This window comes from Ixodes scapularis, unplaced genomic scaffold (genome assembly GCF_016920785.2).
Source record: "Ixodes scapularis isolate PalLabHiFi unplaced genomic scaffold, ASM1692078v2 PGA_scaffold9__187_contigs__length_104089568, whole genome shotgun sequence".
NCBI classification, from domain to species: domain Eukaryota; kingdom Metazoa; phylum Arthropoda; class Arachnida; order Ixodida; family Ixodidae; genus Ixodes; species Ixodes scapularis.
Window position 1 is genome coordinate 17,914,364 of NW_024609884.1, and position 72,089 is coordinate 17,986,452.

At 45.0% G+C, this 72,089-nt stretch overlaps 2 protein-coding genes across 2 annotated transcripts in view; both read right to left on the minus strand.

Moving 5' to 3' along the window:
* Nucleotides 1–2,725: 2,725 nt before the first annotated feature.
* On the minus strand, nt 2,726–35,736 carry LOC8038665. Its single transcript, XM_029993241.4, has 3 exons — nt 35,722–35,736; nt 27,201–27,385; nt 2,726–3,029 (listed from the first exon to the last, which is right to left on the minus strand). Exons 1-3 carry the CDS (start codon nt 35,734–35,736, stop codon nt 2,726–2,728), a joined length of 504 nt encoding a protein of 167 aa, XP_029849101.3.
* Nucleotides 35,737–59,473: 23,737 nt separating this feature from the next.
* Nucleotides 59,474–72,089, minus strand: part of LOC8038664 (uncharacterized protein CG3556) — a 26,324-nt gene continuing 13,708 nt past the window's right edge. Inside the window, exons 6-8 of the mRNA XM_029993243.4 lie at nt 65,414–65,561; nt 61,606–61,742; nt 59,474–59,718 (exon numbers count right to left, since the gene is read on the minus strand). Coding sequence (XP_029849103.3) covers nt 59,651–59,718; nt 61,606–61,742; nt 65,414–65,561 — 353 coding nt within the window. The 3' untranslated portion in view covers nt 59,474–59,650. The remainder of the gene's footprint in view (nt 59,719–61,605; nt 61,743–65,413; nt 65,562–72,089) is intronic.

A 72,089-nucleotide genomic window follows, 5' to 3' on the forward strand; every position in this document is an offset into this window, starting at 1 on the left:
GATTGCCCACTGACATATTGTATGCAATCACCGAGGGTATGGGCGAAAAAGGCGTAGAAACGGACGTCGTGCGCAAGTTAGTTCCGAGGGCTTTTTTTTTTGTACCGTGTTACTATTTCCGATATATCGACGGTTGTCTGCCTATCACTGCGCCGTCGTCGGGTGCACAAATTATTTTAATAAGCATAAAAACAATCGCGGAAAGTGTGCGACGAGGACAAGAAGCTGCAGTGCAAGTCTGACTGCAATGTTATTGAGCTTCACATTTTCCCCAAGGATTCTTATTTATGAAGTCAGTCGATTCTGAGCATGAATTGCCAGGGTTTGGTATCAGACTAATCGTCACATTTATGCTCGTGACTATTTCGTCTACGGCAAGAGGAGCGATTTTAACCCGGTGCAGGTGCTCCGATCAGGTTATCACTGCAAGGTATGCTATTGCTCCATGGCACGTGGAGGGTATGAAAACGTCTTCGTGTCACCGCTTAAGATGCAGCTATCAAATGACGAGAGCTAACCTGCATAGACTACATTAAACTGCTCATATAAACCTTCGTTGTGGAAACTCAGTCAAAACACCCCACCGTTTTCGTCCTTGTTCTTTGTAGGAGGCACGGTGATGGCCTGGCATTTGCAGTCTTGGGTAAGTTACTTTTAAAAAGTAATTCGTTACAGTTACAGTTACTTTCAGAAAAAAGTAGCGAAGTTACCGTTACAGTTACCGCAACGAAAGAGTAACTCTTTACAGTTACAGTTACTTTTAAAAGTAACGACGTTACTTTTCAGTTACTTTTCTATAACACGAAAAAAATTAGAAAAACCTAGAAAACGCCCCTCACAACGTTTTATTGCATAAAATTTAAAAAAAAATATTACGCTTTTTACTTCATATTGTAACTTAGCAGCAGTTGGTTCTCGGAGTTAGTGTTTGAAAGCTTCCACGCCAGAGTAGTGGCGCAAATCAAAATACGAAAGATGCGCAGTGCGGAGTAGTGGCGCTAATCAAAATATAAGACATGCGCAGTGTCCTCCACGTGTATTGTTGTTTCACAGTTGATTCACCCGATTAAAAAGCGTTCGCACAGAAAAAAAGAAAACCACAACATAGATCGTGCTTCAAGACACTAAGATGTAAGTGTTCACTCACAAAGTACAAGCGCGTGCGTAAAGATAACTAGATATTTTTTCATTAAATCTAGACGTGGCTATGTTCGTGTCATGACTCGCAAGAAAGAACGTATTGACAACTTTGTGCAAGGCCAACTTGACACTGGAAATGTCGGAATAGACGATTTGGAAAGTGCAAGGTATGGCTAAATTGCACTCGTTCAGTGATATATTATTCATAAGACACTGGAAAGTAACGACAAAAGTAACGTCGTTAGTTTCATCGTTACCTCAGAAAAAAGTAATAGAACTATAGTTACAAGTTACATTTTTAAAAAGTAACTCGTTACAGTTACAAGTTACCAAAAAAGTAACGAAGTTACAGTAACGCGTTACTAGTAACGCGTTACTATTTAAGACTGGTCATTTGCCAGCTGGATTCAACTGGACAAGTTCCAACCAAGTTTCTGTAGCCCACCGTAAACAAGCGAAGCCAAGTTCCCCCCACACCCACACCGTTGCCTATCCAGATAGCTCTGCTGCCAGCCCCCAGCCAATATTTCAAGTTTTAAGGCGCTAGACGGCGTCGTCGGCGCCACAATGCTTAAGATGTCGACGCCTTTAGAAAAAAAGGTCTTTGGGTGTATACCGGATACACGATCGTAATTTGAACGATAGCAGTGTATAAAATCAATCTAGGCTGAGCCACGAGCAGTGTGATTGGAACCCATCTTGAATTGAATTGTTTTTTGTTCCTCGAATTCAAAAACAGGTGGGATGTCAAAGTGAATGTTGGAGGTTAACGCATCTTATTTGGATTATTCCTACGTCTTATTTATCCACGTGCCTGCAACTTTTTTTTTATTCAATGGAATATTAAGTGTGTTCAATTTATTTAGTAATATATAGGACGCGTCAATAAAATATTTTAATTAAAAAAATAAACGAAATGATCAGTCAGGTGGCGTTGTCCTTTATTTCATTCATCAAATAGTGAATCAAGGAACTGATTGCCCACACTGAGCCGAAGCAATAGACTACATTACACAGAGCTTGCAGAAGCGCGGATGTCTCCGCGTAGTGACATCCACCAGGTTGTCCCAAAACATTCCCTACCCTGTCGCCATAAAACAATCGCCAAACATCGGGGCCTCACCCTTGCAAGCTGAAATTCTTTTAAAAATTCGGCCAGATTCGCCGGAAGCAAATTCGAGGTGTAATTCGACCCTAACGGTCTTTAACCAGCAATGAGTCATATAAGAAAAAAGAAGGCGTTTCTTCCGATTTGTTTTTAACACAGGCGCATCAGCTTGAGCCTTCCCCTTGTAAAACAGGCCCAGTGACGTACATTTCCTACTTTCAATCTCACGAGTCTTCTCCAGTGCCCTTAACGACAGATGTGCTAGAGAGTTGCCCTGTAAAATGGTTTGCCTGCTCGAGCACTTGAGCGCGGAAAAAGCTTCCTGAAACAATGTACACACGCCTGCATCTACCGAAACGCTTCACTCAGCTACTGAGATGGCGTGTATGTGAATGTTCAGCTCTCTATTCCCAGGCACCGGTGTTTGAGGTTGATTTCATGGCGTCAGCAATGTCCGGGACACGGTCGAGTCGGCGTTCACCAGTAAGGCCCCGGCAGAGGCAGCCTCGCGGACGGAGGGTAGCGCGCCTGGTGGCTCAGCTGTTGGTGGCTGAGCCGCTGAAGAGGCTGCTGTTGCTGAAGAGCCTGCTGCGGATTGAAGGGCGGGGGTAGGGGCGGCTGCCGCGGGTAGGGGCTTCGAGGAGGAGGTTGTAGACCTCGGTAGCCCTCTTCAAGCTCCTGCTTCTCCTTGAGGGCCTGGCACTCGAACACGTCCTTGCAGCTGTAGCCGAATCCGCGACCGTAGCGGTCCGTCGTGAAGCCGAAGCGGTACGGGTCCATCCTGCGGGATACAGAAAACACGCGCGCAGGCTTCATGTTAGGAAACGGCTTAAACCGGCCGTCGTGTATGCCAAACAAGCAGATTTCCCCTCCCAAGGTCAAAGGCTTCCTGCGCTGAAGCTTTGAACAAACTGTGGCGTCCTCATTCTGAGTAGTACAAGCTGACCTGATTGGGCCTCGCACTATTAATGGCACGCTGGCTGAGCTTTTTTCTTTCAGTGTGGTGGCGAAGAACGGAAAAACACCTTTGGACGTTCGAAATCGGATATATAGATTCAACGCCGGAAGGCAATCGAAAGTGCCAGATTCATGCCACAACTGCTAGGATAGGCGTCTCTTATCTCTGAAGTAGAGCCGTGTATTGGGAGAGTTTGGCCATTTATTGGTTTGAACTTTGAATAGGCGAGCACCTCGTAGCCAACCACAGGCCGCCAAACAGCCCCTAGCAGTGGTCGCGAGCTCTAAGAACGCGACTCGACTAATTGAAGCCATTTTAGCGTCGCTAGAGTAAAAAAGTGTAACTCTTAGTGACTGAAAACTTGGCGCATGCGAGGTTCTCCTGACGTCCATATTCAACGGTAGAATAAACGAACGTGTGCTCCAAAATGAAGCAAACTGCGTTGTTGCGATCATTGCTGTTGCTAGATTGAACGCTTCTATTTCACGCTTTAAATGTCGTTCCCAATATTGTGACGTCGAGGTCTGCTGATTGGTCAACGCTGTGTCGCACTTTTAGTTTACGCTCTAACCGCGGGAGGAATATTCGGCGTTCGCGGCGGCCTTTGATCCGCCCATTGGCCAAACTCTCCCAATATACGGCTCTGCTCTAAAGCGGTGACATCAGAACATCTGGCGTCGCGACGCTTTTCTTTTTTTAATTTCTTCTTTGGAACGCGTGGAATGGCGTCTCTTGGCTCACGCTCTTGGCGTCTTGATTTTACCTGTGCTTCGACGGAGTTCGAATGTTTGTTTTTTCTTTGTATTTTTCTCGTGTTCTCGTGTTATGCACCAGAGCAGGCACGCTTCTACACGCGTGATAGTTTGATACGCTCAAGTGTGTACTACCCAAAACTAGTCCTAACAAGTCGCTTTTAGCAGCGCCCCTTGGGCAACGCAGGAAGCTTATACGTAAAATATCGAACACGCGATTTCGGTGGTGTAAGGAGGCCGTGTTCTAATGGGTGCATGTTTTTAATTTGACAGGTGGCACGGGCTCTTCTGGCGGCTGGGAGGTTTGGTAGGTTTTGGTTGTCTTTTAGAGTGATAGATATATGTGGCAATCGTAAATGTTCTTGGGATTTGACTAGTGCTTCAAACGATAATCTGCTTCAGTGTTTCACGGCCTCTCACAAAAATGGAGGTAGTGTGCCTTCCTGGTCGAAGAAAGTCCCGCGTGTTCATAAATCTTGGTGAAGTCAGCTATACCCGGCGGGCCTGTCATGAGCTCCTAACGATAGTATAAAATTTAATGCAACTATATTACTGTTAGTCGTATTCGTTTCAAACAAACCGGTTATTTTTTTTTTGTTTCGTGCTAAAGCAATTTAAAATATTTTTGTTACTAATGTATAATGGCGTTTTTGTTTAAAGGGCAACCCCGCTCACAGCGTGATCCAAAATTAATGACTGATATCACTTTAGTAGAGAATTAAGTATAGTTATAATCAAAATATCACGTCAAAATACCACGCCGTGGTGACTACTAGACCTGGCATTAAAAATGCTACCATAAACTTCTTAGAGTCGGGTCTGCTGATACTGAAGCTACGCCGGGAAAAGTTTCACCATTTTCGTGCAGCTCTTGCTTTTGCGCTGCCGACTGAACTGACGATTGCGGCTGTTTCTTGTATTCGCGCAAAAAAAGAAAACACATATATATATATATATATATATATTTTTTTTTTTTTTTGGGGGGGGGGGGGGGGCGGGGGCGCTGAGGTGGCTTGGAAATTCATGACCTGGGGTGCGGAAGCGAGGAAGGAGGGGGTCAAATTTAATGTGTATATAAGGTTGACTGGATTTTTTTTTTTAGGGGGGGGGGGGGCGGGGGAGGGGAGGGTGGCTAAAGCCCCATAGGCTTCCCCCCTGGCTACGCCACTGGGCGCAAATGAGTAAACCATATGCCCCGTGGCAAGAAAGTAGTGCCACAGCCGTCGCCATAGCTGACAAAGCGATGGCAATAATATCTCTATAAAAATTATACCAGACTATGATAATTCTGGTCGTGACGTCACGGTTAGAAACTATAAGAGAAAACCTCTGAGACACCTCGCCGCCAAAATGAAAGGTAACATTTATCGTTAGATGGTACATAACCCTGCTAGCCTGGGGTGTTTAACGTGCATCACACAGTAGTGCTATACGATAAATGCCAGGACCCAAGTTGGCGACTTCTGCAAAATCGACGGCACCTACAGTGTCGAGTACACGTATCTATCGTAGCCTCCAAGATTGCCGGTGCGCGAAATTTCCTCTGGATGGTGAAAACGCCCCGCCGCCCAGCAGAAATACCGAAGGAGCGTACTATAGCTCCAGTACTGCAACCGCTCTCTGAGGGCGGTAAGCTCAGGGCTGAAGCCTTCAAAAAACTTTATTCCCTCCTTAAAAAAAAACAAAAAAAAAAAAAAAACACGCCGTTACGCGGGAGCAGCAGTCAAAAGTCACTGCTTCTCAAGATTGCGATACGAGAAACAGTAGTTAAAGTTGCATTGTCGAAAATTTTATACTAAGGAGATTTCGTATGCCAAATTCCCTGCTTCGCTAAGGGAGAACGGTACGGCCAATCAGAGAAAGGGAGACGAAGCACGATATAGCCCTTAGCAAATGCACAACTGCTTGGAAAAGAGAGGAAGGAGGAACTCCCCGCTTATTTCATTTCTTTGTATTTATTCATTCGACTCTCAAAGGCCCCACGTGGGCACTACGTAAGGGCAAGGGCTGGAGGGGGAAGAAACATAAAGTCAAAAACAAAAAAAAATCCCAGTGTAAAAAAAAAAAAAGAGGGGGGGGGGGAGCGCCAAGCATATTACAAAATTTTAAAACAGAAGCGGTTTCAAAATATTTATTTGTGTATGATATATAGTTGGGACAATATATTGTAAAGTACATAAGTAATACAATGAAAAAGCATGGAAAATAAAACAAGAACTTCAGCACTGGTAATTAGCAGCAATAACTAGTTTCAAACAGTGAAGTCAATGATTCACGGAATAGGTTGGTGTCACTGATGTCTACGATGGAGTTGGGAAGGCCGTTGCAGTCCCGTATGCTTCGTGGAACAGCGGAATTAATAAATGCATCAGTTGTTTCGGTCAGGTGCTTGAAACTTTTGGTGTGGTTGGTTTTATGCGAGGATCTATTAGGAGGCTGAACTAAAGTTACATTAGCATCATGATAGTAGATTTTATGAATGAGTCACAAAATAAATTTTACGGCGGTTTTCTAGTGGAGGAAGAGAGCATTCGCGTCTTATACCCCTGTTACACGGGCACACTTAACCGCGGTTAACTCAACTTAACTGCTGTTTCGCGGCACCACAGATACCGCACTATACTCTCTGACAGCTATATCAGAAGAAGTGAAGAGCGCGAGCGCACTGCTTCGATAGATGCTCAAGATGCTCGAGCGCACGTTCGCCCATAGCTTTGACTGCATAGCCGCAGAATGTTGTCCGCAAGTATTGTGCGCTATCTGTGGCTTAGCGTAACTGCAGTTAAATGTGCCCGTGTAACAAGGGTATTAGAGAAGAAATACCTATACTCTCATGAAACGTGCCGCTCGGTTTTAAACGGATTCAATGCGTCTGATTAAGTAGTTATAAGGGCGTTCCGGATTGAGGGGGGTGAAGGATATACAAGTTTGGGGCGAATATAAATTTCATAGGCTAGTGTCCGAAGCAAGGATGTGCTGCTTTGAGGTTACGCTTAATATATCAAAGGGTTCCAAAAGCATTAGCAATTATGTTCTTAACATGAGTGGCCCATGAGAGGTCGGATGTGATGTGAACTCCTAGAAATGTTACCAAGCTTATAGAAAAAAAGGAAAAGAGTTTTTCAGTTTTTTTTTTGTAAGTAAAATACAGTAAATACAGTAAAATACAGTTTACATTTCAAATCCCGGAGAAAAGCTCACCGGAGGTAAGCTCACCCACTTTTGTGCGGGTCCGGAGAAAAGCGGGTGAGAGCAGCCAGCGGAGAGCACGTCACATCCGGCGCAATCGTGACGTAGATTTTTCTCGGGGAGAGCAAAGCTGCAGCGAGGCTGACGTTGTCAGGGTGCCCTAACCGTTCCAGCCACCGAAGCGGTTGAAGCACGCCAGCGATCGGGCCACCAAAACTAATCGCAAAGCTGCTTTTGTACGAATGGGTGAGCGGCGTTTGGCAACTTCCGGTTCCCTAGAAAATTTTATTTAGCTGTTGACAAAAGACGGCGGTAATCTGCAGGCTTGTCTAAGCATGGGTTCTGAAAACAGTTAGGAGGTTTCAAAACCACGCTTGCGTGGGCTTGTAACTCGTCGTTTGTCAACTGTGAAACAAAAGTTCATAAGGAACCGGAAGTTGCCAAACGCCGCTCACGTATTTTGAGGGACGGGTTAATCTGCAATAATCTTGTAGAAGGACAATAGCGACCTATGGGACACATAAAAGAGAGTCCCGATGAGACGGGAGTTCCTCCCTCCCTTCTTCTCTTGCGCTGGCCGGAAAGCTGTCGGGATGACGGCAGGTTGAAAGCATGTATAGACCTTTTTCGTGTATTCTCGTCCCCAGCCACCTAATAGGCGTATCCGGTGTGGGCGACGAACAAATAATAAAACGTTTCAACCTGTAAATAGTAAAAAAATCGAGGGGAGGCAAAACGAGAATGTGTGACGGTTACGCTTATCTCCTAAATGTCTTCTATTAGCGTGGCGACGTCAAAACATTGTTTTCGCCCACACTGTAAGTGAAGACAATTCAAGATGGCGGTGCCCTTGTCAAAAAGATCTATAGTTCTAGGCGAGACTACCTGTCAAGGTTCTTAAACGGGCATTGCAAGGTAGGCTAAAGCGACATCCACCAGGTGCCTTTTGCTTATCGTTTAATTGTTTTTAAAATTCCTTTTCGGTGTCTTTTTTAACAAGATTTTGGTGTGTCTGATGTGATACTGCTCCTTTGAACGCGAATAGAACAAAAAAATAAGCGCCGAAATTTCGTTGTAGTATCTCTTTAAGGTTAAGTGTAAAAACAATACCCAAGTCTTTGAATCCATAAACCTCATTTAAAACTATATCATCAATGCCATCGCCAAATGCCAAAAGGGATTTTTGATTTTTAAATCTCGTGAACACTGACTTGTCAAAGTTTATTTTCATCAGCCATTTTTTGCTCCAGTTAAAAAGCGCACGAAGGATTTATTATTTAAAAGTTGCTCATTTAAAGAAATAACATCATTGTACAGAATGCAATCGTCGTCATAAAGACGAATTTTAGCCGGCACGTTTTCTACAGTGTAAATAATCTAAATAATAAATAAAAGTGGTTCTAACACGGACCCCTGTTGTACACCATATCCAACCGAAGCCTTTGAAGAAGAAGCATGCTCAAACAAAACGAGCTGTGACTCTGTCTTTTTATATAATCTGTAATCAAATCGATTAAAAGTTTATTTTTTAGTGTAACTCAATGGGGTGTCCTCGGCGGACCCGGCAAATCGGGAACGTGCTACTATACGCTGCGTTGACCGATACCAGACTGCTTTTATTGTTGAGTCAAGATGAGGAGAAAAAAGTGAGGAAACTTAGCAAAAAAGAAGTGGAAGTACTAATAAAATCATCGGTCAGGATACATCCCCCCCCCCCCCCCCCCCCCCCGATTTTCAGAAAGTCAGTGTGGTATAAATAAAATACAAGAAGAGAAATGAAGGTATAGCAGAAGAGAAATACGAAATACGATAACTAGCCAAATAAAAATAATGAAGTAGAAAGATTACATGTATCGAGATAACTACGGTTCACATCTGAGACACACAGTCAACGCGGTCATTCATAAAAGAGTACAACCTTGAAAGCACACTGTTAACGCAATCATTCATAACGCAGTTCAACTTGTTTAACTGGCAACGTTGTAGCCGAAACGCTGCCGTGGTTGTCGTTTTCGGCGGGGTCGCTTTGGCCTGTCTCCAACAGCGTCCAGCCTGGGCGGCGCAAATGGCCCAGCTGCCAATCCCGCGACAGGTGGCAGCGTTGACTCCGCCAGTGGTCCGTCAGTGGCCCGCGTTGAGCCGGTGATCTCGGCTGGTCGTGTCGGCGTGGTGGCCCAGATAATGATTGCCAGCTGTGGTGGTCAGATCCCGTGTCAGCTTTTCCAACCTTCATACGGACATCTGAAGCTTTATTAGTGATAGAACCGGAAGGCGAAGGCTGCGGGACAGCGGCGAACTTGGACGCATTCCACACACGCCCGCCCATCTTCGAGTCTAAATGTCCAGCGACCTACACGTTCTAATATTCGAAGAGGACTGCTGAACGTCGTTGATCCTTTTCGAATGTGTCCTGGCTTCTTCACTAGAACCAGATCTCTGACATAAAACTTAGGAGTCTTTGCTCCTCTTCTCTCGTCTGTATACTCTATGGTCTTCTCTTGTGTTTGTTAGACACGCTGTCGAAGTCGCTGAACCTCTTCGAAGGGTTGCGAAGGAATTGGGATGACGACTGTCCTAAGATATTTAGTCGAGTCCGGGGCTTGCGACCATGGAGAAGCAGTGCAGGACACAGTCCAGTTGTGGCATGAGGCGAGCATCTGTATATGCCTAGGAAGTCCACCACCGCTGATCTAATTTTCGTCCTTCTCCAGATGCGCACTGGATGAAACCCTTAAGTGTTCCATTAAACCTTTCAACTTGCCCGTCGGCTTGCGGGTGATATATGGAAATCAAGTGGTGCTTGATTCCACGAGGCGCAAGGAAGTCTTTGAACTGTTTGGAAATGAACTGTGGGCTGTTGTCGGTAACAGTGCTTTCTTGGAAACCCCCTCTGGAGAATTTCAAATGCAAAAACTATGGGACTTTTCTAGTGGGGACGTCGGAAATGAATTGTACTTCTGGCCATTTGGAAAAGTAGTTGACTAGAGTTATAGCGTAGCGGCATGATGGCTCTGCACGCTCGAAAGGTCCCACAATGTCCATTCCAACCTTTGACCACGGTCGATGGGGATAAGATATTGGTTGAATTGGAGTCGTGAAGGTCTTTACGCTTTTGTCAGATGCCTGGCAGATGTTACAGGCGTAGATGACCTGCTCCACTCGATCGTTTATCTTTGGCCACCAGAAGAGTTCGCACTGTCTCGTGTGGGTTCTGACGATCCCGGAATGCCCCTCATGTCCCTTGGTGATGAGAGGACCTTGCACCCTCTCGGGGTATCACAAATATTTCATCGCGCAGAAGGATGCCGTAGTCAACGGCAAGATCGTCCTTCACGTCGAAGAATAATGTTACGTCAGATGATAAGGTTCGTCTTATGAGGCCACGCAGACGTAACAAAGGATCTGAAACTCGACAAGACTGTATTCTTGGCTGTGGCCTCTTGCTTTGCTATGCATTCGTTTTGCAATGCGATGCAAAAAGTTATCTCTTCCTCAAATTCAGTACCGCCTTTATCTTCCCGTTGAGGAAGGCGAGAAAGCTCGTCAGCGACTTGGTTTTCGGCTCCGCGTTGGAATTTTACTTCAAAGTTGTAACGGAGAAGGCTTGTTGACCAGCTTGTTATTCGGAGTGGTCGATGGCCTGTTCCACGTGTTGCCAAGAGCGTCACTATGGCCTGATGGTCACTTTGAATTGTGAAATGCCGGTCCCACAGGTAGTTGTGTCACCGTTCGCAAGCCCATAGGCACACATGCCCTTCTCTTTCGTCCACTGCGCATTTTCGCTCTGCAGATGTTAACGTGCGATAGGCGAAAGCGACTGTTTGGACTACGGCGCCGAGTCCGTACCCAAATGCTGGCGCCGGGTCCGTACCGAGATGCGTCCGTCGAGACGATTATGGCAAGGTTAGGATCAAAAATCTTCAAAATCTGCGCTGACGACTGCAGACTTTTGATCTTCTTGAAGCGGGTGTTCGCTTCGGTATTCTATATAAAAGGAATCTTTCCACAAGAACTTGCGCAGGGGCACGACTTCTGCTGCAAGACGAGGGACAAAATGGCGGTAGTACTCTACCTCTACGACTTCTGCTCTACTCTACGACTTCTGGTCCTTGGCCTTGGCCTTGGTCCTTTCGATGTTATGGACGATTTGGAGAACGTGGTCAAATGGGAGATTACTGTTCAGGAGTAGCCGTTTTCGAACTTGAGTTAACAGCAGTCCAGCTGTGAACTGCTCTCGGATGTTCTCGTCCTGTTGAGGACCGAAGTTGGCCACAACTTCCAATGCTCGGAGATCAGTCAAGTGGTCTGACAAGGACCCTTCCAGACGTTGGTGACGCCGTCGAAATCTGTGGCACTCAAGGCTGATGTCGCACGACCTTTGGAAGTGTGCACTGATGGAATCCACAGCCTTTTGGTATACTTCTTTTCTCGTCGGTGTAGCGACGACTGAAGAACTGGCAGGAGAACCGGCTGCCACTGATGTCGCTGCTTGCGACGGCAGAGCGACAGCGTGGGAGGAAGGCAGGGTGTCGAAGACCTGTTGACCCTCGAATCCCAGGTAGTGTCGGAGCAGGTATCGGCGAATGAATCGCGAAAGAGAAAAATGAATCGTGCACGAGCTTATATATCTGACCAGCCCCACAATTTCCCTTTCGGCAACGTCTTCTGGGATTTTTTTGGAAGGGTCTATTGGTAGAAAAACGTCAACACAGGGGCAAAGAAAAGTCGGTTGACTTTAAATTAAGTAAAGTGCCAGCGTTTAATGGGAAGTCAACTGAAAATCTGGGGAACGTCTGATGAGAAGCTGTTTACATTTAATATCCTCGGATAACTTGTTTTTAATAGCTCTTCAGCAGAAAGGTGCCCCTTTTGTTTGTAAAGGATCTACGCCCTCAAACACGTAGTTTTGGCTTCACCCTAAACCTCCAAAATAAAAGCTCGAGTTTAGGTATACACACAACTATACGCTGTACCAAAAACAAATCTGGACTCCGTAATTTAGAGATGCTAACTGCGCTAGAAATAGTCGTAACGAACCATATGGAAAACTGAGCAGAGTAGGAATGAAATGGCGGCGGCTTGTATTGGCGACTCCAGCGAAGTCGACTGCAACTAGCGGCTAGAACAGAAAGCTGTGGCGACAGGTTCGCTCGCCAGGGTTCTTGAGCGAATCAGATTTTCACAGCACATGGTGGTGTAAAGACGAAGCCGTGAAAGTAGGTTCAGAAACACGTGGTGAAAATCGCCTGACGCGAGCGAGTGACCTTATTTATTGATTCGTTTGCACACGCCCTCGTGCAAATTGAAGCGGAAATGAGATGCGAGATAACGCCACGCGCTCGCACCAGTGGCTTTGACAGAGTTGCACAGTATGTATGAAACTCTGTATAGTGCTTACAGAAAAATGTCGAGAAAAGGGATTGACCGCCATTTGGGTTTCTAAGTAGCTGTTATTAATGCTGTGTCATTGCGAAAGTAAGCACAAGAAGCTCGAAAAGCAGAGATGCATAGCGAGACCAAGCTTTGGCTTACGAAACTGCATTGCTAAAGACTCATTCTTCTACCGTTGTTGCTATTAGAGCCTATAGTCGCAACCACGATCGAAGTGATTACAGAAAATCCTACTTTCCCCACGTATTTATTATTCCCCTCCCGCTGCAATAGCTTTACCTTTTCGGGTCACACGCCGCCAGTCAGTCAGGCTCTCGGTGCGTGAAAAGAAAACGCCAGTTTAAAATCCTACGAAACGCGGGAATAAATGCATGCATGCAATGTTTTTTTGTTTTTTTTGTGTGTGTGTGTGTGTTTTAACAAAGCAATGATACAAGAAAGCGCGAAGGAATGTTGAGACAAACGAAGCTATTCTTCAGCAGAAAAGGATGTGACGTCGACCTAAAGAAACACAAAAGGAAAAGAATGGCTCCATTTTCCCGAAAGGCGTCTTCGCAGCAGATAATATCGCGGATGATAGCGTTCGAAGGCGGAGCTGTCCCCGTTATGCATCGCTCAAAGGAAGAACAAGAAAAAAAAAAAAAGTGAGACTGCATTCGCTTGATGGGTCGCATTAACTTTGAATTGCCATCGAAAATAACGTTCGCATTTTTATTTCCCTTTATATTGCTTCGCATTATTTCATAGAGGCTCGAGCTTCGCCTATTTATTTTGTCTGCACCCACCGTTCAAGTTCTGCGCTCGAAGTTGGAGCGGATTCCCAACGGAACCGAGCACCAGCGAGCTCCGTTTTATTTATTCCTATTCCAAAAACGGTCGTGCTGCAGAATGAGATTTCGTGTCCTTTGCTCGCACGCTGTATTATGTCAATGTCCTTGTTTATTTAGACGAAATTAGGCAGATTAAACAGAAGGCCGCCGAAAGTATGTCATTAAAACGTACAAAACGAATTACACGAACCTCAACAGCGCCCCTGATAATGAGTGATTGAACTTTGATTATTCATGCCAGGTTGGCATCTTCTTTGGCTCTTGTTTGAAGTTCTCTCATGTCAGAAAAAGATTAACTGTAAAAGATTTTTATTAAAAAAATAAGTAAATATCTGGCAGATGCTTTCGACAGAAAGTATTTTTTAGACACCAGACCAAAAAAAAAAAAAAAGTAAGAAATATTACGCTAAAGATAACAGACACGAAATTGACTTTTTTGGGGTCTTAAGTTTAGCTAATAAGGAAAATGCATCAAAATAACCTAAATTTGATCCCCCACCGGAATTTGAATATTATGTGATGGACAGATTAACATAAGTTGATCGCTAACGCTTCTGTCAGTGACGCCAAGTTTCGTGAAACGATAAATTACCTCTCCGCGTTATCGATATAAAATATGTCTTTCTAATTTTCACATAGAGCTCTCATCGTTCCCTAATTGTTTTAATATTTTCTGAATAAGACGAAATAATAAAAAGATCTATTGGATATTTTTATATTTTTATCACGACGGCTACTTGTTCTGTCGTATTCCCACGATCGCAACAGGCGCCCAAAAAGTAATAGGCTGGAGAGAACCTTTAGGCAACAGAGGGTTACACTAAAATCTATTTTTATCCTTGACTGACTACCGTAAAATAACTTGATCCATAACCTTAAAACTTTTTGTAGTGTTTTTCGTTTTTGTTCCCAGGTGCATTTATGTGCGTTTGTTGTTCCGAATTTTTTGTTTATCTAAATAGTAGATGGGATGTTGGACGAAACAAGAGACGGTAGTTGGAATATTGAGCTGGGCGTAACGTTGTCAATATGTATTTATGAAGTTTCTCCACAAGAGGCCCCAGCGTTCTGTATCGCCCGACAAAAGCGACGCATTTCTGAGACAAAACCAAGCAGTTCTAAACAAAATACAAAGTAGGCTACTTGGTTTTGCTAGACCGGAAAACATTACAGTTATACTTTATTTGATATTAAAGTGGAATAAAATTTAGAGACGGGTTTTATTGCGTTAGATGGGTGCTTGCATTGGACAAACGTTTTTTGCAGCTGCGAACAAAGATTTTGAACACAGGCTTTTTTTGCCTCGAGAGAACATGCCTCGACTGCGCAGCAGTTGAAAACTTCGAGCGGAGTTGGAAGCAAAGGTTCGCTCGGTGCTGCGAGACTACTAATTCCGCCCAGCCGTCCCATTGTCTTTGCAGCGAGCTTTTTCTTAATCTTATCGCAAGTTTCTACGCATTGAAGCTTTAGGTTGCAACAGGATATTAAATTCCGGAGGATATTGAACTAAGTAGACATTTACGAATTCGAACAAAGCTGCCGTTCTCGGCCGCGCTCTCCCTCTCGCTCTCTCGCCTCCTCCACCCCTTTTGCCTCAGGCTGCCGTATCCACACCGCTGTTACCTTTTCAATGCTGACATTATGAATGAGGGTGGTGACAGTGAAAGCCTGTCTATTCTTTCACTCCGAAGGCACTCTCACGTCGACAGCAATTCCGGTTTGCTCCGTTCAGCCCACCGAATCTCGCCTGTCTCGCCCGCATGTTCTCTCCACCCCAAGCTTTTCGCGCTTCTGAAGTAGTTTGCAAGCTGCGTCTGATGAGCGCGTGTGCACGGGCAGCGGGAGCACCGCTGAGGAGGCATGCCGGACTCGCGCTTTCACTTTTCCCTCCAGTCGGAAAGGAGTGTAAATGAAGTGTGGGACTCGTACAGCGCGCGCAATCAAAGCCTGCTTATGCCAGCGGCGTCTCTGAGTGCTTTGAGCTTGTTGACTGAGACACGCATACTGCTCCTTAGAGCTAGGCCAATATCGTGGGCTAGAAGGGAAGGTGTGACGATCACACGGGCGAGGGTGGTCCCTCTAAAGCGCAGCATAATCGGTGTGCTGGAAGCAACGCCACCTAACACTTCTGGGCTAAAAAAAATATGAGAAATGAGCACGTTGAGCATTTTATCCTACTCTTGTATTGTTCAGCCGTAGGTGGGAACATGACCCCTTATCCTCTTTAATGCGAAAGCATTATATGCCCCATTACGCGAAAATCCGGCGTCGCCGTAGGCGGCGTGACCGAGCGATGGTACCGAAAATGGCCGACGGCGCAAAGAGTAGAAACACGTAAAAAAATGCTCGGATTGACGTCAAAGTTTTCAGGGTGGTTCCTGTAAACGAAGTAAATTAATGGCTCTGAAAATAAAATTTGGTGCACTTCGGTCTGGGCGGGAATCGAACATGTGCCTCCGGCGGTGCCAGACGAGCACACTTCGCCGACTCCATGGCAGCTCAACGGTTCGGGCTGACTGAAGGTGTGCCTAGTGCGTCGTGCGTCATTGCACACGTCGCGTCGCAGCCATCTGGCTATGCTTTAGCATTCCCACACGTAAGCAGACTTGGAAGTAATCCTTTACAAGTAACAGGATTACAATTAATTACTTTTCTCGTAATATAGTAATTAATCCGTTACTTCTTTAAAAATGTAATTCTAATGTAATCTCATGAGTTTTTCAGTAACGAACTGCTGAAATTACTCGTTACAATTCTTCCGTCCCATCAAAGGGAGAAATAGAGTGCAAGAAGGGCGATGCAACGGTCTTCGCGCTTTTAGCATGGTAACACAAGACGGGGATTCGCTTGCGAGGAGAATGCTGGTGAGAGAAAGGAATTCAGGGAAAGCACGTCAGCATAGCCAGAGCCTGTTTCTGAACTCTTTCGTACGGTCTGCCAGACTGGGAGGATTCGACTTTCTATATGAAGACAACAGGCTTCGACTTCTTGGAAAACCAACGGATTGCTTCGAACGTACAAAAGAGCAGAAAACTAATGAACCATAAAACCGTCGCGTGGGGTTCGTGTCGAGTACGACTGCGGTGCATATGTCCGGTTCCCTTCCACCTTTCCCCACCCTCCTTCTTCCCCTCCCCACCCCTCCGCGCCTTGTCCCCCCCCCCCCCCCCCCCAAAAAAAAAAAAAAAAAAAAACAGAAAAAAACAATATTTTGTTTTGCACGGAACCGTGTTTTGCTTGTCAATGTTCCTGACTACACACGCTCATCTTGCAAACAGAGAGGAAGCCCTAATGAGGCCTCGACCCTGCTCATTCTTGACAGTGCTGTGAACGCTGAATACTGGCTGCACCAACCAGCTACGTGGCTTCTGTCACTTGACTTCGCACTAGCGGATGTGTAGGGCAAAAACATGAGGGGTGCGATGGCAGCAGTTCACTGGAACAAAACAGAAAAAAGAAATCTAGCATTCACTCTGCTGTCAGTTTAAACACTAACAGCAGGCAGTAAGCTGGCCGGGGAGCACAACAAAGCGGCTTGAGACATCCAACCTGAACATGTATTCTTAGAAACGAGATTGCTAGGGTTTTCGTCAGCGGATTGCGCCTGAGGGAACTTAGACCAAACTTTTGGGGAAAGGGAACACAGCCTGATTTTTTTTTTTTAGAATAAACTTTGACTCACATGGGACACAGGAGTTGAGAAGCCGCCTGTAACGCCGACCGCTGCGGCCGGCGTTCCGCTGCGCCCAGCGGAACGGCGGTCGCAGCGGTCGAAATCCCGGACGGGGCGCCCCAGGTGCGATAAGCTTTCGAGAGCGAGATTGAAACAGACCACCTCGAATTCATTCCCGGAGCCGGTAGTTATTGTTGATACATCTTGAAAAACCGCATGGCATTTATTGCTTTGTTCGGGGTTACAGAAACATTTTTTTGTTCACAGCGGATGCGTAGCTTATCAGTTTTACCAACACTCCCCACGCGTGAATTTGAGTCACTTAGGGTGAGAATTCTTCAACGTCTGCTGTTGAAAGTAGGCACGAAACGCGGTTTATGTCAAGCTCCTGGCAATGGGAAAACGAAGTTGTGAAGAGCGCGTGCAGCAGTCAAGACGAATCTAACTACGAAGATTGCTGAGGCGCCTTAGCGAATTTCTCACAGCGAATTAAACTGCACAAGTAAATCGCAGGGGAAAAAAATTCTCACAAATGATGAACTTACCGGAAAAAACAAAAAACACAAGGCTGATTGCTAAAGGAGCTTGCGGCAGTAGCGTTGGATGCGGATAAAAGCTCACCCACAAATATCTGATTTTGAGAGATAGAATTTTTACGGAAATTCGCACAGGACCCGCAACAAAACTACCCCAGTTAAGATAGAGAGCATACAAAATCGTGCCCAATAAGGTTTATCACAAATAAAAGTTCTCGAGAAGCAGCTTTCACAGAGTTGAAAGGTATAAATCTGCATTATAATCGCTTGATAATAAAGTGTACACAAGGCGGAAAGTTATTTATTCATTATATCACAATTTACTTGAAGTTAACAGATACATATCAAATAAAATTAAAAACAGCAACAAAAAGAAAAAGAAAATGGAAAATGAAAAAAAAGAAAGCAAGTGAAATGAAATATTCGACGAACTTTATGGAGTTCCCGTTTCTTGCAAGAACCACATAGGGGTGTAAAGTGATATTGAATCGTTTGTAAGATTTATAGATACACTGTGAGCATACTTTCGTAGCTGTTGCAGTATTTTGATAAAAAGTGCTGTTTGTGATTTTGATGCATTGTTTGTATATATTCGTGGAAATTCTATTTTTGATGCAATAATGTGATTCTAGAACCCACTCTCCTTTTATAATGCTTCGCAGTGCAATAGTTCCTGAAAATAAAATAAAAATTATTAAGTTAAAAAAGTCACTCTTTGTTGTCATTAGGAGAAAAAAACAGCAAGGCTTGTAGTTGGGCTTGTTAGTGCATATCGAACGGGGGGAAAATACATCACAAAATAAACGAGGGACAAGAGCGAGAAGTTAACAGACAAAGCGGTGACTGACAACTTAAGTTTATTTCTGCACGTAACAAAAAATAAAAAAATAAAAATAAAAGAAGCGTAAAAGGTAAGAAAGAAAGGATGAATCGGATAAGATCCGTCAAAACACGTTTATGCGGCAAATTTGTTTAAAGTTTTGTTTGCCTGTTTAGACGCGTCTTATCTGGTTGATTCTTTCCTTTCCTTTTCCGCTTCTTTTATTCTTATTTTTTTGTTACATGCAGAAAAAACTTTAGTTGTCAGTCAGCGTTGTGTCTGTTTACTTCTCGTCCTTGTCCCTTGTTTATTTTGCGCTGTATTTTCCCGCTTGTCATGAAAAGCTGTGGCAAAAGTGATACCCATTGTGCTAATTTTATCTTGGTGTTGCTAGTTTTCATATATGTATCATTGTTGCTATTTTTGTTAGTATTGCTGCCTACCTGCTACTTGGTCCCTTCAGGCTGTTTTATTAATTTTTTGTAAGGGATGCCACAAATATGTTGAGAAACAAATAATTTACCCCGTTCACCGTTAAACTGAGACTGCAGTCAATGCCACGAGCCCGAGAGCACGAGGTCGCTTCTTTGAAACGTTCTTTCGCAGAACGAGCGCTGGCATTAAAAATACATGTCTCAAAGCCAGGAGCTCGGGCTAGCTCACGCTTGTAGCTTTGGCTGTGGTCTCAGCTTAAGAGTGAACGGAGTATAGTAGTAATAACTCGTAGTTGGTCGTCCTCTAGATTTAAGGAACAAACTTTGAACGCTGTAGTTATCGCCTGTCAGCACGAATCACATAGTTATTATTAAGGGTGTCGCGAACTTTTGTCGAACCTCGATTTTGACGTCGATCCTCAAGGTTTGACTGGCTCGCCGACCTTCGGCCTTTCACTAAAGTTCGAAGAAGTTCGACTTATGTGCAGTGTTGCCCGGCTTCTACGTGAATATTTTGAATATCGGGAAACACATAATTTAGAAAGCAGTTTATTGTATATTTTATTAAATGGTTACCAGTGTTTACACAATATAATTGCTGACATATGCGCTTCTAATGCTTTTGTTAGTTAGTAATGTAAACCAGTGATGCCAATACACTAAACAAATATTGCACTTTTCTTCTGCTAGGTGGAGTCAACTAGCTTTTTAAATTTTAGCGCATGCACACAAAAGTACAACTTCAGTCGAACCTTCGTCGAACATAACTTTGAAAGTTGAAAAAGGTCAAACTTGGTCGGACTCGAACCTGGACAGGTTCGCGACATCCCTAGTGATTATAATGTGCGCTAGAGGTTCAACTGGCGCTAGTGTTTATGCGACTTCCGTTAAGCAAATTGAAGCATACATCAACCAGTCTACTTTTGCGGTGCTCCTGTGCATTCCTATATATGAGAAAATTTCGCGCGTACATTTTGTTTCTTCCGCGGAAAATAACATGGATAACTTCTGATATTTTGGTTGTGCCGAATAGTAGTACCTTCATTAATATTGTAAAGGTGTGTAATTGCTTAAGTTACAGCATTTCTCTTTACCACCGAACGATGTTAAACTTCACTATATTTCAGGTCCAAACCTCTGTTCCATGGCAGGTATGTCAAAACGAGCGACGATTTTAAGCAAAACAACAATTGAGAGGAATGTAGAGTGTGTTCAAGGTTCGCCAGCATTCTGATGGTGCTTTTATATTGCTAATATGCCCGTCCTATCACTATATAAAAATGACCCCGTCGTGGACCTTTACGAGCGGTTAAAAAAACATTCGAAACGTAAAAAAATAAAGTACGTGGGCTATGAAAGGTGTGTAGTTTTATTATTCCTTATGTAGGGCAGCTTTTATCGGGCACCTATTTTCCGGCTTCTCCCTATTTTTAAAGATCTCAAGCGTGCGGGTGATGTTTTGAACGCAGAACAAGCATCTTCGCAGATATTCGTGAGCAGAAAAAGTTACGCAGTTCTTATTTATTTTTATTTTTGTCGTCTGCATGCACAATTGAGCTCGCGCCAGTAGCTTTGGCAGCGTTGCATACTAAGTATATATCCCCACCCCTGCCCGTTTCGATCTGGATGAGCATCGTACCGGCGTGCAGTCGTGTACCACTACTGCGTGGTGCACGTCAAAGACCCCCCACCCTCAGGCTAGCGGTTGTACTGCACTGACTAAATTTCTCATCTACAGCGAGTGACTCGTCGCAACTTTGAAATGGCTGACCAACTACACGCTGTCTAAATCTCCACACAACCCCAATTGTGAAACGAAGTATAGAGCTGGGTACGCGCACCTATCTTCTTTTTGGAAATGGCACAGAAAATTGTCTCCGAACATAGTGTCAGAGCTCGTGTCCATGCATGCCGCGTGCATGGCTCGCTTTGCTAAGCGACAAAAACGCTCATGCTGAACTGTAAAGCTTGCTCGGTTGTCTGCTGAAGACCCTGAACTTGAGGGGCATCTTTTCTTTTCTTTACCTTTTTTGAGGCGGCATTCTGCTTTGAACTCTTTTAAGCGCTTGCTGGTTTCTTATTTGCCTTACCCAAAGGCACGCTCGAGCAAGCGGCATTTTATACCTTTCAACTGTCTTGCTTACCGCCATAAAGGGCAGTTTAATCAACAAGGAAGAGACTATGATGTTGCTAAACAGGTATGAACAGGAAGGTGCTGTGGACGGATGTGACTAAGTGCCCGCCACTGCCGTTTGTTTCAATTTCGAAGCCGAAGCTGCATGGACGAACATGTTGCCCTGAGTGATACTTGCACTAGCGCGCGTACTTGGCAGAAACGCCGAATGCCGGGAGCTCTCTCGAGTATATTTATTTTTATTTATTTATTTTTATTTATTTATTTATTTAGGAATACTACTGGCTCCAGTCAAGGAGCCATGGTAGGAGTGGGTACAAAACATGTATACAAGATGCAGATTTATAAATGAAAACTCAATTAAAGGGAAGATGGGGCACTTCTACATTTGAGAAAAAACGCTTGAATTGCGTTCATTTGGCCTTTAGAATAACATATATCACAATTATATTTCAATGCGACGCGCCGGAGAGCCATAAGAGCAGTTTGAAAATAGGGCTGAAGCCCCGCCTCCCTAGCCTTGGCAAGCCAAAAGATCCGTCGATGACGTCACGGACAGCGACCATCTTTCGCGTTTTTCTCGCGTTTAAAAATACTTGCGCGGCAAATGGTTTTGGTATTCGGGTTCACGAGGTAAAAATACACTAGAATTCACTTCTAACTCATTTTTTTCAAGAAGCTCCGTAGCTTCCCTTTAAGTATGAATTCAAGAGCAGAGACAAAATTAGCAACAGTTGTGTTAACGACGACATCATTTGGTAGCTCGTTCCATTCTTGAATTGCCCGAGGGAAGAAAGAATATCTAAAACAGTCGTTTTTGAACCTGTATTGTTTTAACGCTCTTGTGTGGTTTAGACGTGAGGACCCGGTCGATAATGGTTGTATATAGTTAGAGCTTTGAACATGAAGAGTGCCATTAAGAATATTGATCAACAATCTTAATCTATCAATTTTCGCTCTCATTTGCAACGGTTGAAGCTTCGCTCTAATAACTAATTCGGTGGACGATGTTTCTCTACGATAATCATTAAAAATAAACCGAGCAGCTAACTTTTGGATACTTTCAAGCTTGTTAATACCGTTTAGTGTGAAAGGGCACCATACTGAACTAGCATATTCGAGCACAGGCCTAATAAAACTTTTATAAGCAATAAGTTTAGTGTCAAAATCAGCATATTTTAATTTCCTACGACACGCAAACAAAGTGCCCCTCGCTTTGTTAACCGTTAATTCTAAATGCTGGTTCCAGTTGTGCTGCTCTCACGCTCAAAGTTAAAGCCAGTATAGATCACCAGTATTAAATAAAGCCTCTCGATATGTTTGTGTCTGTCTTGCAAGTCGCGTCAAATGTGCTGAAGTACGTGGCGGCCTAGCACTGATATGAGCTTTAGAATGAGGGACCCGTGGAAGCGAATAGTGGCGTGGCACTCGCTCAAGGCACGTGTTTTGGGCGTTTGCCCAACAATGATTGTCGGTGCTTGCAAGACGCGCAAAGCGTGAATTTAAGCAAAAGGTTTTATACAACATTTGATGCTTCAGATTAGGGGTGGAAAAAAGAAGGGGGGGGGGGGGGGGGGGCTCCAGTGCAGACGATAAGGAGAAAAATTAAGTGCCTGCAGAACAGCCTGAGACACCTTTGCCTGGGCTAGTTAGGAAAAGCTAAGAAGAATTGTATTTTTACAAACACGAAACGGTCAACCTGCTTTTAATGCTGATTGGCTACTTGAGTATACTTTTTTATTACCTCAGTGACAAGCTCACTCAGGGCCCAACACAAAGATTACTAGATTACACCAAAAGTCCTCAACGACTCGTTGCACGCGTAATATAAAAAAAAAAAGAAAAAGAGTAGACCACAATTGTTTTAGTTTTTTGCAACTTGTGAGCCAACTTACTCGCGTTTCATCCTCATTAGCAAATCTACTACACCTTGTCCTAACAACCAGTCCCAGTTTAGCATCGCCCATATTAAATCAAGATGATCCTAGTGATCACTACCTGTTGTATTTTAATTTAAGCGTACCATCGGCTTCGGCAGCGAATATCGTATCTACTCGAGTAATAACCGCACTGTTTATGAAGAAAACCTGAAGGTTCACTTTTCCGCGGAGCACGCAGATTGCCAATCACCGCGATCGACAACATGACTCCAGCAGTTTACAGGACAGAGGTAACGTCTTCGTGCGGAGATTCCATCTGTGAAGATTGCATTTGTATGGACAATCGTTCTCTCGATCGGGTTATTCGCTATGTTATTTATGCGCAACGCAATGATTGGCTCTATATGTGTTCTGTGGGAAAGTAGACGCAAGGGCCTTGTGCATAAATAGTGCGGCTATTACTCGAGTAGATACGGTACTATTAAATACATAAGTGACTACGGGAAAGCTGATTCTTAGGCAGTTATAAAGAGTTTTGTGCGCTTTCTTTATTAATTGGCTACCCAACTTCATCGAGCGCTCTGGTAATGGTAATTTTAACATGCCTAAAATAAAATTTCGAAGTGGTCTTGAACTTGTATGGTTCCCTCAAAAAGGTAAGTTTCAACTCAAATGCCCCGTGATACAATAAAACTCTAAACAAATTACAGAAAAAACAACAACAAAAAAAAACAAAAACAGCAACGTGTATTTGGTGTTGCGCAAAAGGATTTGACAGATTGATGGTGTATTGCTTATTACGCTGCTGCCGATTCCTATAAAACGACTAGTATTGAAAGCAAGCTCACTTTTTTTTTTTCAACTGAAATTTACTGAACATGATAAAACATAACCCACAGCAGTTTTGGAGTGTCATTAAAGGAAATAATACAACTCTTCTCTGGCTGAATGCCGATTACGGCACACCATTTCTGGTGTGGATCGTGTTGATGTGTTCAATAACGTATTTGTTAGTTCGCTTCTGGAGAAGTTGCAATGTGCTTGATTGACGACTGTGACCTTTTTGTGAAAGCGTTAGTTAAACTGTTCATATAAATTTTTCTGTTTCTGTTTTTGTTTTCCCCGATGTACTTCCTTGCTAATCAGTGTTTCCCCACTGCCCCTTTGTAGTTAGTTATACATGCCTTGATGGTAAATAAATAATATTAAATGAAACTATAAGTCTCTACTGGCATTCCATACTGCACATAAATGCGGCCATTATTCACTGCTGCGTACCTTGTGGCCCGCCGCAGCGGCAACAACCGCTACCTCACTAGCTTCAGCTCTGACCCCTCACACGTCACTGCAATAAAAGTTGAGACTAGGGAAACATAAGAGCCATTCACTCGAAGGTTTAATCACTGATTTTGTTGCTATGATCTTCTCAGCATGGTTGTTTTTAGTGGTTTGCGTATTGCGCGCTGCATATATTGAACTTGAACAAATGCCACTGAGAAAAAAGAGTCCCACTACGACATATATTTCTTTTGGTTTTTATCCCGGCGAGGAAGAAACATTGAGAGAGGTGGGCTTGAAGTATAGCACCAGAAATGGAGACAACAAAACGTCCCATGGCTCGTACGACGAGCATAGAAAAGGCTGCAGAATTCGTCCAGGAGCCGGTCATTCATGACATTGCGTGTGTTCGCCTGACGCCGTCATTGACCGGCGCCTGGTCGGATTCGGTCATTCTGAAGCTTATATATGACCAGCCGGACGTTGTATCGTGCGCGTGTCTGGAGCCTAAGCCACGACACACGACGTTTAAACTTCGTCGTTTGCTTATTTCTATACACCCTGACATTAAAGTCATTGGATCCCGGGAAAGCAACGCCAAGCTCCCCGTATGGCCGCCATTTTGGTTCTTGAAATGAGCAGTTTGTTCTTGACCCCTCATTATTGGTGTGTTGATCGAAATTCGTGGTGATAGGTTAGTTTTTGTAAGTTTTGAAGCGAGTACCTGAATATAGACTGACCTCCCTTTATCAATGTTTCGCATCGATTTGTGTTTTAAGAAAAGCAGAACCTGGATTTCTTTTTGCTGATGAGAACCTAATATAATTGATGTGTTATTATTAGGACTGGGCGTCGATTAAAAATGTTAAGCCAATTAATCGACGTCGCTTAATTCATTAATTAATTGATTAGTCGGCTTTGGTCATTCCTAGTCATAATCGTTTTTTTTTTTTAAAAGTCAACAGTATTTTTTTTGTTGCTGCCATTGCTGAATTCCTTGTAAACGGGGCAATGAAAACTTTAGGATTTTAGGTCATCTTTATTGTGTAGTTGAGAACAGCCAACGTACACCCACACTCGCAAATTATTACTTCAGCCGCAGTGACAAAGGGTTTCGTTGATATTCCCCGGCAACAGCGAACTCCTTTGATTGTTCACAATAGACTGTGCCGCGCTAAACGAACACCCGCGCCCGTGACACGTATAACCTTCTCCACTTGTTTAGAGTTAGAAATCTGGACCCCTAGAGTTTACTTTAGGTCAAAATGTCACCTAACGTTTTCCTTCGTACAGGTTTACTCGTTCACGTCTGCGTAATGAAAGCGAAAACTTTTTTGTTTTGTTTTGTCAAAATTTAACCGATTAACCGGTTAAAAATAATCGCCATTGATTCATCGATTAATTACTTAGTGCGTTAATTCATAAATGTCCAGCCTAGTTCTTATGTATATTTTCTTTACACGTTGGTGAACGGGATAGACAGGCAAGTTTGATAGCCCTATCTCAAGTATGTATACAACGAAGACTAACATGAACGAAAAGCAGCTTACCATCCCAAAGCTCCAGCAGGGTCGATGAAGAGCACGTGTTCTCGTCTCAAACTTCACGTATCTCAACTTACGAAGGTGCGTGCGCCGCTCGCAAGGATTGATGAGACGCCGGGCGCCTACCTTCAAAGTTTTTTCGAAGATTTCCCAGGAGCTCCCTAGAGGTAGCTCCGACACCTCGCGAACCGTTGACCCTGTCGCGCGCGCGACGCACTGGGTTGTGTGTATCTGGCTGCCGATATTTCTTCCGATGACACTGACAGTATGAGAACAGCAGAGAGTCCCTGCCGTTCTCGCGCTCGTTGCCTTACGCCGTGCTTCGGCTGCGCGTGCACGCTCGAGGCTCGTGAGGCGCCGAGGTGCTATCGACGGTAGGAACAAATACATGACTAGGGGGAATACATTGTACTCTGCTCATTTGCATTAGACAAAACGCCTACAGCGCCGAATCCAACCCTGACGGAGTGGAGGTCCGCGTTAGTCCAAGCGCAAGTGCACATGGATGTTCGCGGCGGCCGCGGCGGTGTCGTCTCCGATTCCACCTAAAGCCCCTTCATGTTTCAAAAGCAGCTCAAGGTGCGTCGATGCACGAGGCACGTGGAACGTGCGACCCATGGGAAGATTATGGCGGCACTGCGCAGCAAAGTATTTAGCGCACCAACTGAGCTACCATGTTATTCTTAGAAGTGGCGTGCGGCACGTGACTCGCGCATTTCCACAACAATGAATTTGGTATGTAGAACATCAATATCATCGATAGCCGAGACCTCCCCGACGATAGATGGCTCTCGCCAAGCCCAGAAAACCTGTCCGCGCCGAAGCTTTTGAGAGGAGTGGAATGTATTCCCCCTTGTAAAGTATTTGGTAGGAAGCTGGAGCTGGAAGAGGGAAAACTATCAGAGGACCTCTCTGCCGTTCTAATTCTTTCGGTGACTATACGAATAAAGACAGAGAGAGAGGAGGAGATGAGAACGCGCGGGGTCGCCACAACACCGAGCTCTGCTTGGAATGATTCGTGGGTAGACTGAAAGCTAGCTGCCTTTTCAACCCAACCAAAGATCAGTGTTCTGACCCCCCCCCCCCCCCCCCCCCTTTTCGCACCCAGTTTCTATCTGTATTAGCGACGAGATGTTTTGGTGGCGCCTCCTATGGTTTCCTCTCGTGACGTCATTACCTTGATAAATCAAGTTAGATGGTGTTTTTAATGAGCATGGCGGAGGTTTGAAATCATTCCGCTCTGAGAGCAACATTGCCAGTACTATCAAAATTGAAGTTCTTACATTACTCTTATTCCTGTTCCTCATGAAACGTTTGCTGACGTCACAGTCAGTAATCGGCCAATCGTGGAAGGCCGACCACAGCCACGCTTTGGATCGAGCACGTCGCCAATAGCGGTAGGAAGGTAGGGAAAGAATACAACAGGAGGCGCTGCGGTACGACGAAAACGTGGCAAATTTCAATGCCAGCGACTTTTCCAAGTTTTTTTTTCTTTTTAAGTTGAGATTGCAGCGGCCGGTCGGCCGATCTGACCTGTCTGGCGGGTAGCGGAGGTTGGTGGGCTGGTAGAGCACGGCGGTCGGACTGGACTGTGCCGTCCACGAACTGCCGTCGGCCGGGTAAAAGCGCCGGTACGCTGCCCAGAAGTCCACCGGGGGCGTGGGCCAAGCTTGGCAGTACGCCGAGGACAGCGTCACCAGAAGCACCAGCGCAGCGAGCTGAACGTACAGGCAACAATGTTTTGTGACAGCCAGGCGGTCCTGGTACCGGTTTAGCGTGCGGGCCGGCTAATAGGGAGTTTTCGTAGACCGCGCTGCCCCCTCCGCTAAGCGTTCCGCAACGAAGAAGTTGCTACTGCGCCTGCGCGCCGATAGCCTTGACTGTGGAGTTCCCGCTATCGTAGCGGGTTGCGGAGGGCCTTGCGGGACGGCGAAAACGATCTACGAAAGCTCCCTAATACTGTGGTATATGCTGCGCCAAATGGCACTTTTTTTTCCTCGGGGAAAAACAATAGCACACACTCAGTTTTACCACCCACAAGCCCGCAAGCACTGTGAAAATGTCAATGGTTACGCTGTTTTACCTTTTCGTGATATATAGTAACACGTTTTGTTTTGTAAAGGCGAAACAAGGTCAGTGTGAGCACTCGGGAAAGAAACTTGGGGTCAGATCGATCGTCTCATTCGCTCGTGCTCTCCTTGGAAGCAGGCGCGCTGCAGGCACACATCTTTTTTTATTCCTGGCCTACTCTTTTTTTTTTTTTTTGTAAGTAATACTATTATTGCATAAGGGCCGCGGCGATGTGCCAAATACCGTATAAGACCGGCGGCTTTCATAGGAGTGATATTGCTTCGCCGACGGTCAACGCGTCACGCACTCAATGTTTACTTTTTTTCCCTCTAGCGTTACGGCATTACTCTTCGAGGTAAGTCAAGAAAACCTTGCCACCAGAAAAAAGAAATACAAGTAAGAAAGAAAGCGAGGTAGATATAGGAAGCGTGAATCGCTGAGCCGTGCTCATGGTATTCCTCACGTGTCGCCGATTAATGTCGAATTTCGCGGGGAGCCTGAAGATAAATGGTTATATCCGACATTCCCAGTAACGAAAAGGAGGAAAAAAGAAAAGCTCGCTTCCCACGGCTGCGAGAAATTGTTGAGTGCGATCTATGTGTGGTCGTTTCCTGCCTTTTCGTCAAAGCGTCGGGCGTTTTTGCTTGATTCGTGTGTCTGAGGGAGCTCGCAGAGCACTCCCCTCCGGCCTGCTTTCTCTGTCGTCAGCGCGGAGTGGCTTTTTTTTCTTCTTCCGAAACCCACGCCACGCTGATGGATCCAGTAACTCGTTCGGCCGGTCACTGGACCCCAAGGTCGTGACTGTCCGAACGAGCGACGCGCTGCCTGGAACCTCGACGAAGCGATCGCGTGTTTCCGTTTCCTCCTTGTTTGTAACCTTTCCTAATGGTGGGCTTCAGAGTGCTTAACTGTTTTCAACGTCCAGTGAGGTACAGCCCCGGACAACATGAGCTGGAACACATGATGTGGATAATTTCTGAGCACAGAGTTCCCACTAGCTCCATTATTTCTCAAACTGTCAAAGAGTTCACAGAGTGGGATGTAAGCTTCGTGTTACAAGTCAAGTTTGAACCAAAGTTTCTTTTAAAAAGTGGCTGGTTTAGCTCATATTGCCCGTTTTAGTAGACACTAGCGGCCAGACTGTTACCTCCTCGTGATAAAATTAAATCGAATCGAAGCAAATGCTACTTTACTTCCCATGGGTTGAGTTCGTGATTCTTCACCAGACTTCGTCAACATCACCTGGAATACACATGATATTCATTTCATTCATCAAACTAAACTTCCAAATCGTCCTCATGTTTCTATGATATCTATTTCATTCGTTAAACTAAACTTCCAAATCGTCCTCATGTTTCTATGATATCTATTTCATTCGTTAAACTAAACTTCCAAATCGTCGTCATGTTTCTATGATATCTATTTCATTCGTTAAACTAAACTTCCAAATCGTCCTCATTATCCCTTTAACTTTCAAGTCATTTCAGCGTACCCTGCCGCTCTTGATTGTGATTATGTCGAGCAGGGGCCATTGTTCGAGCTGTGTACATTGGGAAGTTGAAACAAGACGCCGTACACTGTTAAAATTACGCACTCTCGTTGGGTGAACTTTTTCGCGTAGCCGCACACGAGAAAACTTAAAAAAAAAACAAAAAAACAACAAGACAAAAAAAAAATAGAAACAAGAAAACACACTAATCGCTGTCGTAAAATCCGAAGGGAAAAAAGTGGCCCCCTTTTTTTTCGAACACCAGCTAATGATGTTGCATGCGCTGATGACCTTAGAGGAGGTTCCGTGTGTGCTCGCACAGTGAAGGGTGCCACAATGCCCTTCTATTTAGGGTGATGACATCCTTTCCAGTGCCCGATGCCGACAGCGCGCGCTCACAGGAAAATATAAAGAAATTGCCGAAAACAAAATGCCACCGTAGAACAGTTAATGCTAAGAGCGCGTGCAGTGGGACGCTCTATCACACGCTCCTAAACAAAAACAAAACAAAAAAAAAACGTTTTAATAAAATGTCTAGATATCATCAACCTAAGCCAAGCGTGCATGAAGGCACCCTAGTGCAGTAAAGAAAAAACGACGCGAGTGGGCATTGTACTCCATTAAGACTGCGAGTTGAGTGGGCATTGTACTCCATTAAGACTGGGAGTTGGGCTAGCTGGTGATGATTCATACTGTAAATTACGCCGAAGAAACAAGGGCAAAGATATAAGTTGCACAGAGGACAGGCCGTATACGCCCTGTCCTGTGTGCCACTGATCTTTTGTTCTTCGTTTTTTAGGCGTTATTCCCAGCAAAGTGTCGAACCGTAATTTTGAACGGTTCGGTTCCGGTTTGGGTTCACGGTTTTCGGTTCAGTTCCGGTTCAGTTCCGGGAAGCGAAAATAACGGTTCAAAACGGTTCGAACCGGTCTGAACCGCTAAAGTGAGAATATATTTTCCGCGTTGTTTTGCAAAACACCTTTTACGCCGTAAAACAATTACTATATAGTTTTTTTTTCTATTTTCGTACTATCCACTTTTATTTCCAGGTATCAAAATTATGAAATTCCTTTATTTAATTTCGACAAAACAGTAAAAGAAAATCTACATTAACATACAAAAACGTCGCGTTCATACGACTCAACATCCTTTTGTTTACCACAACAACATATATTTGACCTTAATCTAAATGTCGCGACGTGTGGTAGGTCTTCTAAATACCCGTGATTGGTACAAATGTGCGTCGCAGTATTAAAAGTTAAATCGTGGCTGGACCCTTGAACTAAGAAATTACTTACAGTGCATAAAATCATGAAATTGGCACCTCGTTGCCACACATATATATCATGAACTATGGTTTACGAAATACGTTTCACTTTACATATATATGATGATGATGACACAACTAAGCTAAAATCAAATTGCAATAACATTTTCAGTGTCACATAAGTTCTAGGACAAGCCCTTTCAGTCTAACTTTTATAGAAAAAGAAAGCGTCAACCACAATGTTTGTTTTCCTAACCAACATTGTTTATACTCAGCACCGTGATGCAGGCGACGAATCATGCAGAAAAGAGTGATCGAGATGGTTCACTCTAATCTATTCGTACTCAGGTCGGAACTGGCCTGAAATTGCGCTTACCCAAGTGAACATTTTCTTATAAAGGATAAACTGGCATAGCCTTGCTTTTGAGGTTTGTTCTTTACAAGATGCCGGTAAACTGAATTTTCAAATAAGCACCACCCTTGATAATTGAGGATTTTTTGGTAAATAAAACGAAGTAGTATTCCATGCTGTACTCGACATGGAAGCTACTTAATTGGTCACTTTCTGACGGTTTACGTGCGTAATCGTCATAGTTGCGCCGCATGCCCATGTGTACCTTGTTTTTGTTCAGCCCACAGTCACATAAAAGTTATGTTCACTACATGAAAGTAAAGTTGTGTTGTGTGTATGCTTATACAGCCGGAAGTTAGTCAGCCTCAATGGACGTCTGGTGTCTCAGCTCTAGATGAGCAGTTTAGCCAGTGCAGTACAACCGCTAGCCTGGGTGTCTTTAACGTGTACCATGCAGCAGTGATACACGACCGCCCACCGGTACGATGTGCATCCAGATGCAAACGGGCAGGGGTGGGGATTGAACCCAGGATCCCTGGGTTCTGAAGCGCGAGCTTTTGCTCCAAATGCGCTAGCCCACTCGGCCGCACCGACACCGTAGCAGACATGATCGGGAGACCAAATTGCTGGCGTCGTACGGCACGGGTCTGTCGTTGTCGCTGTCCCGCAAATCATCGGCCAGTTGAAAAACTATGAAGCTTTGTCCCCACGAGACACGAGGCATAACTATTGGAGCACTTGACGACGCAGCAGTTCATCAGTGCAGCGGAACCGCACCGCTCCGACTTCAATGCGTACCAATGTATGCGGCGTGCATGGTTTCGTTTCGCTGGGGTTCTCCCTGCCCACCTTCGGTAACGGTCGCGCGGCGGCGCGTCGGTCGCGTCGCACGGAGTGTGTAGCTACCCTTGTCTCTACTGACGGTTCGAACCAGACGCGCTGCCGTTCTCACCCTGCCCGTGACTCTAATGACTCAAGTGTCTACTCGTAGTAAAAGATTTTGGTGAGAGGCCGTCAAGGCTCGTGTATTTTTTCAGTGTGCTGCAGGTCTGCAACGGTGATAGGGCACGTTGTTTCGACCTGTGTCTCATCGCACGTGTTGTCACTAGAAGGAAACGCTAGATGAATCCACACGCTTGTACAAGTAGTTTTGACAGAGATGGAGTCCTGCGGCAACGACACTAACCTTGCCGACGTCGTACAGACACGTTAACGACGTGTATACACGATTGCAAGCGGGAACCTGGCCGCCGCCGTGTCTCCGTTCTTGTGAACGAGCACGTGCAATTGCAAACTTGCTAAAGCAAGGCCTCCTGTATAGTGACAAAGCCTGGCAGATCGCCACGAGAAGCGGCCGCGGAAATGGAAAACATGAAGCGGCAGACACAGGGGCGAATTCAAAACTCCGTTTTTTTCGTTTTCTGTTTTTTTTGGGGGGGGGGGGGGGGGAGGGGCGGCCGCCCCCCTCGCCCCCCCCCCCCCCCCCCTTGGATCCGCCCCTGGGCAGACAACGGATGAGAGGAGAGCCACGTGACTGGTGACCCGCTGCGACGAGACGCCGAAACATACTTCTCCCGAGCGAACATGTGTGTTTCGGGTCCTCGCCGCTGCAAAAGCTGTGCGCTGACGTCCAGGTTACCCGAGAAATGGCTCTGATGCTCTATGCTACCAGATCCCCGCGCTCCCAATCTGCGACCGGGCAATATATGGCTCCGTCGTTGAACTGCCAGGCTTTGTGAGTATAGAGGAGACTATGGCTGAAGCATAATGCACGCGCATTATGATAATCCACGCGCATAATGCACGTGCATGCAAGCACTATACTCCGTTTCACCTAATGTTGTACCGCAGAGAAGGCTGGAAGCGCGAGCTCATAGCGTTGGCAGCTGCCCATAATGTCCGAAAGCTTGTGACACCGAGATGTGCCCCAGTGCAAGGAGCTCGCGCCTGTAGCCATTCCTGCGGTACATCATAAGGTGAAATAGAGTATAGAAAGAAATTCCTCCTGCTGTCCCTCGTTACATCTTTCTGTAGTAATGCACTACAGTCAGAGGCAATGTTACAACGTCAGTACAGTCGGAGACAACTTTTCTTGGCAATGAAGCCAAAGCTATGGGTACTCGTGCGCTCGCGCACATTGAGCGCCGATCACAGCTGCGCTCGCGCGGTCTTCACTTAATCGAAAATGTCAGGAAATTTTCTCACCGAGTATAGATCCAAGCAAAAGTCGGTTTACACAGTACTGTTTACACACGTTGCGTCATACTACCGAAGCTTACGTCTGCTTGCGTTGAGAGTCACCATGGCAACCGTGCTTCGAATAAAGCGCGGCAACCAGTTCAAGGAGTACCTGTGCACGCGACATCCGAGGTATTGGTGTTTCGGTGACTTGTAACGTAAGAAGGCGCTCCTGTGCGAATGGGCCTTAAGTTGACAAGCTTCCTAGAATGCCCGGTGCCTTCTTGCGGGGCTTCCGCTGGGTGTTGCTCGCTATGCTATCAGCCTAGGGTGCCTACATGTCTGTTTGTCTGAGGGTGAAGACATCCATTGTTGCCCTGAATGTGCCAGCGCGTGACGCTCTCGCGCACTCGGTGCGTGACTGGGGCGGTAAGATGGCGTCTATGCATTAGCCAAAGCTACGCGCTCGAGCTGAGTGACACCGGATTGCGCGCACTTCGAAATGCATAAAAAAACGATTGGGCGGAAAAATGGCTGAGATGTCACCACTCAAGCAAAAGCGCGCGAGTGTATGAAGGCACTCTATATCAGCCCGCCCTATGAATGGAAGCGGCGGAACACGTGACAAAAGCGTCTCTGGACAACGTGCGCAAAAAGAGCTGCTTTCGAAAACGATCCTTCTCGGCTGCCTGTGCAGGCGTTGCCGGTGGTGGGGCTAGGAACGCTATCCGCCTAAAGCCCCTTCATGTTTCAAAAGTAGCGCAAGGTGCGTCGATGCACGAGACACGTGAAACGTGCAGCCCTTGAGAAGATCATGGTGGCACAGCGCAGCACTGAGCTAGATTTCAGACGCCACGTTCTTCTCAGAAGTAGCGCGTGGCACGTGTTTCGAGCATTTCCACAACAATGAATGGTGCCTCCTTTCCCAGGATAGAGGGGCTTTATATCCGCCCGTATACCTGCTAGAGAGCAGGCAACAGAGAAAAACCGTTTTCGAGCGCCGCTTTTCAATGGAGCTTGACAGCTGATAAATCTAAGAACATTGGCCAGATGTTCAAAAGTGCGTGCGCACGCTCCTCATATCTTCACAAATGTTTACATCTCTAGAATCATTTTATTGAGACGCTTCGCCTCTCATGCCAGAGATCGCGGACCCAGCGTCTTAATAAATTGTTGTTCGAGTGTTTATGTTTTCACTTTAGGTGCCTTCGTTTTCGCTTTGCTTATATGGTGAGGACATTTGGCCATTTTGTTCCGAATGCTTATTTTAATTTTTATTTTGTTCTGAAGCGCGTGAAAGAGCGTGTCCCGCCGGCACGCGCTCTTGGCGCTGACCGTGATGCTAGTGATACGTAAAGTAATACGGTGACATTTTGTTCTCGACGATTTCTTTGTATTTACCCTGTGAGAGCGTGCTGTCGGCATCGGGTACTACAAAGGATGGCATCATCCTAACAGAAGGGCATTGAGGCGTCCTAGTTTTTACTATATCCTCTTGTATCATTTGATTAATTGTTGTAACTCCGAAAGGCACCGGCTTGCGTTCATAACGTTCGCTCCAGCGGGGAAGGAGGATGAACAGTCTGTTCCACCCTCCTTCCCCACTGTCAGTTTAGAAGTGACAGAATAACTCTGCAAATTTGAGCGAAACCAAACAGCCGTCGATGGTGCTTCCAATGCGTGCTTGAGATGCGACCTCACGCGCGCAGCTTCAGCGCCATCGCTGGTTGCAGGCTCGTGCTAGAGACGGGGAGAGTGAAATTCGCTTCAAAGAAAGTGCCTTCTTGTAGAGCTCATAAGAGCATTAACAGTACTTTTTCAGTGTTCTAAGTGTAACCTTAGAGTGCACTGCAGCAAAAACTACAAAGTTTTATAGGTGCTGCAGCCACGCGAGCATTCCTGCAGACGAAGAGCGTTCCAAAGCAAGGATCTCATGCCTTCGTAACAGTTCACATGCGGTGAGACGGAGAATTCACGATTCTAGAACGAACGTATTTCGTTAGTGAACCAGAGAAAGATAACTTTTTGCGCTAGCGCATATCTCCGCAACTTTGTAAAAATGTCCCTCGACATTGGTATTCCTGCAGATTGACAACCTTCCCAACGATCTGCTCGTGTTCACAATTCTGTTTTTCTAGCGGCAGTAAAGGTGGAAACTTCACAATTTGCAGAAAAGCCTGGTTTATTATTTTTGCCATCTTTGCGCCAAGATTCGAAGAGGAGCCCCTGGCTTTGAAGAATTATTCTGACGCACAAGTGCACCCACAAAAGAAGCCGAGAGCTTCCCTGCCAGAGGCTCGAGCTACGAATTCTGACCGTCGGTTCATCGGCTCTAGGGCTTATAGCTGAATGGTTTACGTCCACCGAGCTTTTCATCCTTAGAACTGGTGAATTGCTTGACTCACTTACTACCACTGCCAGTTTCTCAGAGTCGCTGGTCTCGAAGAAAAATCTCATAGGAAGTCCCTCGACCGAAAGCCGACATTTCGCTCGTAAACTTGATTTATGAGCGAAACTTCGGTTTCGATATTGAGGCTACCGTGGCACTTTGGTTTCGATTTCTTTCTGGTTGTTTAGCTACCTTCGTTGCTTCGTTCCAACAAATAGGCAAACGACTCAAGACCACTTGCTAACCTACTTGCCCTACCGCGCAAAACAGCCACCTATTTCTCGCACAGCCTCTAGAGTCTAGACTCACGCTCTTGTTCAGCATGCTGCGGGCGCTTGTCTCGAAATCCAGCAGAGCACCCGACCGTTCCAGCACGTCCCGGTCGCCGTCCAACGTGTCAGTGCACGCGCCCGGGCCGTTGTCCTCCTAGTCGGCACCGCTGCACCGGACGCGGACCCTTTCTGCGTGCCGGTGTGCCGTGGTCCAGGTTCCGTTGCCTTCCCTCACTCAAAAACCCGGATGCGTCGTTCGATGCGCATTGGGCCGAGTCGACCGCATCCGCTCGTGGTTGCATCGGCCCTGGGGACGAGCCACCGCTATTTTGTTCGGCAGCCGCGTCGCGCCCTTCCCGCCAGTGTCCCCACCCTCGACGACGAGGATGCGAGAGCCTGTTTCGCCGCTCTTTTTGACTTTCGGACAACAACAGAGACGGGTCTGTGAAAGCGTGTGCGCTCTCTGAAAAATCCCATTATAATGCGCTCTGCGTGTGTGTATGTGCGTGCTTGTCTGGAAGCTGTACTATGGACAGGCGCGTCTGCTTGCATTCTATTCGCCCGAGGACGGCTTTCCGAGGCAACTACGCTATTTTTTATAGTTTTCAGTTTATTCTTTGTTGTGTTCCCCATTGCGCTGACAGTGAAGCGGAAGCGACGTTCTGGCTGGATCATTCAGAAGCCGTCCTTGAGTCATGTGACAGCGCTCTCACCTTTGTTGATTTCAGGAGGGCGTAGTCACGCGGCACAAGTTCGACGGGTGAGTGATACCCAACCGACAGTTGTCTACCTCACTCTCGGCTATCGTGGGCGACGAGTCGGCGGGAACTGATCTGTGACTGGCTGCCATCAAGGAAATCCTCGCGAGCTGGTGAAGCAAAATGGCGTCTCGAAAAGGTGGCGGTGTGCTTTATACACGGTATGGAGTAGGGTTAGCTGCTGTTTCTAGAACAGGGTCCATTTTGTGCCGTGCACGTCAGCTCTGCACCCCCGCGTCCCCATCTCAGCTCTCTCACCTCCTTCACTTTCTTTCTTTTATTATGCGACAAAGGGAGGTGCGTGCCTATGACACAATCTAATGGGGAATCCCCTTGGCGAATTTGGAGCGGTTCTGGAGCGCTTTTGTTGATATTTTGGGCGTGCAAGCGCACGCTCGCATCTACCGCCCTAAAGGCCCGAATGGAGAGCTTTTGGATTGCTCCCATACTCACCGAGGGAACTCCACATAAATCGCTTCTTATTTTCCATTAGCCAGATTTTTCGTTCAAAATCGGGTGCATACATGGTGAAGGAGTTGATTAAATTCCTTGCAACATTGCAAGACTGAAACGGATGCCTCTGTTAAGTCAAAGTTGATTGGGAAATGTTAGTCCAACTCCAATTGACACCTAATGCCTCTGGCCAGTACAGTATAACAGTACGACTTCTAACATGAGGTCTTTTGCATCCATTACCCAGCAATAGTTAAACAAGAGCACGCCGGTACATTTCGCGTCCATAATCCTCGGGGTTCGTACGAATGCGTTTATTTGCATAAATTTTGTAAGCGATGCGCTCTCATGCTTTTAGAGAACTCCGTTACGTTCGCACGCGCAACAAAATAATGCAAAAAAGATGCGCACCAAACGTGTTTAAATCGGAAAGTTACTAATTAGGTCCTGACTACCTAATTGCGCAGCACTGGTGTCTTATCCTTTCTCATATATATATATATATATATATATATATATATATATATATATATATATATATATATATATATATATATATATATATATATATATATATATATATATATATATATAGGTGATTTCATCTCAACTCAGCCACGGACGGGTATAGGGTCGAATTTTTAATTTTGACGAAAAAATATATGTTTTGGAGCAATTCCTATAATAAAAGAAGACGCAAACGGCAATTTCGTCGGAATGTTTGTTCTCAAGATATGGACCGTTGAAGCGGTCTAGGTGGAAACTGACGTTTTTCCAACTTATCGGAGGCCATATTTCACCCCATTCATTTTCCACACTTTTTACGCTACATCAATATAACTTTTTGAGAACACTCTAGACAAAAGCTTTTTCATGCTAATTAAGCGTCTAGGTCATAACAATCTTAATGATTTTTTTTTATTTGTCAAACCGCATCTCTGCGACGATACATGACGAAGTTCAGCAAGCTGTGCTGTGTGACCTAATCAACATATTTTATGATTGTTATATCCCCGTAAAGCTCCAATTAAGCCCTTTCTTCTGAGTATAATTTAAATATTTTGCGATAAGCATATAATGCGCTACATGTGCCTGAAAAACGAAAATTTCGAAGAACTGGAAAGTTTGGAATGGATTTTCTAAAAAAAAAGAAACACTTTTTACTTCTTTTATTTTTTACTTACAGTTAGTTAATATAGTAGTCTATTAGAAACTACGAACAGAAATTGTAATATATTGTTTGTATGGCCGCTATTAAGACTCGAATTTCGTGCTATGAGCGTTTTGAACGGGACTTCGCACAGGCGCTCTGCAGAGCAGAATTTTGGCGTATGTAAGGTTTTCTATTTATCGTTAGCAGTTACCTCAATATCGAACCATAAACATTAATAAAATTTGGAGTAGTGTACTTGAAAAAAAAATTGCTTCGAAGTCCGTATCCACAAGTGCGGGCACCAGCGCTTACTTCCTCCCAATACGGGGGAATGCAGCCTCGTTAGAAAATTCCTCTGGGGCCTTTTGCTTTCGGCTTTGAGTTTGAAATACCGAACTTGACAAGTAATTGCCATATTTTCTTACGTCAAACAAATATGCAGTGCATATACATATGGAGGATTTAGTATCTGACGCTTATGAAGTACGGTTTATTTTGTGCGCATACGGACTCTTTCGTAAAATAACGAGCATTTCGTAGCGTGTAAGGCTTCCAACGTCTTAGTCATGTGTTTAGGTTTCATTTCTATTTTCAGTGATTCATGCCGGGTTACTAGACTTTTTCCTCTTGACTTGAGTTTGCCCGGGAGTCTAGATGTTACGTACCTTCTCCGTCAATCCATAGGGCGAAGCTCACACACCTTGCAAATCACGCCAGTGTCAAGTAAATAAATATTGTTTGGATAAATATTGTTGCCTCACTGGCTTTTACGCTCAGATATTGAGGTAAGAACTAACATTATAGAGAAAACTTTACATAGGTCAAAATTCTGCTCAGCTGAACGTCCGTGTGAAGTCCCGTTCGAAACTCTCCTCTCACAGCACGAGATTGGAGTCCTAATAGCGGACATACAAACAATATATTACAGTTTCTGTTGGTAGGTCTTGGCAGACTACTATATTACCTAACAGTAAATAAAAAAATAAAAGAAATAAAAGTTTTTTTGTTTTTTTTTAGAAAATCGACTTCAGACTTGCACGTTTTTCTAATGAAAGAGTGCCAAGTTTGAGGTAACTGTTAACGATAAATAGAAAACCTTACATAGGCCCAAATTCTGCTCAGCAGAGCGCCTGTGCGAAGTCCCGTTCAAAACGCTCATAGCACGAGATTTGAGTCTTAATAGCGGCCATACAAACAATATATTACAATTTCTGTTTTTTAGTTTCTGATAGACTACTATATTAACTAACTGTAAATAAAAACCAAAAGAAATAAAAAGTGAGTTTTTTAGAAAATCGACTCCAAACTTGTCAGCTTTTTTCAAAATTTTCGTTTTTCAGGGACATGTAGCGCATTATATACTTATTGCAAAATATTGAGCTTATATTCAAAAGAAAGAGCTTAATTGTAGCTTTACGGTGATATAAGGATCATAAAAATATGTTGGTTAGGTGACGCAGCACAGCTTGCTGAACTTCAGCAAATATCAAATATCGTCGCAGACTGGCGGTTTGACGAATAAAAAAAAATCATCAAGATTGTTAGGACCAAGACGCTTAATTAGCATGAAAAAGCCTATGTCTAGAGTGTTCCAAAAGTTTTATTGATGTGGCGTAAAAAGTAGGGAAAAGGGATGGAGTGAAATATGACACCTCCGATAAGCTGGAAAAACGGCAGTTTCAACCTTGACCGCTTCAACGGTCCATAACTTCATTGCAAAAAATCCGACGAAATTGCCGTTTGCGTCATCTTTTATTATAGGAATTGCCCCAAAACATATATTTGTTTCGTCAAAATTAAAATTTCCACCCTAAATCCGTGGCTGAGTTGAGATGAAATCACCTATATATATATATATATATATATATATATAGGCGTGACGAAGGCCGGACTCCGGCCGAAATGTCGAAGATTAAATCGTCCGTTGTTGCTGTTTTCACTAAGGGTTCTTTTCTTATATATATATATATATATATATATATATATAAATTTCACTAATGGGACAACTTATGCAACGCTCGTGTTCAATATTTATACGCCCTTTAATGGGAGGCGTACACAACTAAATTTTATAATTCGAAATTTCGATTTGCACGGGAGACTTCATTGACCAGTGATGACCATGGCGCATAGCATTTGCGCGTTTTCCCGAAAACCAACTTGGGTATACCATTGCAGCAAAACAATTTCAGGCAATACCAAAAAAAGAAAAGAAAAAAAAAATAAAGAAAAACAGGCGCGTATATTCTTTATTTTCGCATTCACGGCTTATGTGGGTAATGCACTAATACCTCGAGAGATCTTAAATAAATATATGTCGGATCAAGAGTGCTTGTGCCTTTGCGTGTAGCTTATATGAAGAAACGCTTTGTTTTCTTTGATTTCGGAAATTAATAATGAGCCGACGTCAGTGGTGGGGAAGGGGCAGAGGGGTGAACGGCAGGGGAAAAAGTTTGTTTTGCCTGACAGGTTTGCTCGCCTTCCCAAAATAAAGGGATTATCATCGTTTCTGAAACGCCACGAATACAGGATTTTACGCAACCATTTAGGGTACGATCGATTCGTTCGCGGTTAATGTGACCTTAATGCCGCGCATGCCCACTCTTCACTGATGCCACTTTGAATTGCGCAACTACGCCGTCTGGCCGACGGCAGTTGCTGCACAGCTATACTCCGTTCCCCCTTAAAGGGGTACTGACACTCCCTGATTGGTATTTTTTTTTTTACTGTCTTAAACGCTTCAAAACGATGTTCATAAGTGAAAACGAAATGTCAAGGTGAAGAAAAAGTTTTCTAAAGCAAAAACGCGTCTTAAAAAAAAAAAAAAAAAAGACGCCCTCCTTTCCTACCAGACACCACCTTGAGATCGTTTTCTGATCAAGTACCGTGACGTCATGGATGGTTTAATATGCAGGTGTGCAGATATTTCAAGGTCCCAAAAGTTTTATAACATTTATTAATGTTGTGCATCACACATATTTTGTACGAACGTGGGGGGCGTACGACGACGTCGGGTTACAAAATGTTACAAAATGCTGCTGCCTTCCAATTGGAAGGCAGCAGAAAAAAAAAGAAAAAAAAAAAGAATAGAAGCAAAATATGTTTTAAGCTACCCTTGACGTCACCGAGAACGCGGAAAACTCAAATTCAACTTTCTGAAAAGAAAAAAAAAACAAAAAGTTTCTTTACTTCCAATACGTTTTTTCCAGGCTTCAAATGTTGCGGCTGATGTCTAAGTGTCATGCCCAATCGTTTGGTAAGTCAAAAAGAAATGCATAGCCAGAGCTACAAGCGCGAGCTAAAGCGCGAGCTAAAGCGCGAGCCTGGTTTTGGAACGTGCCTCTCTAGCGCGAGCGGTCATTCTGCGGAAGAACGTTTCAAATCAGCAATCTTGTGCGCTCGTGCTTGTGGCATTGGTTGCAGTCTAACCGCTCATTCACACTGGAAGCGGATCCGCGTTCGCAAAGCGGTTGCGAACGCGGTTGTATAAAGATCCAGTGCAATTGCACGCGCACTCGATGTCATCAAGTGCGCGTGCAATTGTACTGGATCTTTATACAACCGCGTTCGCAACTGCTTTGCGAACGCGGATCCGTTTCCAGTGTGAATGAGCGGTAAGGGCGAACGAAGTACAGACGGTGGCTATGTTAACATGAATGAGATCGTAGCGCATCGAATCAAACAAGGACCAATCACAGGCACCTTCTTATAATTCTTCCTCTTCATCTGCTACCAATCGAAATAGTGAAATCTCGATCTACGGTCGCGTACATATATACTCAGCCAGTGGTTGCATTTAGATGGATGCGACCGCACCGCATCCAATCGATATTTGACTATTTTGACTGGTAGTAGATAAGTAGAAGAAGAATTATAGGAAGACAAGGTGCGTGTGATTGGTCCCTGTTTGATTCGATGCGCTATGATCGAATTCACGTAAATCTAGCCAGTGACTGTCGCCTGATAAACGGAGCCCTACATCTGTGTACGAGGGACTTTATTGAAGTCGTAATTTCAGTTGGTCAGACTTAATCGGTGTGCGCATGCACAGTAACAGCGTCGTACCGGCCGTATTGATTGTTCCACGCGCAGGATGGTTCCCAGAACCTCGCTCATTTCCTTCTCCCATCTTCGCCATCGAAATTTTACAGCGTATCGCCTTTAGTTTGATCCTCCTTTTTCACACGAGTTAGCTGGACTCGCGGAAGCGACATCTAATAAGAAGCCACAATTCGCCCGTTTGTGCAATTCATAATATCTACGCCGACTCGGGATGCCTCTGCCCGCGTATACAGATTGACAAATCGACAACTAGTCCGCAACTGCCAATTCCACACACCTAATTTGTCGAGTCGTGTAGATGATTAAGGTCACAGACGATATTAATTAATGAAGCTCTACGTCTGCCCACCCGCCTCTTTTGGTATCGGCACGGTGGGCACCTTCAGATGAGGCGGCGGTGGAGAACCGAACCTTGTTTAATGGAACCGGGATGGTCGGGCCCCGGGCGCGCGCTGTCCCCAATGATGCCACCCTTGTCGCTATAGCCCCTGACACCGACGGAGGTGTTAATGAGATGCATATCACACTTGGAGAGGGGCATAGAGAATTCTTGCCGTGGAAGGTCGTGAGAGCAGGACGCGGGCGTATGTTGACATCGCCAAAGCTGGCTCTGTCTTAGCCGAAGTTACTTGAAACAGTACACTCTAAAAGAAGTATGTGCGTCTACTTTCACGCACACCACTTGGAGAGCCAATCACCGCAGCTTACGGAGGCAGCTCAGCGAATGACGATGCCGAAATATATGTTTAGACCAAAAAAGGCAGTCTGAGTTGTGACATTAAGCAGTGAAAGCATGACGCTTAGCACTGCTTAAAGTCACAACTCAGACTGCGTTTTTTGGTCTAAACACATGTTTCCGCATCGTCATTCGCTGAGCTGCCTTCGTAAGTTGCGGTGATTGTCTCTCCGAGTTTTGTGCGTGAAAGTAGACTTACAGACATTTTTTAGAGTATAGACGCAAGAATAAATGAAATTCCATCGTAAATGGAGCGAAACTCGCACCCTCTAGGCGACTGGTGAACCCTCAAAGATTCCGCCGCGTCCGGAAATCGATTTTGAATTCCATGCCAAGTGGAATTTTTCATGCGGTTACAACGTTGCGCTCTGTTTCAGGGGAAGAAAATTTATTTTTGCGTATATCTTCCCTACCTCAGGAACTTCCCCTAAAATCAATATATCTAAAATACTATAGTGTCTGGAAAAAAAAATTACTGTATATTTTTGTATCGCAAAAAATAAATTACGCATCGCAGGACGCTCTGTTCCCGCCGAAATGTCTGGCGCTAGCGGTCAAGACCAGATGCCAAAGTTTCGGAGCTTGCTGTCATCTGATTCAAGAGTTATAACTTAAAAGCGACTTTCGAAAATGTGCAATGAGGAAACGGCGGCCGACAGAGCCCACGAATGCTAAGAGATGAATGGCGCCGGCTACAGGTCCCTCTTTTCTCATTCAAACTTTCAGAAAATCGCTTTGTAACGTTTGCACCCAAATAACGACAACACCCAAACCTTTGGCGTCTGGTCCGGACCACTAGTTGTACATTTGAGGGGGGGGGGGGGGGGGGTCGACAAAGCATTCAGAGACGTGTTTCTATTTTTGGTGTCGAAAAAGAAATACAGTGGAAATTTTTTGCGCGTACATTCGGTGTACAAGGTTGCATCAGCTAGTTCTAATAATGACATGCGGGCGCGAGTATAAACTATGTAATGTTATTTTGATGGAAGAATGGACGGTCATTATGTTATTTATAAACAAACGTACCTGTATGTACCATTTAATGTTGCCTTTGTATTGTCTTCGCCATATTAAGGAAGCGTGAAACGCCTTTTGTTTGTTGCCAGTACAAGAAACGAAAGCTCCACACCTAAAGTTAAATGCGCCAAAACGCACTAAGCATTACACTCTAAAAAAATTCCTGTGCGTCTACATTACCTCATAACACTCGGAGAGCCAATCACCGCAACTTACGGAGGCAACTCAGCGAATAACGATGCAGAACGATATGTTTAGAGCAAAAACGCTGTTTGAGTTGCGACATCAAGCAATACAAAACGTCACACTTCCATTGCTTAATGTCACAACTCAGACTGCGTTTTTTCGGTCTAAACATATGTTTCGGCATCGTCATTCGCTGAGCTCCTTCGTAAGTTGCGGTGATTGGCTCTCCGAGTGTTGTGCGGGAAATTAGACGCACGGGCTTTTTTTAGAGTGATAGCAGAGCTTTGTTTCTGTGGCCGCCCTTCTCGAAACAAAGGGCGCTTATAAAAGTGTTATCATCCCGGGATAAAAAAAAAAAAAAAATCGTATTGAGTGGCGTTTTAATGCCATTTCTTTCCGAGAATCCGAGCGTGGGGAGCTTCTTTAGGCGTCCTTACGTCGTAACAAACAATAACACCTCTGCGTTGTACATTGTAGCCTCACATCACAACTCGTATTTTTATTCCCCCGCTTATTTCGAGCGAATGTGTGGCAGAAGAACCGACGAACTTCGCCCCGGTGGCACGTTCGCTTTGAGCGCGTCATTAACGATCATTGTTCTGAGGTTTTTCGCTCCGTGGAGAAGGATAAAACAGAGTTAGAACACCAGCAGCTGTAAAATGGCATCCAGACCAGGCGGCATCGGTGTCCTACTGCATTTGGGGGACCCTGTATTATTTACGCCCCTTCTAATGGGCTCCTATTGCAACAGCGTCACAGCGTGCATCTTGGAACTCTGAAGGCTCTCGTGGCACCATCCGTTACCGGAGAAGGGCAGCTTGGGCTTCGTTGTTGTTGTTGTTTTTGCCGGGGCTCCCTTTCCCGACTAATTAGACGAACGTATACATGCTTTCGCCAATTTGTGCGCCCTTTGGCGCTCATGGCGGGAGCAGGAAAGAGAGAGAGAGTCAAGGGTGCGCACACCGGCGTGTTTATGTGCCTGGGTCGCAGTCGGGAGAGGCTGCTGAATAATTAGGGCAGGTATGTCGGGCGGAGCGGGAATAGGGTTCGGCCGCGTTACGGGCACACGTGAATCTCCGACGAGGTTGCCCCGCATTAAGCCTCGGGCTCCTACAATTGAATTTGCGCCGCGAGATGAGGAAGAGAGGCGGCGGGGGAGGAACGCAATCCCCTGTCACATTTTTGCGCCCGCAGGTGATAAGGGGCGTCGCCTTGAGTACTATTGTTTGTCACAGAGTTGCAAGGCGGGGAAAGGGAAGCGGGGACGTGTGCTGGCGGGTCGCTAACGAAGCGGGCGACCTTCCTTCCGAGGCCTTCCGTTTTCGTTGCTTTTCTGGGTCGAGAATCAAGCGCAGAGGATTACAAAGTGTTTGCCCGGACGACGTTCGCGCCCGGATGCTAGGGGTGCCTCTCGAGCGAAGGCCGGGGGATCAAAGGACCCGTGTGGCGAGGCTAGCTGATGGCGTTTGTTCAACTTTCAACTTTTGCGGATCCCCGCGTCGTCACGTAGGTTCTCACTTTGTCCGGGCTGGCTGCCTAACGTCGTAGCAGCTGGAGATTTTCGGTATATTCGGAGGGTCGCTTTCTAGCGTTTTGTAGCGCTCTTAAAGGAGTACTCCTGCGATGTTTGGAGCTACCCCAGCTAACTATATTTTCGGAATCACCGGCCTTTACTTTTTCAGGTATGCCATTTAGTATCGCGGAATTAAGAATAGTTACTGTGAAATCGGCAAGTGGAAACGATGCCGAAACCAACATTCAAATATACCGGCGCTTTTCAGTGCCGTGACGTCAGCGGAAGATAGGCCTGCAGATTGAGCGGGCAGTCTAAAATGGGACTATGCCGAGCATTTGTTTCGTGCTACCGCGCGGGAGCTGGAGGGAGCTTCCAAAGTATCTATTTGGCGCCATCAAACTTCTTGGAATCTGTTGGAAACAAATTCTACAGTCCAAAGAGTGAACCCCTGCCTTCCGCTGACGTCACTTTTTCATTGTTGCCAGTAGACACTTTCACTTTGAAAATCCCGATGAGGACAAAAAACTTTTAATACTACAACTTTGCTTAAATTTTGTTTTGCCCAATATTTGGGTTACTATTTAAGCGATGTTTGTTGGTGTGTTTAGCAAATAGACGTATGCGTTATGGGTAACGAAAAAATACGTTTCAACCAATAAATAGTAAAAAAATAGAGAGTAGGCAAAACAACAATGTGCGACGGTTACGCTTATATCCTAAATGCCGTCCATTGGCGTGGCGCCGGAAAAACAATGTTTTCGCCCATACTGGAAGTGACGGCAATTCAAGATGGCGGCACCCTTGTGAAAAAGGTTTATTCGCGGCGGGTCGGGCGCACTCTAACGCCGGGATAACGAGTCAAGCACGAATCATCGCAATATCCGTGGTTCGAATGCCGCGTGCCAAATTTTCTCCTCGAGCTCGTTGCCATGCGGCATTTGAAGCACGGACCTCGCGGTGACTCGCGTTCGAATCGGTAGACGCACACTTTTGTATGATGTATAAACAATGTGACCCCGGCTTAAGTATATTCGGCAGGTTCTTTCAGAGCGCTCTCAGATTGTCGGATCGCTCAGTCCTCCGACTCATAGCGCTGAGACTTCAAAGTTGGAGCAGATTGTCGGATCGCTGAGCCCTCCTCAACCCCCTCCCCTAGCCATTGATCCAGACTTGTAAGCCACCGATCTCACCCCCACTCACCCTCCCCAAAAGGCCAGTAAACGCTTTCTGAATCTGAGAGGCTTAAGCAGGGGACGCATGAGCGATGAAAACGGACGCCGGGCGGCAGCGCGCGGCAGTACCCACAGCAACCGGTGCTGGCGTCTCTACGTCACTTCCGCGGGGCGCCGCGTCGCTCGAATCTGGTCGATACAGATAAAGCCACGCGGTGCGCCTGTGTAGAGTTCCTGTATTGCCGATTTTTATCACGTGTTCTTGAACCTACTTTAACGGCTTCGTCTTTTTGACCGCCATGCGCTGTGAATATCGGATTCGCTCTGGAAAACTGGACAGCGAACCTGCCGCCACGGCTTTCTTTTTTAGCCGCTTGGTGTCGTCGATTTCGCTGGAGTCGCCAATAGGCTCTCTATACGTGAGCCAGAGTTGCGCGTTCATCCCCGTAGTGCCGGATTTCCTGCACGGTATTCGGAGTTTGCTGCTCACGTGACTGAATTCGGCGAATGGCGGCGCGGCGGCACGTGGGAAACAAACGCGCAACTCTGGCTATACAGGAGCTCTACGCCTATACAGGAACTCTACGCCTGTGGTCACTGTGGTGCGCCTCGCGGCGAGCGCCGCGTTGCGCACAGTTATCACCGCTCATGTGTTCTACGCTTTAGCGTCGGACGCTGCCGCGTTTGAAGACCGCACCGATCCCGCTGTGCTGTGCAATGAGTGCAGGAGGTGCTCAGCTCTCGAAGGGGGACTTTCGTAGCGAGCACCAGCGTCCGCCTTGAAGGCGACCGTTTTTCGTGCGGGCATGCGGACATGCGGGGGTGGCGCTGGAGGTGCGACATGCAGGGGCACTGAATGGAAGGATGAAGGGTATTGGATGAACCCCTCGTATCGTGCGGTAGCTTGCGCCATGATAGTGCAGCGGTTGTGGAAGTTTCCCTCGGTATCCGGTTACGGGTGTCGGGCTCGATCCGCAAAGAAACGTCGGCGAGCAGCCGGCTGGCGCGCCGTTCGTCTAGCTCGGATCAGGAGGCGCTCCCGGATCTCGATTCAGAGAATAGCAGCGATGGAAAACGACCAGACGACTACACTATTAGAAAGGGGCAATGCACGAGTACGCCCGCTCTTGGACGGCTTCGATATCTTTTATCACCTGGGAGATTCAGATTTCTCACTCTTGTTAGGGAAGTCCGTCGCACGAGTGCTGCGCCAGTGTTCGGTTGGAACTCGTGTCCTCACTGATTTAGCACGAGTCTTAGTGAAACGCTGACGTAACACTACTGTTTAATCTGTGTCCCGTCGCGCTGGTCTCCGGCATGCGACATAAACAAAATCCACTACTACTGGTTTGTTTTTTCGCTTTGTTTTGCTTTCTCGATCAGCCCACTGAGATGGCCGCCGATACACTCGTGGTTTTTGATGACCGATACCTTCGTTTGAGAAGTCACGAACGGCTCGAGCACGTTTTTCAGCCAGCCCAAGAAGCATCGAACGCTTTCGCAGTAGCGTACCGGACCCACGAGGCTGGTGATTTAACTCTTACTTCATCAGATCGCGATATCAGTCGCTACGGGCGTTTAGGCGTTTCTAAAACGAGAGTGGGGGGTTTCGTCGCTGATCTTTCCTCAAAATATCTTCCTAAAAGTATTAAAAAAATAAATAAGTTTCTTTTTTTTGTTGTTGTTGTCCTTATTGATCATTAATCATCGCGTCGTTTGTTATTGTTGCGGGAGTAAGCATGCCCGACTCTGCGTCGTCTCGGCGGGAGAGTGAGAAGAAAAGTCTCCTTCCGCGGGAGTGGTCCCGGGAGCCCCCTCAGGCCGGCTGTCGGACGGCGGCATCAAGACGATTCACTCCGGAATCAGGGGGCCAGATCGGCGGAAGGCTCCCGGCCCCTATCCGCCGATTGTGTTCCGTCTCGCCGAAGCGATATCCTCGATGATGAATGACCCGCGCGGCGTTGGGCCCCTTTCGCCGCCCGATCGTGGCGCTACGCCCAGGACTCAGACTCTCCAGCGCTGTCAAAGCGATCCTCGGCGACGTGTTCTCTTCCTGCTGGAGTTGAGAAGGATTTGAGCGATGTATACCGGCGTGGATTCGAACGGGTTTGCCGCTCCGCTCCCCTTGTGCTTCCTCTGCTTCGACACCTCCCGGCCAACTTGCGCCTGATTCGAGGCGGCTGACGTACTCGCGATTATTCATTGATCCGTCGCTCTTATACTTAGCCCCCCCCCCCCTCCCCCCCCCCCCCCCCCCCCCCCTGCACTAGAAAGGAGAGTCGCCGGATGGTCGTGATCGGACGTTTCTGGGCTACCGACGGAACGTAGCGTTCGCTCGAAACTTGTTGCGGGTGTGGATGCACCTTGTGCGGCTCAAGGAGCGTTCTCGGGAGTGACTTGGATTTTGGTCATCGATAAGTCAATTAACCTTCGTGCGAACATATTTTTATATTTTGAACAGAAAGTGAACATGTTCTGCATGTGGAGAAATGGACAGTCCTCTAATTTATAAGTGACAATGGCGACCTTATAACGAGGGAACTAAAGAGAGGAAAAAAAAAAAAAGATGAACTATGAAACAAATTCACAATTATTTATCTCCACATGATATATGAGAATGAGACATTCGTCGCTCATCTTGCAAAAACAAAAATATCCCGAGACAAAGGAAAATACGAAAGATGGGACAAATGAAAGAAGGGGCCTCAGCTAAAATCCTGTCTTTTTTTTTTTTGTGTGTGTGTGTGTGTGTGGGGGGGGGGTGAGTATGATGTGTTTTCAAGACAAATAACCATCAGCTAGCTATTTTTGTTTTAGGCTAAGGCCCTACAGCGGTATTGATTTTGTCTCGACATAGGAACTTTTTTATTTCTTTTCATTTAAATGCACACTACATACTTTTTATTCTGCAGACCAGTCACCACTGTACGCGAAATGGACGTTTTGTAGTACAAATGCGTTGATATAGCGAGTATACGCACAGATGGCTATATTAGGATTTGTATATTGTGACCCTCTTTTTATGTTTTAATATAAACACATAAACTAGTCGTCGGAAAAAATTCGTACCAGTTTTTAAACACGTGCAATATCACAATAATATTAAAAATTGACACAGCACAGGTGCATGTGCTGTCACGTCCAATATTTTGCAAGAAAAATAATTCTAACTTTATAAATAATAAATGCGAAACAAAAAAACAACAACCGGAGAATGAAATTTACTTCATGAATTTCACTTTGTAAATTTCTCTATATCTCATTTTATAAGATTCACATGGCAACAACATTTTTACAATATATTGATCTGGTCTATTACGATATAGGTCATGCGGTAGGTCTGCAGATACCTGGAATTAAATTGAAAGGAATAAATACATACAGGTAAACCGTATCTCTAAACACCTTCGAGACGGCAGCTGTGGGGCCTAAGCCTTAAGTTTCATATAATTTATACATAACTTTTCTTACTAAAATAAATTCTTCGTGTTCCAATTGATAGCAAGTTGTGCCCAGGGGCTGCTCAGCGCTCACTACACGTTTTGGTACACAGAACAATCTCTGGGGCAATTGTCTTAAAACTTTGACAGCTAATACGAAAAAAAAAAAAGAAGAAAATCCTCAAATGAATGAAATGGTCAAATTATCAAAACTTTAATCTTGCTGTTGAAGTTATAATTATATTTCGGAAAACAAGATCGTTCCTTTAGCTGATATGCGGAATGGCATACCAGTAAATAAAATAATTGTTTGGATTAATGACGTGCCTTGTTGTCTACCCATCATGTAGTCGGAAGCACCTTCTTGACAAAGGCACTGTTTACGACTTTGGTCACTACCCAATATTCGCTCTACAACTTTCTGCCTTACTTAGTATGCGAGATGATCAAATTGGGAAAGGGAAAGTCCCAATATAGGCAAGAAAAATGTATAAGAAAGATCTCTACTCTTCTGAGATCTCATGGTTTCTTGGGTCTCAACTCCACAGAGCGAATATGTTGCGAAAAATCGGCGAACTTCACCGGGCGGTGTGTTCGCTGTTTCCGTGGCGTTCACAGTCACTGCCCTGACGCAGAGCGCAGCGCGAACACCACCGGGCCCAATTCATCACGTGTTCGCAGCATATTCGCGCTGTGGGTTCCAGCCTTTAGGTAAAATAATAACAGAAACGAAAATATTATTACATGTCAACCTTACGTTTCGGAAGTCAGATATCTGGAACAATACCTTGTAGTAAATCTGTGACGTCGCCATGCGCATTATTCAGTGACGTGCGAGAAAAGCTGGCCTGTCCTTTGCCGGGAACGCGCGAGTTCCGAAAGCAATGAAATAAAGTTGGGTTCAGAATAGACCCTTTGCTAAATCCCCCAAGCGCCCCGGCCTGCACTCGAGGAATCATGGGAACTGCGTTTCCCGAGTGATCGGCCATTTCGACCAATTCGATGCTTATACACTTTTGAGTGTAATGCGAAGTCATACTGAATAAACCTCGTGTAGATTGCAGAAACCTGTCATATCATTTTTGAAATTTCTTGTCAACGTCAGCGTTCTTCACACTGTGCATGCAGTCCACCCTTTAACCTGGTTGAGCTAGAGAATTGTCTCGCAATATTATCTGTCTCATGGAGCTTCAAGGACGCTGATCTTAGCGTAGAAACGCTAAAAAAGCTATAAACAACCCCGCTGACCCCTAGCTGAATCCTTGCTCTGGTTGTTATGAACTCTCGGCATTTCAAGCAATTCCTTTTAAAACAACAATCACGAGCATGATAATATTGTAAAATATTTCTGCAGCTTAGCCAGGTTGAAGGGTGCCTTGCATGCACAGTGTGGAAAACGCTGACATTGACGATAAATTTTAAAGGTGATATGACAGGTTTCTGCAATATTTCACGACGCTTATTCAGGAGGACTTCGGATTACACTGAAAATTGCGTAAACATCGCGATAGACGAAATTATCAATTACTAGGGAACTGAAGGAACACCATTCGGATGACTCCCCGAGTGCGGGACGGGACGCTTGGGAGGTTTAGCAAATAGTCTATTGGATGCCCGACTGCTGACCCCGAATAGAACTTTGGATTTGCCCGTGCGCGAAAATTTTGTTCTTAAATTCCTTAAAAATTGCGAATGCTCTTTTTTGATATAGAAACGGCTGTGTAGCAAAGAAAGGTTCACGTTCGAACAACATGCTGTTTCATCCCAGCGTGGGGCGACACATTTCTTTTTAGCTCTAATTAAAGCGCAAACAAAAATAGAGTATGGTCGTTAGTTGTCGTGACATTTACATTTTAATATGTTTCTTGCGTTCTTTTAATCTTCGAGACTTCGAGAGAGAGAGAGAGAGAGAGAGAGAGAGAGAGAGAGAGAGAGAGAGAGAGAGAAAGAAAGAAAATAAATATTTGCCTCAAGTGCCAGTTAATTTTTCGTGCATAAATTTGAGGCATATTTTATTGAAGAGGGGAATGTTTATGCCACGTAATACGTGCTCGCGAAATCGGTCTCAACTATACTCAAGTACTTTGAAGCACGAACTGGTGTTGAAAGGCTTCCGCTACGTAGCGTACACTTCGCGATAGAAAGTGACGGATGCATCGGGAAGCTTGGCAACTCCGCATTTTCCATTGAGGTCGACGCACGACACCGAACGGGAGTGCATACTGTTCTTGTTACGAAATACCCAACTTTATTGATGCTGTTTCCTTTGAGCAGTTTTTGTTCACGTTAATCTAGCTATTGTTTTGTGTGTCTTCAGCGTTCCATTAACCTGATAGCTTTAGCGAGCGCTCAAGTAGCATAAAAAAAGGTACTCCCTATCACAGAGATGCCTAAAGTGACTGAAGAGTTCAGAGAGCCACCGAGACGCACTTGACTAATCGAGAGAAACCAAACGGAACAGCTTGATGTGTAACAGAAACAACATCTTCACGAAATAAAACCTAAATAAAAATAACACACACACACACACACACACACACACACACACACACACACACACACACACACACACACACACACACACACACACACACATACACACACACACACACACACGCACACACACACACGCGCGCGCGCGCGAGCCCGTGCTGTCGGGAGAGTGTGCCGCCAGTGATTTATGAGCCATGAGTGGATCACCAAGAGCACAGTCTAAAAGCATTCGCTGGTAAGGAGGATGGCGTAACAATGTATATATATATAAATACTCCGAAGAGGAAACGACGAGACGAACCAAAATATATATATTTTTTTTTTCTCTTCGGTTACTCGACGCTGTTAGATGTTTGTCTCGAGAGCATTCCACAATCATCATCGGGAAGTCTCGGTGGACGCGCGCCAATGCCCGACGACTGCCTCATTGTGTACGGTCGACATCGAGAAAGAAACACCGCAAAAATGTATGTAATCTATGGACATTAAAAGACGGGGTAAACCAAGGCCTAGATTAATGCCCCGTTAATTAAGCAGGAGAAATTACCGTATAAGTAACAACAACCCTAGTGGATACGGCGCCTGGTTCTGGCAGACTGCACCTTGGGTGCCCGCGAAAGGGTAGAACTCAGGGAGCAGGCTCTTTAATGGTTTGTATTGTCCATTTTGTAATTTTTCTTCCTACATTATCGAGTAGAAAGAAAGCGTTTTTTCTTCTTATTCTTTTTTTAAGGTTTATTATAAAGGATAGCCGAATAATATACCGAAAGGCAGAGCCGCTAAATGTAACAGGGGGTGTTGCCAGTTTATAGTTATTGTTTAGTTGCTCGTTGGTATTGTTGTTATATACAACCAACAATTAGACTAAGGTAATCTCAAAAAGGACGGACAGACGCAAACGTCCAAAAAGCGAAAACCTTTATTGACCCTGAAGCATTACAGTCAGGACAAGCGTATTGGTAATATCAGTCACCCATCGAGAAACTTTCTTCAGTGTGTGGTTTCTATATTACAAACACGCTCGTCCTCACTTTCAAGGAACCGTGGAATGAAATTTCAACTTCTTCTTTAGCTTTAATCCTCAACTCAAAAGAGAAATGAGAAATCATGTGGTCGTGACGTGCTTGGGCTTCGGAGGCGATGACTCCAAGCTTCCACCGTGCTTTTTAAGCACACCATGGCCCTTGTCATTCTCAGTTGATGATAAGTGCCGTCACGGTACTCATTGGCCACGAACGCGAATTCAAATATTCGTCCTTGGTTTGGTTGTTGACGAGCGCACACGTCCGAGTGACGCAGTGGGCGTGTCCGATGCGGGAGCTGGGTTCGGCTGGCGTGCTTGGGCTGTGGATGCATCACAGTGAAAAGGCGGAGAGCTTTCGTACCGAAAAACAAGCTTTACGCTTTCTACTCTCGTGCACCAATTTTATTTTGGCGCACTAAACGATACGTGATTAGCCAAATCAAAGTTGGGGGTTTTACGTGCCAATCCAACGAAGGGCATCTGGCATGCCCCAGGGGACGACTGAGGATTAATTTCGACCACCTGGGGGATATTTTGACGTGCAACCGAAAGCTCGGTTACACGGCGCGTTCTCCGCTATAAGCCCCCGTCAAATTGCGGGCACCTCGACCGGGATTCGAAGCCGCCACATGGGGATCCCTAGGCTGGCCTTTTGCCCTGGAGCCACCGATACGTGTTTAGCAAAATCTCAATTTCTCCAAGCTGACAATTCATGTCATGGTCCCTTTAATGTTACTGACGATGCTGCTTGTTCTCCCATATACTTTGTGATGAGTGAAGCATTCTTTCCTCTTGTTTGGTCACCTTACAGGCGTCTGGCAACGTTGTAAATAGCAATATTAAATTAACAGTTGTATTAGACTGAGTCAGCGACAACTGAAATTTTTTGCCGACAACTTCAGACACGCCAAGTGGAATCTTCGTCTTAGAATTCTACTAGCCAGTTATCTGCGAACATCCATTTGTTTTTGTTTTTTTATTCTATCAAGACCTTTCACGCTGCTCGGAAACAAATGCTGGTCAGTGTAGAAAATCCGAAAGCCCGCTCCGCCAAGTGTTCATGTCACTTCCAGCCCCACGCGTGATGTGAGTAAAACGCTTACTTCCCCTACGACCTCTTCGAATTTTAACCCTAGTTTACTCGCAGTTCATTCAGCCGGGCACTTTAACCGGAGTGCGATGTTTATACAACCGCCTCTTTGGAGTTTTGCACAAAGTCTCTAATGGGGTTCTCTTTTTTCGCTTCATATTTCACATTTTACCCTTTGCTCGAACCGCGCTCGCACGTCAGACCATGTCGAAACTAAACGTGTCTCTGCCAAGTTTTTTTTTTATTGTCTCTGGGTTTTGACGGCGCTGTTACTGACCCATTCCTTGAAGCTAGTTCTTTGTTTTTTGTAGATTTTATTTTTTGGCAGTGCTCTCAATGTTGATGTAAAATGGCAATGCCACCGAAGAAAGCGAGCATGCACTAGAAGGGACACAACCAGAAAGAAACCATATTGAATTAGCGAGCGCGCGAAAAGAACATGGCAACTTTCTTTCCGCATACAAAAATTAGCAACAAATAGATATTGAATTTGTTTTATGTTTATATGCACTTATGGGCCGAAATAATTCCCCACCTCGGTTCGAGATAGCACCCAGGAACAAATCAGGCTAAAAGAGGGCCTTGAGATTCAGAAGGCTCGGGGCCTTTAAATGTCTAATACCCGTGGCACACGGGCAACTTGAATGACATTTACAACGAATGACATTTGAGCGGACGGCCAATCAGCGCGCGACACTCCGGGCGTGGCGCATTCCACACGCGACAGATTGCCGAGCTGATTCTCCGATCACACAAATGTCATTCGTTGTAAATGGCATTCGAGTTGCCCGTGTGGCACGGGTATAAAATTCGACTTCAGCGGTTGTAGTTGTGGGCATGGGAGCGTAAGCGTAATGCTGACGCTTAACCAGGGCATGCTCGTTTTCGCACAGGTCTGTAAACGTTTCTCATTATATACTAAGCGAACTAGCAACGTATGCCTTCTTCTGCTCCCATGCCCCGGAGTGCTTATTGTATCTGCCACTGATTGTTTATGTATGCTTAAGGCACTGCTACTGCAGTGTGGTGATGTGGAAACAAATCCGGGACCCCAGTCTGCCTCTGAACAAAGGCAGTTAAATGACATGTTCGTTATGCGGCAAACCATTGAATCCAAATCAACTATACTTGAAGCTGGACAGAAAAACATCAAGGTTGACATAAAACACATCTTAGAGAAACAACAAAGCCTTGACACCGCTCTGTCTTCTCTTTCTAATCGGGTTACTTCAATTGAAAAGGATGTATCTATCATTGCTGAAGTTAAGCATGACATTAATGAACTAGTACATGTTGTGACGTCTGAGCAGAGTGCTGCAACATCAACCTTGCTTGCTCGCATAGACAACTTAGAGAACCGTTTGCGTCGTTCAAACTTGTTGTTTTACAGTACCCCTGATGCTCCGAGCGAATCTCAACAAATATCTGAACAGAAAGTACTTGACCTTGCGAAGGGCAACTTGGGCGTCGCAGTTGATAGCTCACATGTGGAGCGTGCGCACCGCCTTGGTGCTTTCCGTCAAGGGAGAACAAGGCTTATCATTGTGAAGTTCTTGTCTTTTCAAATGAAAAACCAGTTACTTTCTTCCCCCTCGAAACTAAAAGGTACACTCTTTTCATTATCTGAGGATTATTCACTGGCTGTTCGCACCGCAAGGAAGGCGTTGCTCGTATGTGCCAAACAACAAACTTCCCCATTCAAACTACGCTTCGATAAACTTCTGATCGATTCAAAGACGTATCTCTATGACCGACATTCTAAGTTAGTAAATGAGCTTCAGCGATAGGGCGAGGCGGGGAGTGTCCGAAACAGCAGATTAGGCCCATATGAGGGCATCAGTTTTTTATATGCCAATGCCCGAAGCGTTCTATCTAAACGTGATGAGCTAAGTACCCTTATCTCGTCTTGCAGCGCCAAAATAATCTTACTGACCGAGACGTGGTTAACTCCTGAAGTCACTGATAGTGAAATACTGCCTGATCACCCTAACTTTATTATCTATCGTCTCGATCGACAGCAACGGCGCGCTGGTGGCGTTCTTATAGCCGTAGATAAAAAGATACCTAGCAGAGTTATTCCTAATCATTCAGAGCTTGAAATAGTTTGGGTCTGCTTGCAATGCAGTTTTAGGTCTGTGTTGGTTGGTGTTTGTTACCGTGTTCCTGACGCGTCACACTCGTTCTTAAGCCTTCTTCACGATGAATTGTCATTACTTTCAACAGAATATCCAACCTATCCCATACTTTTATTTGGCAATTTTAATTTTCCGTGCATTAATCGGAACGACTTAACTCCTGTCTGCTCTAAAAACTCCAGTGTTTGTCAACAATTTATTGACGTTGTTTTAGATTTCAATCTTTCTCAGATGGTTTCCTTTCCTACGCGAGTCTCTCCTTTCTGTTCAAACATTTTAGATATTGTCCTTACTTCCGACCCTGAATTATTTCCACCAACTTTGGTATTCTTGGACGGCATCAGTGACCACAAATCAATTCAATCTTACATAAAAGTTGAAACTACAAACATTCTTCGTTCAGGAAAGAAAATATTGCTATACGAGAAAGGCAATTACGAAGAAATAAACCGAGCGTTGTGTGGCTATTTCTTTTTTTTCTTAATTAATTTTGATTCACGAGATGTTAACGAGAATTGGAACTTATTTACTTAATTAAAAACAAGTTATACGAACTTGTTAACATTCACATCCCTTTCAAATACCTCAGGCCTTCCTCGGCGAAACCAGGGTTCAATCGACAGCTTGAGTCTCTCTGTAACAAAAAGAAAAGGCTTTTCCGTGCTGCTAAACGTGATGACACTCCTGAGTCATGGTCCAAATATAAAAATAGCGAACATAACTGCAAAATGAAACTACGAGAGTGCAAAACCGTGTACTCTCAGCAGACGCTCCCTTCTATATTACTTAACAACCCTCGCCGTTTCTGGAGTATTGTTAACTCAAAAGACCACGCTTTACCAAAGATGTTTAGCGGCTCGGGTGATGTTGTGCCAGATGATCAGTGTGCAGCAATGTTTAATGATGTTTTTTGCAATGTGTTTATACCTATTTCTACCGACTGTTTGCCTGGTCACGTTCCTGCTGATTATTTTCCAATGGACCCTGTTTTTGTAGAGTTTAATGGTGTATCTCAAATTATTAATTCGTTAAAGGTCTTGCCGACCTCTGGCGTTGACAATATAAACACTAAAATATTACGTAACACTGGCCTCTCTTGTAGTTTACTTCTGACCGAAATATTTCAGCAGTCTTTGGAGTCAGGGATGATGCCTGAGGACTGGAAAATCGGCAAAGTAATTCCAGTCCACAAAAGCGGCAGTAAGTCCTCTCCCCTCAACTACAGGCCTATATATCTTACTTGCATGCGATCTAAGATTATGAAGCATATAATTTTCACGCATCTGTTTGATTTCCTCGAAAACAACAACTTTTCTAGCAACGCGCAGCACGGTTTCTGCCGCAACTTCTCTTGTGAAACGCAACTCCTATTTCTTACTAATGACCTTCACCTAAACCTTGACTCCGGCTACCCCACTAGTGCTGTATTTCTGGATTTTGCCAAAGCTTTTGACAAAGTGCCACATAACCTCCTTCTACTGAAACTTTCGATGCTAAAGATTGACCCTAATATTCTGAAATGAATCGAATAATTCTTTCTTCGAGGTCGTCAGTTTTGTTTATGCTTACCACACCAAATCTTCCCTGTGCTCTGTTTCTTCTGGTGTCCCCCAGGGGACAGTACTCGGCCCATTACTCTTCCTAATATATATAAATGACCTTCCTCTCAACATCTCTCCCACTGTGCGGCTTTTTGCCGATGACTATGTAATCTACCGTAAGATAACCTCTACTCATAATATTTTAACGCTTCAGGACGACATTTCTAAAATTTCTGAATGGTGTAACACATGGTGCATGTCCTTAAAACCTAACAAATGTCAATGCATGTGCTTTTCTCGTTCATTGTCAATTACCTATCCAGTACTTCTTTTGAACTCTGTCCCCATTGATCATACTAACCAATACAAATACTTAGGCTTGCATCTCACACCTAATCGATCATGGCATACTCATAATAAAACAATTATATCCTCAGCAAACCGCTCTCTAGGCTGCACTCGCCGAAACTTTAGATCCTCACCTGATAACCTAAAACGTATTTTGAACACCGCTATCGTTCGGCCTAAATTAGAATACGCGTCCTCCATCAGTCATCCTTATCAGAAAAATTTAACAGACTCCATTGAATCCGTTCAGAACCGCGCTGCTCGCTTTATTTTTAATGGCTATTCTCGTACCTCAAGTGTATCACCAACGAAGTCTCGTCTTAACCTTTCTCTACTTTCCTCCCGCCGTCGAATTTTCCGTCTTTCTCTTCTTCATAAAGTCTTTTACACACCTTTCTTGAAAATGTCTCCCGCCCACCTACATATCATCAAGACTGGACCATTCATGCAAGATCGCACGTCCCAAGTTATCAAGTCAAGCACACCAGCATTCCCTCATCCCTGAAGCAGTTGTGGACTGGAATGACCTCCCGGACGCCATAGTTACCATACCCGACTCCAAGCAATTCCGACTAGCTCTCCAAAGCCACCTGTACTGACCCACTCCCTTCTATAACGCCCCTGAGGCATTGAGGGTATGTATAAATAAATAAAGAAATGTAACAAACGCCTTCACTTTTTTTTTATATACAAAACCCTCTCAGAGTCAGAGGTCGAATATTCATGGTCTTCAGTTAACATTTGATGTTTATCAAGTCCACCGATCAAACGAGAGGATGTGGTCACGTCGCCGTTCATTAATCTTCTCATGTCACCGGACCCGCAGGCCGTTGATTGCCCAATCAGAATGCTGGCTTCTTGTACCACATGATCACGTGGTCGGAGTCTGCCACAGTATGCGAGCCGATTCCTGTACAAAACAAAAAAGAAGAAAAAAGGGATAAGCAAAGAAGTGAAATTGTATTTTCAAATACAAGAACAAGAACGCATGGAATAGTTTTGTGCCTGTGGCATTTTAGCTACTTCTGGACGTCCCTACGTATGCTGAGGTGTTTATCTACGCGCGGATATTCTAGATACGGGAGCTGAATACTTGTAGCTTTCACCTGCGTACGAGCAGAAAACGTTGAATGTCTCTGGGATTAATAGAGATGATCACTGGTATAGAGAGTATCCACTGGCGGCCACATCTGTGTGCGGGGCTGCTGAGCGCGTGCTAACGGCGAGCGTCCGCAGTTCTTTTGCAAAGTGCATTCCGCACCATCAAGATTGCCGGTCTTGGCAGCCCATTAATGTTAGCTGGTTCCGAGCATGCGCCTTAAACATCGTCCTCAAATATGGCGTCCAGGGAATACCCCCTATACTCAATTGTAAGGAAAGCCAAAAGCGCGGTTTTAACGACTTTGGCGAGGGAACAGACACCCCGAGCTACAAGATGGGAGTCTCAAAGTCGCGAGTTCCATTTAGTACTAATAAGGAAAAGGGACAGAAGGAGAAGCGAAGTATTCACTTTATGGCGGAGCTGTGTCTTTAATCCTTCTTATACCCTCCGAACCCTTTGTTCGACCCAAGCACACTAACCGGCAGAAGCCGTCGCAGGAGTTCACGGCACCGCCAGGGAACCTCATCGTATTTACGACACCAACAGCAACAAACAGGCGAGACTTGCCTGCATTCCACCGGTGACAAAGCGATTTCAAAGAGATCGATCTTTCACTGATGCAAGCTTCTCGCTCCTTTGTCCCCGAGAGCTCATTGCTTCCGCTGTCTTGGTTTAGTTTGCACTCTTTTTTTTTTTTTTTTTGCACAAGAATCCCATTTGGTGGTCCTTTAGATCGATTTTTGTTTCTGGCTCGAGCGCTAGTTCGGTCTGCAGGGTCGCACTACTTTCTGGCCTCGAAGGGAGCGAGCTGGTTGCCATAAACGTGAGATGGGCTGCCTGCTGCAGTTTCCCTGAACGCTGCGGCGGCGCCGTTCAATGCTCCACGGCGCAGCCGTTCTTTTCCCGCCCAAGTGTTTTTCTTTTCATCAGACAGGCATACGAACGGAGGAAAAGAGCAGCGCGTTTGCGGGGTGTCAGAACGACGTTTTTGGACGATGGTGGGCTCGGCCTAAAATCTCGCTTGAGTGCGGGACTTTTGGCCGCTGGAACGAGTTTTTTTTTTTTTTTTTTTTTCTTGCTCTGAATTTTTATGGGGTCCTCCGAACGCTTTTTCTCCGAGTCGCCATTTGTCCGATAGCCATTCTGGCGGTAACGATGCTCTCTTTTAGGCTCTCAAGGTCCCGACTTGGTTTGATTTGTGGAAAAATTTAGATGATTTATTCGAATTCTCCTACAGTTCATGCGGAGCCCAGTCACGCTTCATGAGTTAGGCAATTTAAACTGGCCGTCAGCTTGAACGATGATGGCGTTTCCAAATAACATAAAAATAGCTCCCATTATGTATATAACAGTTCGATTCTTAACCTAAAGTAGCGCACTGTTTGTTATAATGTTTGCCCTCTACGTGTTGTTGGCACATGCTGCGTTGACGGAAGAAGGCGTCATGTTTCTATAATTATGTATTGTTACCTCATTGAGATACCTGTATCAAAATGAAAGCTACTTATTGTCTTTTAATGTCTTGGTGGCATACGATACTATGGTTGGTGGCTTGCTTTTTTTCGCGCTCACTAATTTTCCGTTAATATAGATTCGTCACTGTAACTAGTTTTAAACAGTTTGAACACAATGTAGTAGAGCGATTGTTTGAGTATTCACGCGATAGCGCGTCATCGGAAACACGATCCATCTCACCCGTAGTCAGTGGCGTCACGACACCTGTCGCGAAATTCATGGCGTGAGCCATCCAGAAGTAACCCGTTTCGGTGTTCTGAACAATGCCGGACAGTGACGTCAAGTATGGTCCCAGACTGCTTCGCTTGAACTCCATCCTGAAATGTATTCAAGAGCAAGCACCGTTTTGTTGCAGTGACATATGAGTGGCATATGTGGCATTAAAACTGATTGTCTTGTTGGTTCTTCGTTGGCTATTGGGGAGGAGATAAAAATATAGGGGGCGCTTTTTGCGGCTTGGATGGATGGATGAATTCTAACGGCTGCACCCTTTGTAAAAAGGCGGTAGATTGCGACACCTAGACTAGAAACTAAAAACCAAATGTATGATTCCTCCCTTCGCCCTTCTAAGCCAATTTACTTCCCCCTTTGCAATTTTGTAACTATCATCAGGCGGTGTGGGATATCACCGGGATGACCTTTGGGGCATCGGGCAAAACAACTAAAAACATCACCCCCCGCCTCCTCCCCCCGGCGAGAGAGTCGCCAATTTTTTGTCTGGTCAAACCTAGTCGGCGTTACCCCAACACCTGGCCCACTGGGAGATATGGTTGAGACTTACGGCCGGAGCAACGCGGGAGGGAGTACCAAAGTTCCCTTGCCCCGGTGTCCCCAGCTGTGTCAGTTAGTTTCACGTCATTCAATTCTCCCTAGATAATTTCCACCAGTCTTCCAATATCATCTGTTATTAAAAGGCAATTATCATACATTCTTACATTCTTGTCTGCAAACCCCGGCGCTCCAGCTAAATCCGTCACACCCTCCGGGTGGGCGGGAGCGAACCCTGTTCACCTCGACACCACATGTTCTATTGTCTCGTCTTCCCCTTGGCATGCGGCACACCGCGAATCCATTTCTTCATACTCTGCCATAACATGTCCTAGTCATCAATACTCCTGTTCTAGTCCCAAATAACAATTAGCTCTCCTGTGAATTATCATGCCAATCTCCCTTCCTTTTTTCCTGTTTTCGTCCTCTATACATAGTTGAAGATGATCTGCCCTGCATTCTTTCCTCCCACATTTTTCTTTCGGCTTCTTTTACTTCCTTTTCTACAGAGGTTGTCTGTTCCGCCCCAGCACCTGATTGTTGGTATTTGAATTACAGTTTTCGAGTTCGGTTTGTCCATTTAGTGTTCAGACTTTTCATATAATATAGCTGCTTATATACCTTTCTCGCCCATCGTGTACCCTCCATTGTGTCTAGCCTTAGTTCAGATTTGAACTTACTGATCGCTTCTCTAATCTCGAAAGACGCGCTACCCATGTCTCCCTGCACTCCTTCATTCATTTGGTGCATTCATGCGCCCCCAGGGCCTGTCTGCCCACGCTCCTCTGCCGTCTTTCTAAACTCGACTGGACTTTAGATTTCATGCATAAGACTGCATTGCCAAAAAAACCCATATTTCTTTGAGAACTTCACATCTATTGTAATTCCATAGTGCCCTGCGCTTCATAATTGCTGGAATCCTTTTTCATTTCTTTAGCATATTTTCTTCATGTTCTTCTGAGTATGGTTTTCCCTCATTCAGCCATACTCGCAGATATTTATTCCTCTCTGCGTTCTCTATTAGAACATCTTGAAGTTTCATTATCATCGTTATAAACCAATATTGCCGACTTGTCGCTACTGAATTTCAGGGTCCAGAGAGTCTCCTTCCTCTGCACAGATCTTAATCAGCTCCTGCAACCCATCCCGGCTATCTGCTAACAGTGCAATGTCTTCTGCGTAGACCATTCGTGGTATAACTTGGTTTATTTGTCCCCCTGTCTCCATATATGATACGCCAAAACATGAATTGCACTATTCTAAAATCCTAGCCATTCTACTCAGGTACATCATAAAAAAAATAGCCGATAGGAGACAACCCTGCCTGAGTCCTCTTTTTATTCCTACCAGTTCTGTTATTTCTTCTTCTCGTGTTATAACAACCCTATTATGTGTGTGTACCTGTTGTAAAAGCCTAAATCAAACTCTCTCAGCTGTACCCAGGGTTTTTTTCCGACTCACGTTGTCGTATTCCCCGTTCATGTCTAGAAATGCTATTAATAACAAGTTTTTCACTCATCCGTGCCACCTCTATACATTGAGTAATGATGAATAAGTTATCATCTAATCTCCTATCTCTTTGGAACCCGTTTTTTACCTCACCTAAAATGTTTTATGCCGATTTCTTTCTTATTCTTTTTACTAAATTCAAAGGTCTGCAGAGGGCCGAAGTTACTGTTACTGTTCGGTATGATGTTATGCTATCTTATTTCCCTTGCCTTTATATAGTAATTCCATTCTGGTAAGTTTCCAATCATTGGATACCTTTTTTTCCATTATTATTGATGAGTTGCCTGCCTTAAGTTTAATTTGCTTTTTGTTCCTAGTGTCTTGACTAGTATCATTCCTATGCCATCTGGGCCTGTCGCCGTTCCAGCCGGTACTCTACTTTCTGCTCTGTCCCATTCCCCCGTAGTCGGCTCAGTTGTCTCGTTAGTGTTTTCGTTTTGTGCCGTGTTGCTGTCAGTGTTCTGTCCAATCTCGTTTGGTTCAAGTTCTGTGAATGTTGCCTCGATTGTTCTTGAAATACATTCCCTTGCGTTCTCGCTCTCTACACTTATTCCGTCATGTGTGGTTAATGAAAAATGAAACCCTTCTGTTTTTCTTCCTTGTGCATCAATGTTCTCCCAGAACCTGCTTGTTCTCAAAGTGCCTCGAAGTTGCTTGCTGACTGCGCCTTGCTAGAATGGCGACATCCTTTGGGAAGGCAAGAGCCGAGCTTCTCGGCCGCGGCCACCATGTTGCCTTCCGCGATATGGCAACTTCGTATACGTAATACCAGTCGATCGACTTGTGCCAGTGAAAATGCTGAATTAGGAAGTACTCGTTAAGTTCGGAATAAACTATTCCAAGTAGAGGCTTTATCGACTCGGTAATGCAACGAAGCGTCGCAAATGCAGTTATTTGTACACTGGTTACGCATTATCATTAGATGCAGCAACAAAAACAAACGCACTTCTGACGGAAAACTTCATGGTAGCCCAAAAGGCTACAGATGACTGGGAGGAAAGATGGCGGTTTGGCTAGCAGACGACAGAGCTGTCCTCACTCGGTAGGGCCGCCAGCCCAGCAACACTGAGTCACTCTACTTCTTTTCCAGAGAGCTCGGTGTTTCTCCAACACAATGACCGGGGATTGGACCCTTGACGTCAGTTTCCTCGATCGAGCGCGAGGCACAGATTGGACCCGAGCTTTGCGTCAGAGCTCGACTAGGATTCGTCTCAGATAGGTGCTTCGCTGATTGAACACGAGCCTCAGCCGAGCCATGACGCGGAATACGTCTAGGTCAGCAGCCGAGTGCTACATCCGAATTAAACGCATGCAAATAATGGTGTTGTTTTCCCCACAGGCTTAGCTCTCAGCTCAGCCGGTAAGGATGCAACGGTTCAATCCCCTTCCGAGTAGGAGACTGTTTTGTAGACGACAGATTTCACTGCTGTCGATGGGCTGACGCCATTCTGTAGTGCCCAATAGCGCCAACCCACGCCTGCTCGGAGATTGGCTTCGTAGGTAATGCGCTGCGGTGCGGTACCTCTGGTAACAGTTTGTAATATATGAACCCTCTTTGTGCCTCTGAGGTGACGTGGCTTCCGAAAGATCGGATGGACGGTTACGTCACGTCAAGGACCACGATGGCGCCCATTCGCTAACTTGACACTTGCATTCCCGATAGAGTGACATTGGAATGAGAGACAATTTCTCGTGGACTGCGGACACGCACCTGAACCTAGGGTCCTTTTCGGCTGCTGCCTGCACCACGTCGAAGAACGTCGCGTTTGGTCGTACCCATACCGTGATGCTCGAACGATTGGTGGCCGCGTCGCCGATCCACAGAGAATACCACACGGAGATGCGTCCGGCGTCGGGCCCTGCACAAGCCGGACGTGACCTCAGAACATCTCACTTTCGTTTGGAGCACTTGTATGTGATATGACTGAAAGATAATCTCATACCAGTTTGAACCGGTTACTTTTTTTGTCCCCTGCTGGATCTTGCTAAAAAACACGCCTCAGCTTTTCTCTTAACCCAATGCCAGCCGCAGAACATATTTGAGAAAAGCGAGCAGCGTTCACTTCATCAAATTGGAACATGAACAAGCGGTTAAGAGATCTAGTGCCGATTATATGCCGCCAATGGCTGGCTTTACATGGATGCGATCGTAGCCCATCGGATCGAGCAGGGACAAATCACACGCATGCCGTCTCCCTACTTCTTCCTCTTCTAATCATATATGCTACCAATCAAAAAAGTCAAATCTTGATTCGATGTGCTATGGTTGCATCCATGTAAACCAGACTTGTACGGTACTCATGTCAAGTAATCAAATTACTTGTAATCGATCAGTTTTTGGAGTAATTCTTTGTAATCGGTCGAATACATTTATTATAAAGTAATCCTAAGAGTAGTCTGTTTTTACCTTTGGAAAAACTAAAATTACTTGTAACCGTCACAATCTTTTCCTTCCCTTTCTAACGACACCCTTTGTTTGCACGAGTCTCATACCTAGAAATCCTCGAACCAAGTCTCCGACAGGAGGAGAATTTACTGACTTTAGTGGATTGAGAACAAAAGTAGCTTCGGTGATTATGATTAAATATTAGGGAGTCTTGGGGAACCGTTTGTGCGCGTCCGATACGGTACGATGGTGCCTCCGGTACGCACTGCGCATGCGCTATCGCAGAATACTCGCACATGCGCAGTTCGTACAAGAGGGCCCATTGTACCGTATCGGGTGTTTGAAAACGGTTCCCTAAAACTCTCTAATAATGGACAGCAAGAAAGAACTGTCTTCAAACAGGCAGGCAATCTGTCTTTCGGAAAATCCGAAGCAGTCAGAAAAGTAGCGGTTACTTTTTCAAGTAACGGCCAATTAAGTTTCTTTTCAAGTAATCAAATAATCTAATTGAATACTAGTAAACTAAGTGTAATCATAATTGTAGCCCACGTTGATCGTAGCCACGCGCTGGGGATGGGAAAGTACGGTGCACGTGCTGCGCTCCGGACATTGTTAAAGTTCGGCTATTCCTGGCAAAAGTCGAGGGCTCACGGAGTGCTTGTCTCTTCCCGACGAATCACATTCGACTTGATACTCGCGTCGATGTAAGCATTGCGGTTCCCACGGCAGCGTCATCAAGCTTTACGAAAGAAAGACTGAGAGAAATAGTCCGATTTATCCCTGAAGTTACACCGCCACCAAGCGGCTTCTGTGGCAGTGGAGTTGTTTGCGAGTGTAAACAAAAGGCCTTTCGCTAAGTTACACAAGCACCAACAAGAATGCTGGGAATGTAGGTACCCGGGCTTCACGCGCTCACCTTATCAGTATGAAAGATTCGAGGTATATAATAAAAATAACTCGTTTACGAACGGGCGTCCTAAGTTCCATTTGTGTCACAGTTTTGGATGTTAGAACACGAATACTATTGCATATGCCATCAAACTCATCCCTTCTAACTACTCTTCCAGATTGCTACATGATGCTTGAGTAATTTAGTAAGGGGCGTATTCGATATATGACGTTACGGCTGGCACACGATGCTTGCAGGCAGGTACATCATGCATGTGAAGGTAACTTTTATAGGCTTGCAATTACTCTTGCTGCCCCACACGAGCAAAGACATGGCGGCGGCGAGCTGCTCTGCTTGCAATGGTGTATATCTGGATCCGCACCAGGACCAGTATTCTTGTGCAAACTGAGAAATATTTCAATCCGGTATTGTTGCACGGCTCCTTTATCTAGAATTTAAAAGATGTACATAGGAGTACTCACTGCAAATTATCTTTTTTAGTAGCTAAGAGCGCTGATGTATTTTGTCACTACTTATAATTGACACGCATTGAATTACAAGTTTGAAAGCCAAACTTCGAGGGTGATTCAAGTGAAAACCTTAAGTATACAGCAAAAAGCCAAATGAGAAAATACAAAAAAAACTATTATATACATATATAATTTTTAGACTTAGTTACCATGACGTGCAATGCGCGTATTTAAGTGCGTGAATACCTCGCGATAAGAATTTTATGGTTGTGATTCCTGCATCGCGATTTTTTACTCAACATTGCTTCGGAAATGCTTGCCTCCCATCGCTTCTTTAAATCGTCCGGACACATACAAGTCACTGGGAGCGAGGTCGGGTGAAAAAAGTGGGTGAGACGCACATTCGGGCGGCGGAGTAAAGCTCACCGTAGAAAAGCTCAGCGGACAGAAGGTCACCGGAGATAAGCTCAGCGGACACCGGAGAAAACTTACCGCAAAACGGTCCGACGCGGAGAGAAGCTCACCGAATTTTTGACGGATGTGGAGAAAAGCTCACCTACGAATCTACAAATCGAGCGTTCATTCAAGTGAAAAACGGTCACTCAACTCAGGTACGCTAAGATGCCTTATGCGCATTCTAACATAAGGCATCCTATTCTAGGGATTCCTTATGCTATGTAAAAGTTATCTTGCACTTCACTAGCAGAATTTATTTAAAACGCGTGAGGCGTTGCTGGACGAAAATGAAATAAATAATTTTAAAAGAACACTGCTTCCAAGAAATAAAACAAAAATAGCGGGGGGAAAAGGGGGTTATAACAAGGTTTGAATTCTCATATCATTCGAACGGAAAATTAAAAAAAAAAAGGTCGTATTTTCTCTATCCCGGCTACGTCAAAATTAAATATGATAACACGCATGCGAAGTGGGTTGACATAAAAGCGGAACGAGGGCTACAGCGAGGAGGAGATTAATTAAAAATCAAGGTGATTTAGATCATGATTAAAATCGGAACGGTTTTATTAGGATGATTCAAATCAGGGGTCGTCAAACGTTTTGGATAAGGGGCCGGATCGGGTATCTGTTGCTGTCTCAAAGCCGAATAATCCATAAATAAAACAAAACTAGTAAATACTTCTAGATTAATATCTAATACAAAGTTGAAAGTTAGAGTACTACAAATCGAGCGTTCATTCAAATGAAAAACGGTCACTCAACTCAGGTACGCTAAGATGCCTTATGCGCATTCTAACATAAGGCATCCTATTCTAGGGATTCCTTATGCTATGTAAAAGTTATCTTGCACTTCACTAGCAGAATTTATTTAAAACGCGTGAGGCGTTGCTGGACGAAAATGAAATAAATAATTTTAAAAGAACACTGCTTCCAAGAAATAAAACAAAAATAGCGGGGGGAAAAGGGGTTATAACAAGGTTTGAATTCTCATATCATTCGAACGGAAAATTAAAAAAAAAAGGTCGTATTTTCTCTATCCCGGCTACGTCAAAATTAAATATGATAACACGCATGCGAAGTGGGTTGACATAAAAGCGGAACGAGGGCTACAGCGAGGAGGAGATTAATTAAAAATCAAGGTGATTTAGATCATGATTAAAATCGGAACGGTTTTATTAGGATGATTCAAATCAGGGGTCGTCAAACGTTTTGGATAAGGGGCCGGATCGGGTATCTGTTGCTGTCTCAGAGCCGAATAATCCATAAATAAAACAAAACTAGTAAATACTTCTAGATTAATATCTAATACAAAGTTGAAAGTTAGAGTAAAAGAAAAAAAAAATATAAGGTGGGTGATGAAAATAGTAACTTTATTTTGAAATTCAATATTTAGCTAATTATGACATTCCACAAAAATCGGAAACCAGAAAACTCGCAAGCCATAAATCAGAGTGCATGGAATCTTTGGAATGTTCACGTAGGGGCGGAAGGCTCATGGGAAGGAGAGAACTGGCGCTGACAATATGCAATAGATAGGACACAGGACACGAGGCGCGATATACATGGGAACGCCAAGGAATTTTAGCATACGTAGTTACACAGATGTATGAAAACAAGGGACGAAGAATGGTGCTGCTGGTGATGAGAATGTCCAATGAATAATACGACGAGAAAACACGCCTTATCGATGGGCAGATTTCTCTTTTCTTTTTTCTTCTTGTATCTTTGTTTACGCGGTTGGTGTGCGCGTTGTGACGCCGTTTCTTTGCGTGCGCTTATGTTTTGCGCCGGCGGCAGCGGTACTCCTGAAAGCGAGCCGCCGGCCGGGCTTCATTGGCAGGTACCGCGGCTAGCCAGGGGCCGGTGCCAAGACCTCGCGCGAGCCGGATTTGGCCCGCGGGCCGGGCTTCGGAAACCCCTGATTTAAATCGAAGCTTTCCCGCAAAAACAATCTCAAAAATATTTTTTTTCTTTACCGGTTGTTTATGATATGATGCTTTTTATGCGACTATGCTCTGTATTGGAACCCAAGAGTCGTCACACGAGGAGTATTTATATACGGCTGAACAGGATAAAAAAACAGGAGTCTTCGGAACAAATCGATGCGTCGAGTTTTATTGCTACCTTCGACTTCGTTCGCCAGTCACGTCACATCTTTTTGCAATCAAATCAGAACTCGAAAGATGAAAACGAAAACCGGGATGGCGTATAAAAAAATCAAATCGCAAAAAAAAAAAAAAATTCTGTTTTTGTTACTATATGCCGGGATTTTCATGATCAAAGAGTTGCGAAAGTAGCAGTAATCGTTTTTTTTTTTGTATGTTTCCACGGATTGGTAGAATAGAACGAACAACCATGCCGTGTTTAAAAACGCATTTAGTCATAAATAAACAATATTTTTTTTTAGGTACAGTGATTTAAATTAAATTAATCTGATTTAACTCAAAGAATTTGACTTTTTTTTAATCTGAATTTTTTATTAGTGTTTTGTCTATCCTGGATACAGCAGAGCGACTTGATGGGAAGTGCGCACGCTGCGCGGAAATTTCTCCTTTGGGGCACAAACGTATGCGATAAAAGTTTTGCGCGGGTCAACCCCTTCCCTAAGTAAAACACGAAGAATCACTTTGCGCTAATTGTGTTGCACAGTGTTCCACCTGCGTGAGAGGAGCCTAAATCTTGGTAGCACTACCGCTTTTCAATGATAACGACAACTTTACATAAAAATTTAATTCCAGGGGAGCTTTTCTCCGGGTCTGACAAAAGGCCGGTGAGCTTTTCTCCGGACCCACGTACTAAAGTGGGTGAGCTTTTTTTCTGGTGAGCTTTTCTCCGGTGACGTTGAACGGGCAGTTTCGGACCTGGCGTTGTCATGCTGTAACAATCTACCTGAAGTGAGAAGTCGTCGTCTTTTACTCCTGATTGCAGGGCGAAGGTGACCTTTAGCAGATCTGCGTGAAAGTACTGGTCATTGTTACTCCCCTTTGCTTGTAATGTTCCAAAATTACCCCCTTTGCATTTCATCTAATTGAACACCTTCACTACTATATATATATATATATATATAAAGCGCATTACGGATCGCTGTTGTATTGCGGTGCATGTCGACAATGGGGCGGCCATTCTTGTGCTGTACGCTGCTTTTTCTGTGTTGCAGCAACACGCTGCCACCTATTGGTCATCCTTTGATCCACAAGGATAACTGCACTCAACGACCAAATCAATCGCACAGTGTTGGGAATTAATTCGAATCACCCTAGTAAAGATCCCCCATATTACACACAGGCATTCACGCACGAACGCGACTACACGCCCACGAGGACACACGCGCATTGCATCAGAAAAGGATAAAAACCGAAAAACAAAACCAAAAAACTTGATACTTGGTTAGACCGCTAAGCCGGCAGGGTGGTGGAAGACGTGCTCGTTGGACCAGTCCGGCGTCGGCATTGGACTGCGTGATCTCCCTCTCCGTGCATATACATACACTCAAGCGCAGAGACCAGGGCCCGGCGACTAAAGGCAGACGATTGATTGGACCGGCGACCGTGCATACTTTCACCGCCCTGTCAGCTTAGCGGTAAACAGAGTCGCGGGATGCTGCTTATCTCCTGGGTTCCACAGGGACTCTATACACATTCGTGGGAGCCCCTTATACTCATTCGCAAGGAATGATGGTCTGGAGCTGGACCTTCAACAACAGTGACGATGTTTCAGTCTGATCCTTGTAAACGTTGTTCCCGCATAATCACGGTCGATCCTTTTTAGAGTCTGTCAAGCGCAGATGTTGCGTTTGTGGTCCACCAATTCAATTTACAAGAACCGTTTTTTCCTCGAGATAAAGTGGGAGCAATAAAGCGACCGGAAAATATTTCCCCGGACAACTGAAAGAGGGGCATGAAGCGCGCAGAGCAGGGGTCTCCGAACTTTTTGGCTAAGGGGTCGGAAAAAGAACCTGTAGCAGACTGGAGGGTCAGAAGATAAACGAGTGAATATAAATGAGTAAATATTAAATAAATAATTATAAATAAGGTCATAAATAAAAAGTTTGAAAAAAAAACGAAGATGGATGTCTTTATGTTGAAATCCAATATTCAGTGATTCATGACATTGCGCAATACTTGGAACCCATAAAACTCACGGAGCATAAAATAAAGCGCAATCAAACTTTGGCATACTTACGCAA

Excerpts from the sequence above, each read along its gene's own strand:
- LOC8038665 (XM_029993241.4), bottom strand. Across the intron at positions 3,030-27,200 it reads CTCCGCTACCCGCCAGACAG|GATGGACCCGTACCGCTTCG; the intron begins GTCAGATCGGCC and ends TGTATCCCGCAG.